Below are 72,089 nucleotides of genomic sequence, written 5' to 3'. Positions count from 1 at the left end.
TGAAATAAAACAGCTGACTTGTGAGTTTGTAGTCTTGTAATCATGTTTGAACCTCAGGGCTTTCATGTTGTAGCAACAGTATTGATCAGGGCTTAAAGTAGTTTATGTTGGTTTATATTGGTCAGATCCGACCCCATGGGTTCTCCAGGGTTAAATGTAAAACAAGTATAAGTATAATCACCTACAATTAACGTAAATAGTTGGGTAAATGTAAAACATCATAAACTGAAAATCCAACAATAAAGCTGTATTTCTTGATTTTTGTTTGTCGAAATGTAAATACTTTCTGGCAGGAGTCTTAGTGACTGACCGGGTCACTAACTTCTCCTTATTTCCCGCTTTTCAATTAGCTGGTCCACATGGTCTGAGGTCAAAACCTTTCCAAAAATGCCCTGTTACAAATCACCACAATCTGTGCTCTGTCTTACAGTCAGTATGTACTGGTAGTCTAGAAAAACAACATACCAGCAGCTAATTTGTTTCCCCGTGAAAAATGAATGGGGGTCTATTTATTGGGACGATACCCTTTCAAATGAATTTCTACTTAAACAGGAAAGGTCATGTTGCATCTTGGGCCTATGCTTGAATCAGCGCACTGTCCAGAGGACCTTGGCGAATAAGCAAACAAAGCGGAGTTTATCCTTCAGGGACATGAGGTTTGTGGACACATTCACATCGGTCTTCATCTGGAAAGAAGTCAAAAGTGAGGCATTACCAAGCGGGTCACAAGATTTCCGCTGTCACATACGGATACACTTGTTTCATCTCAGACTGGTCACCTGATTAGGTTTTAATGCTTTCCTGTTTTTGATTTTCTGTGATCGTTCAGTGAGTCGCTTTATTCATGTCACATTTGAAACCTTATGTATGTGTGTAAATGGATTTAAACCACATTTAAAAAAGAAAGTGGGGGAACGTTTCTTGAACAATGCATTTCAAAGGTACAGGTGCAAATAAAGGACAACGGGATGAAAACATCTGGAAAACTATTAGTCAATCAACAAACTAAAAGCAAACAAACAAACAAACTACTACATGTGATGCTGGCTTTCTCTGGTATCATCAGGTCTGCATTTCACACTAGCAACATGTTCTTCTCTGGGAACTGAAATGCACTCAGCTTTTCACAAAATTGCTCATTAACTGCATCAAATCCATAAGCACGGCTTCAAAACAAGAATTTGGCATCTTGAATGTGTCATGAGCCCAACAGAATGTGCTATTTTTATTTGTTTTAAATGTTTAAGATTCTAAAGTTGGTACATTTTCAACATTATCGCTTGAGTTTACTTGGAAATACTCTTTTAACTTGCACTTTAAAGCAGCCACAGTCATCAGCATATTAAGCTTATACTATACAAACAAATTTTGGGCCACTGTAACAAGGGCGGCTTTTTACGGCAGGATTTACAGTGAGGCATTTATTTGCCCATATAACTCTACAGCTATGACAATGACTCACACGTCAAGCCTTCTCACAGCACAAACAATCACTCCTTCTAATGACAATTGGCAGCCTTAAATACTCTCAGCTGTTAAGGACTAACCCATTATTTTACTGTCAGGTGAGTTCACCAAATTCTAACCTTCCACCAACATTCTACATCACACCATTTTATTAAATAAATATATACATGCACTTGACCATTTTCATATGATTAAATATTTTACATTTAAACTTACACCTTAACAATTATTTTAAAAACACCAACAACCCCATGCACAGAGATTCCCCCACACTCCCTTAACCCGTGGTTCTCCTGGAACCTTTAAATGGTGTCTGGATCCCTGGGGGGAAGCATTTGCCCAAACACCCTGGAGAGGGCACAGAAACAACAGGTGAGTAATCACATTTCAACGGCCACTTCTTTGCACCACCTTTACCTCTCGACTTTGCACACTTTCTCCCTAATGGTAAACCTTATTTGCTCCCAGTGTGGAGGTAAGCATCAACGACACAGCTCTCAGTTCTCACTCCTTCTTTATTTGTCTCCAACATCAACTGCGCATATCGCGCCACAAAACACAGGAACACACTTCCTCTACACTGGGTGTGAGTGGAGCCCTCTAGTGGTCCACCACACATGCCCCCCCCCGAACACCCAGCAGAACTAGTCCAGGACCCGGGGCTTAAGCAAACGGCCGGAGCAGCTGAACTGGGCGGGTGGGGAACTGACAGAGGGCAACCCAGCCCGGGAGCGAGGCTGGCACTGGCGGTCAGAAAAAGCTGAAGACGACTCGGACTCCGTTGATTTTGGGTCGCTCCTGGGGGAAAAAACAGAATCCATCAGCCCGGTGGCAGGTGGGCGGCCGCGGCGAGGGGCCTGGGCCGGGACCACCTGATCCTCTTGCATAACATGTGCAGGCTTAAGTCTGTCAACAGAGACAACTTCCTGCCGACCGCCAAAGTCCAAAACGAAATGTTTGTTGCCTGGTTTAAGAACCCTGTATGGCCCGTCATATGGTGGACGCAGCGGAGTCCTATGGGCATCGTGCCTGACGAAAACGAAACGAGCAGAGTCCAATGAACTCGGAACAAAGGTGTCAGGCAGGCAGTGGTGCACAGGACCAGGAACAGGAAATGAGTTTCTTGGGGGGCGAAAAGGCAACAAAGAGGTATCGAAACATGGGGGAGGGCTCTCAGGTAAGAATTCCCCGGGGACCCGGAGAGGCTGGCCGAGGACCAGTTCAGCCGGGGAAACCCCGAGGTCTTCTTTAACCGCGCTACGCAAACCCAGCAAAACCCACGGAAGACGGTCGACCCAGTCGCCACTTGTCAAGGAAGCACGGAGCGCGGCCTTAAGTGACCGGTGAAACCGTTCGCACATCCCATTAGCTTGCGGGTGGTATGCTGTGGTGCGGTGGACCTTGACTCCCAGGCCGTCAGCCATAGCAGACCAAAGCTCGGAAACAAACTGGGGGCCCCTGTCCGAGGTAATGTCAGCAGGGGGGCCGAAACGTGAAACCCACGTTGACAAAAATGCCCTGGCCACCGTCGCCGCTGTCGTGGACGCCAGGGGTACCGCCTCCGGCCACCTGGTTGTGCGGTCCACCACAGTCAAATGGTGCGTGAAACCCTGTGACTGCGGCAAGGGACCAACCAGGTCCACATGAACGTGATCGAAACGCCTACCCGGGACACGGAAAGGTTCGAGGGGTGCCTGTGTGTGCCGGTGGATTTTCGAGCGTTGGCATGGGATACAAACTGCCGCCCATTCTTTCACCGTCTTGCGAAGGCCCGGCCAAACAAACGTGGCGCTGACCAGCTTGACCGAGGCCCGGACGCCCGGGATGAGAGAGGGCATGCACCGAGTCAAAAACACGACGACGCCACGAAAGGGGAACCACCGGGCGGGGGCGGCCGGTGGAAACGTCGCAAAGAAGGTGCGGACCGCCGTCCCACACCGGGGTGTCCTCCAGCACGAGGCCCGTTTTTGTTGACTGAAGGGCAAGGACGTCCGGGTCAGCACGTTGCTCGGCGGCCATGGCAGCGTAGTCGATGCCGACATACACCGGAGAAACCAACACACGTGAGAGACAGTCAGCGACGTGATTGGACTTACCAGCCACATGCTGAATGTCTGTGGTAAACTCAGAAATGGCCGCCAACTGGCGCTGCTGGCGTGCGCTCCATGGGTCAGAGACCTTGGACATCGCAAACGTCAAAGGTTTGTGGTCAACATACGCAGCAAAGTTGCGACCCTCGAGGAAAAAACGAAAATGTCGTGTCGCGAGGTGCAGGGCCAGCAACTCCCTGTCAAAAACACTGTACTTGCGTTCAGCATCCCGGAGCGTACGACTGAAAAAGGCGAGCGGTTGCCAGAGACCTGAAACCCGCTGTTCCAACACTCCGCCCACTGCCACGTCCGAGGCGTCGGTGGTCAACGCGATCTCCGCCGACGGAAGCGGGTGGGCCAGCAGGGCGGCGTCAGCCAGCGCAGACTTGGCTGCGGAAAACGCACGGACGCGTTCAGGCAGCCAGTCAACCGGATCTTTGGCTGTTTTACCTTTTAAGGCAGCATAGAGTGGCTGTAGCAGGTGGGCAGCTCTGGGGAGAAAGCGGTTGTAAAAATTTATCATCCCCAAGAACTCCTGCAACGCTTTAACCGACGTGGGACGCGGGAAAGCCGAAACGGCCTGGACTCTGTCGGGCAAAGGAACCACACCTTCAGCGGAAATGCGGTGCCCGAGGAAATCCAGAACAGGCAACCCAAACTGGCACTTGGAAGGATTGATGATCAGGCCGTGCGCTTCCAAACGCTGGAAAACCTGGCGCAGATGGGACTCGTGCTGGCTCACTGAGCAGCTGGCCACCAATATATCGTCCAGATAAACAAAAACGAACGGCAGCCCACGCAAAATGGAGTCCATCAGCCGCTGAAAGGTCTGGGCGGCACCTTTCAGGCCAAACGGCATGCGCAAAAACTCGAACAAGCCGAAGGGGGTAATGACAGCGGTTTTAGGAACGTCTTCGGGGCGCACGGGAACCTGGTGATACCCCTGCACCAAGTCAATTTTAGAAAAAATCGACGTTCCGGCGAGATTGGCAGAAAAATCCTGAATGTGGGGGATGGGGTAACGGTCATTCTCCGTGGCATTATTTAAACGGCGGAAATCTCCGCATGGCCGCCACCGACCGTCCGATTTGGGCACCATGTGAAGCGGAGAGGCCCATGCACTGTTCGAACGCTGTACAATGCCAAGGCGCTCCATGGCTGCAAACTCTTCCCGAGCGACGGACAGTTTCGCGGGGTCGAGGCGGCGCGCGCGCGCGCGAACACCGGGGGCCCGACTGTGGGAATATAATGCTCAACCCCATGCTTCGTTACCGTGCTAGAGAAATTAGGGACAGACAGCGATGGAAACTCTAAAAGCAAACGCTGAAAAGCATCCCCGGAGGTCACTACATTAGCCCGAATCAGGGGCTCGGCGGCCCGAGTAAAACAGGGTAGCGAAGAAAACGAGAGAGCATCGATTAAACGTCTGTTAGCGACATCGACAAGTAGTCCATGAGCACACAGGAAATCAGCACCCAAAATAGGTACAGAGCTAGCAGCAACAACAAAGTTCCACTGGAAATCCTGGCCATGAAAACAAACAGTCACCAACCTTTCCCCAAACGTTTTGATGGGAGAGCCGTTAGCTGCAATGAGCTGCGGCCCACAGTTCGCTGCTAGTCCATCGGCAGCGGTAGGGGGAAGGAGGCTCTTCTGGGAGCCGGAGTCCACGAGAAAACGTCTCCCGGAGCGCGAGTCCTCTATGAAGAGCAGCCTTTCTGTATCGCCAGCGGTCGCGGCTGCTACGGTGCGCTGGCGGGTCCGTTTCCCTGGGCCGTGAAAGCGCAAGGCGGCAGGCAGCGACGCGCTCTGTCGCCAAAACGCTGATGGTAGAAACAGATGCTCTTTCCGCGGTGCCGGCGTGTAGCAATCCCTGCCGTCAGCAAGGGGGAGGCAGGTGGAGGCATGGAAGGTGCCGCCGGCGTGTCCGTAGCCAGGGCGTGAACGTCGAAAGTGCGGCTAGCCAGGAGAATACGATCCGCTTCTTCAGCCAGGGAGCGATAATCCTTCGCAGGCAGAAGCGGAGAGTTCGCGAGGACAGCTCTCACGGCGGCCGGTAGTTGGCGAAGGAAGAGGTGCACGAAGAGGAAACCACCGTCATCCGGCCCGAGCAACGATAGCATGTTCTCCATGAGCTCGAGCGCGGTACCGCCACCCAAGCCTGACAGGTTGAGGAGCTTTTCGGCTCGTTCGGCGTCGGAGAGGGCATAGCGCCGAAGAAGCAGCTCTTTGAGGGCGGCGTATTTCCCTTGGGTGGGTGGGTCCCGGAGGAGCGCCATCGCGCGACGGGTGGCCAGCGGGTCGAGCGAGGCCACCAAGCTGTTAAGGTTCAAAATATTGGGGATGGAGACAAGATAAAAAACCCCACAATAACAACACTGGTCCGGCCGGGTTGAGTCAAACGATGATTTTAATGAACACACGCGTGGGAGATGGACACTGATGCAGACAGCCTCAAAATCTCAAAATGGTGGAGCATTGCTCAAACTTTTATAGCCTCTGGTGCCTCCACCTTATCATACAAAGCCTAAACATTCACATGCTTTCTCTCACACAGCGCCTGAGCTACGACCTTGGCTCCCTGTTTATCTGCTCCTGCTGAAATGGGGCAGAAAACTCCAGCACACTCTGTTCTCTTCTACTCAGACAAATTAGATTTCTTATAACTCAGCAGTATAATGCATCATAAAACAATATCATTCATTCACAACAAGTCAGCAGTTTAATGTAATGCAAATCAGTTTAACTAATGTAATAGTTATCAGCTTCTTCTAATTCAGCCGAGATGCCGCGAAGGGCGAACTGAGCCTCCACGTGTACGAACCATGACGGGGGGTCATGGAGCCAAAAGTCCGGCAGTTTCAGCGCCACAGCGAACGTAGCTGCAACAGGAGGCGGAGGTCCGGCGGCCGCTGATGCATCCATAGCGGAGTGTGCGTTATCTACGGCCCGTTGCATGCTCGAGTCAGGGGTCACCAATGTGGAGGCTCAGTTCAGTTAACAATTCTTTCCTCCTCTCAGATGACCACCACATTTCTTGATGAGGAGCACCTGTGCAGGAACTGGAACTAAAGGCTACTTCCTAATTATTAAAATACTCAATAAATATGCAATAAACAATTAAACCTCTAGTGTGCAAATATTATTGATGTGCAAATCTATGCTTAAAGTGCAATGCTAAATAAGTGCTAGTTAAAGTGCTTTTAATAAAGTGCAAAGGTGCTCCTAAAGTGCTGTATAAGTTATAATACAAATAATAGTAGGTAAGGGAGTCCTCTTCCTTACATCACCTGCACATTACACCTGTGGGATCTGATTGGCCATGGAAACCCACACTATGAAGCTCCTGGTGCAGAGTTTTTGTGCTCTTCTGACACCATAGCTCCAAACTCGTCAGAGTTTGGAGCTATGGTGTCAGAAGAGCATTGGTGACTCTGCCCACTATGCGCCTCAGCACTCGGTGATCATGCTCTGTAACTTTACGTGGTCTGTCACTTTGTGGCTCAGTTGCTGTGGTTCCTAAACACTTTAACATTCAGTAACACTACTTCAGTAAAACGTCTTATAAACACTCATCATATGTCTTTTTTTTTTTTTTTTTTACAACTTAAGTATTTTTTTTTTGTAATATATAAAATACAGTATTTACATTATGTGATTGACCAGTAGCACCTAGACTGCTTATAGGTGTAAATGTGTCTCTCTACGTTTGAGTGACATCATGTCAGAATGCATCTCTTGTTAAAATGTAAGTTCCAGCTTTAACCACGACCTTCTAAAGGATAAGCAGGTGTTTATGTACGGATGACTACAAAATAAACCATCAAACTGCAGATTTATATTTCATTTTTGTCATTTGTGAACAAGGACTGGTAGTTTAGAGAAGTCCCAGTAAATGTAATTTGTTTTGCTTTTTTAAATGTATTTTTGCTGACCTACAGCTTCAGGCTGTTTACATAAAATCAATACTGAGTGTGAATGCTGAAGAGATTTCCAATAAAGTTGAATACTACAATCTGAGTGGTTCATCAGGTAGGGGTTCCTGCAGTTTGCCTGAACAGACAGTTAAACTGTACAGTGCGTAACAAATTTATTAGACTATAATCCAATAAAGCCACAGCTGCCCCAAATTAGCAGCACTGATAATTAGCAAAACCATGTTTATGCTTCTGTGATTATTAGTCCAGCAGTATGCATAAGGACTAAAATATATTCAGTGCTAAAGTATAACCATTGTTGTAATGCACTTATTTTAATAATAATAATAATGATAGTCATGACATTTACTTGCAGTCTTGAACAGGAAAAATAGTTTTAGTGGTCGGGCGTTATGGTTGATTAATTTATGACCAGTGTTGGTCAAGTTACTTGAAAAAAGTAATCAGTAACTAATTACTGATTACTTGAAAAAAGTAATCAGTAACTAATTACTGATTACTTCCCCCAAAAAGTAATCCCGTTACTTTACTGATTACTTATTTTCAAAAGTAATTAATTACTTAGTTACTTTTAAAAACACGATTTACAACCTGAGCAGGTGATAAAGCGATAGATCTTTCAGCCCAATTCTACTTTTTCTACATAATCCATCATACAAAATGTAATCAAATGGAAAAGTCTCTTTTTAAAACTTGTTTTATTAGTTTTAATCTTTTAACTTTATGCATCAAGCAAAAATTTAATTATATGCAACATTCTCTGAGTTGAATAAATTAGTTTAACATTTAAACCTATTTTCTGCACATTCCAGCACATAAAATAAAATATTTTTTGTCTTTACACTCACTCTTTCAAATAGATGCAAGTAAAACACAGCAGAAAATAAATAAAGTCAAAGACTCAGCGGTCCTGTTGCTCTATTTTCACCTGTAAAGCAGGAGCAGGGTAGGCGGAGGTTTACCCTGGTGCAGGTGTGCCGCGGTCAGTTGAAGAATCCACGAGTTTCTCTGTGAGTTTCCCATTACGTCCTTGCGCACTCGGTGCTTGTTTGGAAGTTTAGGGTTTTTTTCGCTGTAAAAAGAAGTTTTCTTCCCACACACGATGGACGCTAATGTTTTTGTCACTTTTTATGGAATCAAACTCAAAGTAAGGTCAGTACTTCCACGCTTTAAACGCTGCACGCTCATACTCTCTCCCACAATCGATATATGATCCATTGTTGATCTGCACACAGCTGTTGTCACTAACGTCGCACTCGCTTACGTCACTGTCGTGAGACATTCTCACAAAAAAATCACGGTTTTAGTAACGTGGTAACGCAGCGTTCCTACGGGAAAGTAACGGTAATCTAATTACCGTTTTTGCAATAGTAATCCCTTACTTTACTCGTTACTCGAAAAAAGTAATCAGATTACGCGTTACTGCCCATCTCTGTTGTTGACTAATTTATCGTTCTGTCTTTTGCTGCTAAAACCTGGCTGTCCTGTTGACCCCTGAAGATGTGCTGTGGTATCAACACCAAGATGCTAGCAACAGATCCTTTAAGTCCTGTAAGTTGTGAGATGAGCCTCCGTGGATCAGACTTGTTTGTCCAGCACGTCCCACAGATGCTTGCTTGGACTGAGATTTGGGGAATTCAGAGACCAAGTCAACACCGTGATTCATCAGACCAGACAATGGTCTGATCCCCTTATATTGGGAGTCAGCTGAAAAAAATGCAACACAAAAAATCAGCTGGACCAGGAATCAATGAGTCCCCTTGTACATTATAATGTTATGCTTAAAATAAGAATTGGGATGAATTGTAAAGGTGATTACCTGATGTGTTATGTAAAAAATGACATGGTCTGACTCTCATCTTTATGTCTCATGTAGCATACTTGAGATGTATACTAATACATATCTAGAAAATAGACAATAATCCTGAATGTGGGGGCTCATTTTCTTGGAAATGACAAAGAAGACTGCAGCTGTTTAGCTTGTGGTGAAGTTTTTTTTTCATCTTCTCTGCAACCAGAAATTGATTTAGGTTTGGAAATGTTTTTTTGAACCTGAGCCAAAGCTAAATGCTGTGTCATTTTGGCTGCTCATAGCCAAGAACACAGAAAAGAGATGCAGAAAGATTATTCCTCTGTCTGAACTTGCCCTGACTCGACTGTAGATTCAGATTTAAAGAATAAAAAAAAAGATAAAATGATGAAATAAAAAGAAACCTAAGCTACAATCAGGAAAGGGGAACTGTATCAGATACTTCCCTATTAAATTAGTTTTAGTGACCAGTGCTAAGTGGGATAAATTAATGGCAATTATTGTTGCTCAATCGATTCATTGCCATGTGAAGTAAATGCTTTCAAAGTGAGCAAAGATTAAGTCTGCACCTAAAAATATTTGTCCTGATACCTGATATCTTTGTTCCTTTGCTGGAGGAGACATGCCTATCCAGACCTGTAGACACTGGAAGCATGATCTGGAAAAATTACTGCAGTCTTCGTTTTCTACTTGTTTTTTCAAACTATTCCTTTTCAGCTATTTTGCACATAAGCTGAGTTCTTTGGCAATGCACATGAAAAATCACATATCTGACACAGGACCCGGACAACCTAAGAAACCTGATACCTGCACTGCCAGTCACACAATAGTGCTGCCTTGCATTTCTGTAATATTGATCTGACTGCTTGTTCCAACAAGGCTAATGCACCACTACCTTCACTCTCAGGTCCAAATGTCACTTAGTGTTGACGATCAAGCACAAAAGCACCCAAGCAAGGGGTAAACGCAGAAGTCCTTTGGTCATATTTGTATGATACTGGCCAGCAGGCAGGTGAAACGTCCAAAGAGTCCTCGTAAAAACCTGATGCTGACACAGGGGATGTGTGCAAATTGAGGGATGTCAACCTCTGACGCACTACCTGGGAAAATATATGACCACATTAGCAACAACCTCCTTCTCCTAAGGGTAAGGGTTTCTATACAGCAGCCATGTCTTAATTGCCTCGTTTTAAAAAGCTCTTAACCTGTGTCTTCTACTGATGTAATATCTCAATCTCAGTCACAAAAGGGACTCCTGTTTCAGTCTATATCAGGGTGCGACTTTGTGCTCTAATGGTTAACTGAACATCTGTCCTATGCTACAACCCCTCCCCAAAACAATGCAACACTAGCAAAAAACCAGGAAGTGTTTCTGCTATCTGATTTGTTCTATACAGTGGATAAGTGACATTAAATAACATCTTCATTAGTTATTAATCTGGTGATTGTTTTCCAAATTTAATGACATAAGATGGTATGAAAAAGTGATAATGCCAAACTTTCCTTCAGCCTAAGGTGATTTATTACAACCTGCTATGAGCCACCAATCCAACATTTTTCACCTCAAAAAATGAATTATACCAGCGATAAAAATGCCATGATAGCATAACATCACAAAGTTGTTTAATAGCAACTGTGGACAAAGTAAGCAACTTAAAATTCAAACTACAGTTAGTTTTGTAAGAGTGAGATGTTTTTATATTGTCATTGATGCTTAGAAACATATAATCATGAGGGTCCAGTATAAAACGCTGCAATTGAAAAAAGAGAAGGGAGGGAGAGCTTTGCCGTGCTTACAAGATTACTACTACGCCGCACAACTGAAGCCCCTGGTAAACTGGTGTTCCCCAAACTATGAAGCTAAATGGAAAAATATGGAAATTACACAATTAGACTTCCCATTACAGTCTCTTTTAGGAAATAAGAACCAAGCTGAAAAATTTTACAAAGATTTGAACCATTTGACCCGGTTCACCCTGAAACTATGGTTCAGGGTTGTGGGGAAACTACAAATAGAAAAGCAGGCTAAGACCTTGAATTGGATAGCTTATGACCCGGAGTTTGTACCTGCCAGGCTGGATGGGACCTTTAAACAGTGGACTCTGAGAGGAATTACCGTATTTCCCGGACTACAAAGCGCACCTGAATATTAGCCGCACAAGCTAAAATCAGGGGAAAATCCTGTTTTGTACATACATTAGCCGCACCTGACTAAAAGCCGCAGGTGTTTCAATGTTGACTTATCATATGTAAGAGAATATGCACAAAGGGAATTGTCAGGAAAGAGATGGCTGTTTGGAGACACACCCCTTTTATTAATATTTTGAAAAACAAGTTATGGGTACATATTTGCACATGTAGTACATAACAGTAACCTACAGCACACCAGAAAAATAGATTCAGACTACCTTTTAGGCTCAGGTGCAGTGACACGGCTTTAACAAGAAGAAAAGTCAGTCATTCACCACCATCTTTCTCTTCTTCCTGCGCACTGAAACCACCAAAGTCCTCTTCTCCAATGTCGGAAACGAACAGGCTCAGGATGGCTTCGTCATCCACTCTCCGCTTCTCTCCTTCGTTGTCACTTTCAAAACCAAAGAAATCCTCGTTGTCAGTGTCAGAGTCGAACACCCTCAGAAGGGCCGTGGCGGTGTCCTCCTCTCCATCATGCAGCAGTCCAGCCCTTCAAAATCCGTTGGTGATCGTGGATGTTTTCGCACTTTTCCATGCTGTCAGAATCCACCGGTGGAGTTGGGCATAACTTGCTTTTCGCAAGTTTATCGCCGCTCGTCATCCACGCCTCCCGCTGAATGCCTAGCGCTACTTTGAAGTTTGTTTTTCGCGCTACTTCGTACGGCACTACGTTGCCTGGCGGACGGACATGTGACTAACATACCACTCTTGAACCCCGATCCTTCCGCCAGGCAACGTAGTGCCGTACAACAGCGGAACAAACAAAACAAATCGTCTTACGATATCACAAAAATCATGGAAAATCCATAGAAAAGCCGCACCTGACTAAAAGCCGCAGGGTTCAAAGCTTGTGCAAAAAGTAGCGGCTTATAGCCCGACAATTACGGTACTTCTTTTTGTTCACTAGCAACAAATGGGGGATTCCAAAGCTATAAAACCATCTCAGATACATACGGATTGGCAAAGCACGACTTCTTTAGATACTTGCAGGTCAGAGACTATTACAACAAGACGTTGCTAATCAGAGATGAAAACGAATACAACCTAATTCATATCTTTCAAGAGGCATACAAGAGAAATGACTCTAAAAAGATGGTCTCGAAAATATATGGTAGTATACAAACCATTTTCATGTCTTCTGGGCCTGCCCAAGGATTCAGCCATATTGGGGGGAGGTGGCCCTTGAGATAAACAAAATAATTGGGATTAAAATAGACTATTCATTTGATACGTTGTATCTTGGCAAATTGCCTACGGCACTCCCACATAAAGATATTTATTTATTGAAAATACTTTTGGCTGGCTGCATGAAGGCCATAACCCGTAGGTGGCTAAAGGCAGACCCTCCAACTCAGGCCCAATGGCGTGGGATAGTGGAAGAAATTTTTGGAATGGAAAGGCTTACCTTTGTCCTTAGACTCGAGCTCGAGAAATTTAAGAAGCTCTGGGAAAAATGGGTTGTGTACTCCCCTTTGTACTGAATAAATGAATATTACCATGATGTAAGTAGATGCTATTACTGGAACTGTGAATGTCTCCCATGCTGACCTTAAGTTTTGTATTCCCATACTGTAAAATGATAAATAGAAAGTTATAAAAAAAAGAAAAAAGAAACATATAATCATTGATGCTTAGAAACATAGAATCATTGATGCTTAGAAATATATAATCATCTGTATGCTGATAAAAAATCATATCCTTATTAGGTCTGATAAGATTCTGTGTGCACTTGTGTACCATGAGGTGAGAGGAAGCAGCCTCGACGTTATAATTTCCATTATAGCTTTAGGAAATACACTGCTCTGTTCTAAAAGCGCAGTTTCACAACATTAAATGTTCGACTGAGACATGACCTATTGCAAGTTCCTGTTCTTATCATTTAGCGAGACGCTTACTTCTGGTTTTCTGCATACCTCATACACACAGTTTAAGTTCATTGAAAGGTTGTATGTCTATGTATGGTATAGCTGGAAATACACACACACACATGCACCTGCACACACACCCCCGCACACAGAATATAGACACTGATGTTGTTCAGATATGCCTGCTTAAGAATGTCACATGTATTTGTAATTGCATATTGATGAATGATTGCTTGCTGACAATAAAAAGGGCTGTAGCGTAGGAATCAGTCGAAGTTGGCTAAGTACAGGTGAAGGCCTGGGCTGACTTCCCTCACGAGCCACAAAGCTCTTTGTCTTTGTGGCTCGCGAGGGAAGTCAGCCCGTGCAGTTATTGAGTGTCTCGTGTTCCAGCGGGGTTTGTGCCTAGATAAACCCAACAAGTTTCCTTCCTAATTTATGTAATTCTCATGCTTTTGCACTGTCATCCTTATAATTAATAATAGAGATGGCACAATACCACTTTTTTATGTCCGATACCGATACCGATATCATAAATTTGGATATCTGCCGATACCGATATGAATCCGATATAATGTTTTTTAATCAACAAAACAGTTTTTTTTAAATATCTTGCTGCATTTTATATAAGTTCATACTCAAGTTTAAAACAACAACTACACTAAAGCTATTCTGTTATACCTATATGCAAAAAAAAAAATATTTCATAGTTCAGCAATACTGATCAATCTAATAAACTTAAACCTACACCATCCTCCCTATTCTGGTATTTTAAAGAGTACTTAGCGTAAATATTAAGCAACCTAACTAATAGGGTTCCAACTCCCAGCAACAACAAAAATAAATAAATAAAAAATAGGGAACCACCCCTCACGCTCCACCTCATGATGCTTAATCAACGTAATCAACCTTAATTTGATGCAGTGTGAAAAAAAAATGCACAGAAATCAATTATTTTTCAAGAAATATTAAATAGATTCAACATCTTTCTTCAACAAAATTGCAGACTGCACAGATGGTACCTTCCCAAAGGAAAAAGTACTATAGCTTACTAGGGTATATATATTAGACTTAATAGTCACTATATACAGTAATTGACTTCTATTCATTTTACATCAAATTAAAACTTTAGGTGTCAGATAATTATTTATTAAAAGCTAGACATTTTAAATGAGAATAAGAAAGAAAAGTATGTCTTTGTGCCCCCTTTTCCCTGTTAATGCCCTATCGGCCCCCCTGGCTAAACTTTGCTAGATCCGCCCCTGCACAGTTACCAGCGTCAGCTACGTAGAAAAAGATCCTCGAGTAGAAAGTAATATTAAATAAATTCTAACAACAGCTTATCAAGCTTAAACGTGCTGCTGTTGTTCAGCCGATGGTTTCCTCTTTCTGGTGCAAAGTGGGCCAAAAACAAACCAGAGAGACGGACTCGCGACAGAAAAGCCGATCAGCTGATCGTTAAGCAGTTTCATGATTGAAGTAGCAGCCAGAAGAAGCAGTCGCTCCATATATCGTTTGGTAAGCTTAACGCAGGAATGCTTTACAAACATTCAGAGATGGACTTACACACTTGCTTTACTTCTCTCGGGATAACTTTGTCGGAGATGAAATGCCGGGTTGCTAGCGAAGCTCCAAATGCTATCCAGACCACCGACAGGTCCCGCATGCCACAGCCGCTCTATCACGTGATGCATACTGCTCCGACGTGCTAACGTTCTGAGGTGAGTTACGGCGTGTTGCAAGTTTTGTGAGGTGCTTTCGTGATATTTAATGGATCGGATAAAATTTTTTATTTTTCTCCGATATCCGATCCAGTAATTTAGGTCAGTATCGGACCGATACCGATACGTAATATCGGATCGGTCCATCTCTAATTAATAACATGACAAATGATAAAGGGGGGCTTTATATTTCCAGAGTTCACATTTTTCAATCTTAAAACATTTTAGAAACATCAATCAGAGGATGCTCAAAGTCCTCCAAGAACAAGTTTTACATTGGTAGTTATTTTGAAGCATGAACCTCATTAGGTGCAATTCCAGTAGTCACCAGGACATAAGCGCTGCATGTATAGCATCACCAGTCTGATAAGAACTGGTTCAAAGGTTTGCCAGTTTGGCTCAAGATAAGGTTTTAAAAAGGATTTTCTCCTTTCACTCTGCTTTTGTTTCCATGCATTTCAATTCCAGATTCTTACAGCCACATCTCATTCCTATCATTTCTGGAATGTGTGCTTAGTTATTATTATAAGTTGACTAGGGACTCGATGTTGTACAAAAATAAAATACAGAAAAGGTCTTGAGCCAATCCTTATTTATTTTCTAGAAAAATGGGAAACAGATGCAGCAGTTTATTGAAACGTGAAAATATACATGCAAATACAGTATGAAAGGCAAAAACAGAGTTTGTGAAATTCTAACGATCATGAAAGTGAATATTAGGTATGAGCAGCTTTATTTTTAGGCAGCTTTCTTGTCATTTCTTCTCATTTTCTTTTCAGCATGATACTTTTTTGCATTCATGATTTCATAAATTTTGACAAGATCCCAAACACCAAAATTTCAAGTTTGGATTTATCACTCCATAAGACCCGTTGTCACTGGTTTTCAGTGATTTACAGTTCTTGTATAATTTTGCATACCTTAGCCTTTTCTCAGTGTTTCCCTTCCTTTAAGACTGGCCTCATTTGAAGCTACACTTCAACTGAGGCCATTTCTGATGAGGCTTTAGTAAACAGTGGCTCGATCAACTACAGGTCCTGTGTCAGTGCTTTCCTGGATTTCTTTCCTTATATTGTTTTTCTAGGTGTCCTCTGTTTTTCTAGATTCCTCAGGACACACTGCACATAATGCCAAGTTTCCAGCTAATAGCTTTTTGGGAAAACTGTGTTACCTTTGATATCCTTCACAGATTCTACTAAAGAAATGGGAACAAATTGTGTTTTTATGACAGGCTGCAAGTAACAAAGTGTTTAAAGATACAATTTAAAATTGTTTCTTTGCTAAGTTGTCTGGCTAAAGGAGTGAGCCGAACAACAAGGAGTGCCATTAGGTGCCAGTTTTTATGCTCGAATGACTCATGGGTCAGTGCTAAGTGGCTTAATAAAAAAAATCCCCAAAACATTAATCTGAAAATAGTCAGTTACAAAAACTGATGAGTGAAAAATGAGTGGAAAGTATTTATAAAACCTTGAAAAAGATCAGAGAACTATTACTCAAGACCAGTGGAAAATATAAGAAATAAATTTAGACGTTTTTTATAATCGCTTTGTTGTTTGAATCAATTAAAGTCACACTACACAAACCAAGCCTCCGTATTTATTTGTGTTTGGATGTTCTGAGCAGACAGCTGGGACTTCCACTCAGCCTGACCCCTAGTGGTTGAACGATTTCTCAAGACCACTTTTAAAAAATAAGAAATAAAGTCTGTCTCCTTATAAGCAAAATATAAAGAAATGAGGTTTGACTCAGTGCTTTTGCACAATATTATACTAAGAAATCACAAGAAAAAAATAGCAGCTGCACAGCTAGTGATTGAATTTGTCTCATAGTCAATTCTTAATTGAATTTATCACTTGAATAATCAGTCCTGTAAATGCCTCCTGTGATCTATTTACAGCTTGTTCCGACCTCTCATCCACAGTTTATCAGCCTGGCAGACCAACATGACAGACTTTGGCTACATGCTACTATGTTCTGCTTTAAACTCTACAGTTTCCTGTCCACAAAAAGGGGTTTTAATTCAGTTATGGCTCCCTGGCAACTGTATGACCCCCCCTGTTATTGCTGGAACCAGAAACTAACATCGTGATGGTCCTTGTCAGATTAGGCCAATCAATGACACACTGACCAGAGGACAGCGGAAAAAGAGAAAGAGGAAGAGGAGGAGTAGAAGGAGAAGGAGAACCGAGGGATGCGCGTGGATGTGTGTTTGTTGAGGGAGGGGGGCAGCTCCTCCCATAATTAAGTTAGTGTGCTGCGCTGGAGGTCCATGTTTACGGGGCAGACGAAGTAGTTTCCTTCACTCTGTGGAGACTGCAGGAGAAGCTCTCTCACTCTCTTCTGTCTCTGGTTATTTCTGCAACTCATCCCTCACTGCGCTGCGACTGGCTGACCTACACGAGGACAAGACGGGGGGTGAAGAAGCAGCAGCAACACCTGCCTAATCCTTCACTGCTGCCGCCATCCCTCCGTCCGTTCCCGCTTCCTGCCCAGTCTTGGACCTCGTCTCCGCCGATCTCTCCGCCACCCCCGCTGCCATCATGTGCGACTGTTTCCACCTGGCCTTTCCCAACTGGCACGCTGCCTCCTCTGGGACGAGTGGGTATCGTTATCTTTACGCTCTCTGCTCTCCTCCCCCCCTTGTTTTTTCTCCGTATGACTTAGCCCGTTCTCCCCAGAGCAATTCGCCGATTGAGCAGCAGGGTTCAGTAGTGCAGTGGGAGAGATTTTGTTTGCGTGCGTGCGTGTGATGGAGAGAGGCAGTGAGCGAGTGTAAGGCGGTTGGTGCTGATGCTGAGCTGTGTTGCTGGGTGTGTCTGCAGAGCGCAGGGGAGTGTTTGAAGATGTCATCATCGAGAGGATGTCAGGCAGCTCTGCGTTTCTCTCCTGCTCTGTTTGAAGCGCAGCCTGAAAGGCAAACAGACCTGATATTTTTACCGTGGCAGTTCAGCAAATCAGGGTTAAAAATAGAAACATGACAACTTAGACTGAAATAAAAAAACGAACAAACACTGAAATGTGTACAAAAAACATGCCCAAAATTCCCAGGAATATCTGTGATGAAAAATGAATCCAACAGCTCTGTATAATTTAATCTTGCATCCTTTTTCCTACTAACTTTGTTACCATTTGGAGTTTAAATGAACCAGATATAAATTTGTTTGGGTCAGGGTTAGTGGGCTTGGACCATATATAGTTTATGTGCACATGTGAAATATTTTTAAATTAACATTTTGTAGGAAATAACCCTGTTACACATTTGCAACATGTATGAGTCATTCTGTGTTTTGAGTTGAGTGGATGTTTTCTGGTGCACGGACTTTCTTCTTAAAATGTGCCTTACAAGCATAATTAGGGAAGGTGTTCTTACCAAGGCTGCAAAAAGTCAAACAGTGTAATGAGTTTCAGCAACATAAAAGGCTGATCAGATATTCAGGGTCAGGAGAAAACGATAAGCACGCTTATCTGAAGTTTCTATCGGCCTAATTATGAAAAATGTGTTTATAATAAACAGGAAATCTGTGTTTTTCATTAGTGGACATCCACGATTACACGGTGAAGACATTCCTTACTGTCTTGAAAAATGATGAGTTAAGGGCTCAGCTGATGCTTGCTGTAAAAAGGAGCATGAAACATCACATTACTGCTCCCCCTTTCTATTTCCCACAGTTCTCCTCATTTACTTCCATCTCTACTCTGAATTAAATCTCCCTCAAAATGATGCGAGGTTTGTTTTGCTTTGAGAAGCTTCAGGCAACGCTCAAGGTCAAAGAGAGAGAGAAATAAAAAAAGAGAGACAGGGAGGAAGTTATCCGGATAAGTGGCTGATCAACAAGACACTGGAAGCCAAAACGAACAATCCTGATCCATTATGGAGTATCACGCCTGAGTTGGACAAATTCATTTTTAATATGTGTGGACTGTTCCCATGTTTATTTTTGTTTAACAGCATGTCGTGGGAATACGGGCAGATTAGGATGCAAATTCCAGAGCTGTGACGAAACTCGCTGTAAGTTTGAAGCAGATTAATAGATTGAAAGCATGCGCTTTGGAGTCTCATGTTAATATAATCCATGCAGAAAATCTAATTCAGCTTTTTTTCCCTCCCTTGACTAAAATCCTATTATATTTTGGATCCCAGCAAACTGCTTCCAACTAAAAGGAGCTTGTGTCTGACTGTTGCACAGGAAAAAAACAAACAAAAACGGAGAGGAATCCAAATCCACGAGCACAAATAATGAGCTGTATTACTTTATATTAGTTTAGTGAAGACTTCAGGGAGCTTTTAAAACAGGAAACACAAAGTAGAGCAGAGGGTGGTTATGTAAGAGATGAGCTGAGGACAATACAACACGATACAGTTAGGATTTGCAATGCAATTCTACAGTTTAGATTTTTGTTTACGATCTTATTTGAATCTTTACCCACATAAACAAGAATATGTAGGTTTATATGCCATTGCATTGCATTATTTAGTTTAAGTGCTCACACATCAGTGTTGCTTGAAAGCAGACACGCCGGCCTGAGCCCGCCGAGATCAGCCACACCCAAATCCAGCACCAAATCATGCAGGTTCTGCACCACAAACGGCTTACTCATCTATGGAGGGTGCTTTGAATCTGAAAAATATAATAGAAAGTCAGATTGAAACATTAGGCTTTGCTTTCCTCTAACTTCTGATAAGTCAAACAAAAAATAAAAACTGTGCTCTCTGATTTTATTTTGACATGTTTAGTTGCAAATGTTCGGTGAATATGTGGGAAAGGAGTTTCTAAGAGTGCAGTGCCCGTAGCAGAGGCGGGAATAAAGAACATCCACCTTAAGTGGTGAATAACATAAGGAATGTATCAATCTGTCATTTCAGTCCCCCCGTAGTGTACAATGCACAAACACATCGCACACCATCCACAGTGAGTTACAGTTTTAACTGTGGATGAAAATCCAGATCAAATACTCCACAACACCATCACTGTGTTTCTGTATAATAACAGCACCAGGGTCTAGCCATGCTGGCACCTAAAGGCTGTATATTAAGGATGTAAGTTAAGGATGTGTATAAAGCTTACTTCTAGTGTAACACATGATGCTCACAAAGACAATTAGATGATGATGCTAAGCAAGCATCCTCTGTTTACCATCCCAGTTTTACATGTTTGTGTGCTATCATCTGTTGATTAGCACTACAATCAAACTGCAGTCAAGGTTAAAAGGCAGTCCTTCTATTAGCTGTTCAGAAAGTATCAGACCTAAACTGGTTGCCCGATGATGGATGGCACTAGATGGAAACTTCAGGTACTGCAAAACTTAAAATTAGCTGTGCCACAGCAATGGGAGCTCTTTTATGTCTTTACCCAAAAATCTGTTTACAGAGGCTTCAGTGATTAATGGATCTTTAATGTGTTTGTGCTTAGGTTTGTTTACAGAAAAGACTCAATAAGAACTTATCAAGAATCTACTTAGTAACTCTTTTAACTACTTTAACTAATTCTTCTGATTTGTCAGTTTTTTTTTAACCCACAGCTCTGACCAAACTGAACTTACACCTTGCAGTTTAATACTTATCACTGTTATTAATTTATTTACAATTTCTACCTGCGTAATGTGCTCTTACATATTTACAGAATTGTGATTTTTTTGTATACATCATGCAGTGTCAATAAACAAATCTTAATCTTCAGGATCTATTTCGTAGCTCTTCGATGATTAGCAATGAAACGTAAATTAAGTTTATTAAAGTACAAATGGTCTACATAGAGTTAGTGCATTACATATTCTCAAAATCTCCTTTTTTCTCTGAGTAACATGCAAAGAGTTAAATCTCTGAACCAAAGTTGTCTTGGGGGTTCTTGGAAAACAATATAGAGTGCAGTGGCGGCTGGCCCATAGGGGGCGCTCGGGCTCCGCCCCCCCAAATGTGGAGGAGTAAAAATATATATTTTTAAAAAATTCATCAATGATAGTTTTACTATGTGTGTGCCCATATACAGCCAGGCGTATTTTAACATTTTCACCAGCTGACTCATTAAAGTTCAACCAACAAACGGTGTTTTTCTTCTTCTGGGGCGCTCGTCAAAGCGCCCTTGATATGCAGCGAAATAGCCTATCATTAAATGGTTGCCAGGGGAAAATAATAAATATTTGACCTATCAGCGTCGCTGAATTAAATGGTTTGGGGGCGCTTAAAATTGCGCCCCTGCAGAAAACGCGCGAAGATTTGCTGTTCTAGAATTTTACCTCAGTCAGTAGCCTAAGTGAGCTATAAGGTCAGAGAGAGACGATGGCAGCGGTATTGTTAACGGTTGAGGCACAGCCTCCCCCAAATTCGGTTAGATCGCTTCTAACCTACCCTTTTGCCAGAAGGACAATGGCAGAAAAACTGCAAGTTAAAGAGTTGGGACCTGACAAGCCCGAAATTCAACTAACCCAGGCAACGAAGGAGAAGTCAAAAGCATACAACAGGACTTTTTGTCGGAGTTGGTTCCAGCGCAAGTCGTGGCTGACAGGCTGTGGAACAGCTAATGCACTTTTTTGTTTCCCGTGCATACTGTTCAAAAGTGACAAGTGTGATTTGACGTGGACACAATCTGGACAAACCGACTTAAAGCACCTCACCGAAACTGTAAGTCTTCTTAACATCCTCATCACCACACCAATGACAACATCAGAATCGGAGAGGTGTTTCTCTACTTTAAAGAGGATAAAAACTTTCCTGAGAAACAATATGGCTCAGGATCGGCTCAACGCTCTGGCTATGCTGTCCATAGAGAAAAAACTCACACAAGAACTTCCTGATTTCAACACCAGGGTCATCGAGAAATTTGCCACTCAGAAAGACAGACGAGCAAAGTTCTTGTACAAATAAGAACCCTTAACCATATTTACTCTCTTTCTCCATCCCTCTCTCTTTCTCTCTTTAGCCCACCCCCCCAATCAGTTTACAGTTGTTGTTTTCAATAGTTATTTTTCATTCATTCAAAAAAAAAAAAAAAAATCTGTTCATGTTCATTTTTACAAATCTATACAAATGGCCAGAATATGGTTGTTCATTTTAAATTTAAATTAAAATTGTGTTGTTTGATGTACTCATTAAATGGGTCATTTTAGTCGATATCATAAAAATTGCCCCCCCTGAGATTTTTTTCAGGAGCCGCCACTGATAGAGTGACACAACTTGAGGAAAGGTGTGACTGCGACCTTAAAGTGTCCCGCCTCCTTTGTCCGTCTTAGGCTGAAGAAATCATTTTATCCACTTCAGCAGCCACACTCACACCAGGAATGGTTAAGAGCAGTTTGGAGCTTTTCTTACTGACACAGTTTACGTTCAGGAGTTCAGCAAACAGCAGCTTAAGGTAGGTCAGCTGCTTGCTGTAACATCATGGGAAAATCTTTACTATTTTTGCCAGTCAGACCTGGTCTGAAAGAGAAGGATGTTGATGAGTGCATGAGAAGGATTCTTCTCTTTCACTCGCTATTTCAGGTAATGGTGTAGGCGGCTGTAAGGACTCTCACATTTTTATGTTTTTTAACATGTCTAGACTGTGTTGTGCTCACTCACTGAGTTCACAGAGAAAATCTTTTGAGATGAATAGATATATGTTGATAAATGTCCTCTTATGCTATTTCTAATCACATGAATCCACAATGACTTTATCAGACGTGAAAAAAAGCTGAGCTGGATTGTCTTTTCATTGCTCTTAAACTGTCTTGAAGGCTTAACCTTGAGGCAGCAACACATCCTGATGCAGTAAGAGGTTTTTAAACCATCACTCTCTTGCCCGAACTTTCTTCTAATGCACTTACACAGGCTGTGAGAGCTCTTCACATGACATACATTACTGTAATGCAGCGGGTGGGGTGTCAGTGTGATGGTGAGTTGAGAAACTATATGGATCTACCATATACACAGGCCAAATGTTGCACATATTTCTGTTATTTTAAGTCATTCTGTTTTTCATTGATGGCTTTAAAAGAAAACTTACTACAATAATTTGTTTTTGCTTCAAATAAGACTTTTGCTTGTAAATTACGATGCGGTGTTTGCACTAATGAAGTTGACACTTTCATTATGGTTTTTTGAGCTCCAAATTTAGCCACAGTTTAGTGTTTTTTGAGGTTTTGTCCTGCAACATATCAGCTATGCCCAAATAAAACACCTAAAGCACCTAGACCAGCGTTATTCCTGCAATGAAAATGATTTGTTTGTCCATGTAGCATTAATTTATTCAACTTTAAGTTCTACTGACAGTACTTTTTTTTTTATCAGTACTTATATTTTTTAGTCAACAATACTATAAAACTACAGAAATCATACTGTATGCCTGTGTAATTCTCCACTCGACAAGCCTTGTTTTAAATGTACAACATCCCTGAAACAAAGGAACTCTCAAAATAACGTTAACGAATGGTTTATTTAAAAAGGAATTAACTTGAATAGAGCAGGTAATAATTATAATCTGGTAACTTGATTAATTTGGAGTCAGACTTTCCCTTTTTGGCAGCCTTGATGGGCTAAGCTGAGAGGTTGCAAAGTCCAATCTGTGGGTCAATACAGTGGATCACTTAACAGAGGCAGCAGCTCCCTGGAGGGAATTATTGCCAGGAAGAACTCTAAATAGTCTAATCATCGGCTCCAGAGTCTCCGAGCCTCAAAACAACTGCCAGGGGTCAGACTGGGTGGAAGTCTTATGCTTTGTCTTTGTGCAAATCATTTCTGTGTTTTTTTTTATTCATACAACAAAAGGATTATAAAACACAAGTGTGAGCTACTTTTACATGGTGTCGTTTTCATACGAATAGAGGACAGAGGACAAAGGACAGTGATCCCTCTTGAATCATCCCTATTTTTTTATATTTTTCATTTTTATGTTTTTATATCTGAACATTTTCAGGGGCGTGTCTTTTAATTGTCTTTTAACATGTCTTTTAAAGCCACTTAACACTGACCTATGACTTATTCAATTATGAAAAGGGACCCAACTCAAGAGATGAACCAGTGTTTTGATACTTAGCAAAGAATCAGTTCTTTAGGCACTTTGTTACAAAAACACATCATGTTTTTCTGACACCTGTCAGAGGATATTTCAAGCTATGTTTAAGAGTAAAGGTGGTCATCCCAAATATTGAGGTTCATATGCATTAGGATTGTACACACATCTGTTTTTTCCTTTTATACTGTATTTCCAATATATGTTTATACAAGTTTCAATGGATCTCTGCAGCTATTTCACATGTTCCTATCAAAATGTAAAGAAATGAAAGGTGGCTCAAGACTTTTGCACATTACTGTATAATCTGCTACAATTAAATAAATTTCAATATTATGAATCGTGTTCAGTGCATTTTATTTGCTGTTTTTGTAAACGGAGGAGTGTGATTTTTTTGCCAGGTGCCTTTTTGCATGACATATTTGAGGTTTTGTAGTAACAGGACAGACTTTGTTTAGCTGCTGTGTGACCGGACTAAAATCACTTAATGCGATTTTCTATTTATTTAGGGGTTAATATGCAAAATATTTACGCAATAAACTTGTGCATGCAGAAAATGAAGCATTAGAGGTCAACAGTTTACGTTTAAAGTATTGCAATACACAGATGTCATATCAGATACTATGTTGTTGTGGTTTTTTTTTTTTCTGAACAGGACCTGGGCGACGGTTGCAAGGCCCAGAGCCTGCCACAGAGGACTCAGTAAGTGAATTTACTGTGACACAAAGTGACATGCTTGTTTTTTCTTCATTTCATTTCTTTGTTAGTTACTGTAAGTTTTGTGCTGTGACTTCATTTCATTCATTATTAATTTGAGCCATCTGCAGCTGGTGATATTGTCCACTTTAGTGCAGCTTTATATAATGATGTTGATTTTTTCAACATGAATACCGACATCTTTCCATGTGTCAGTATTCCTTCAAATTTTTGAAACCGGAGGGAAAAACTGTCACAACATAACATAACATAACATAACATAACATGAGGGCATTATATTGTGTAAGTAAATGTGTCACTGTGAATGAGTGACAAGGGAGTAGGTGGTCCTACTGGGTCATCAACACTGTGGAATAATAACATTAAAGCTGTTAAATCAATAGTTCATATACTTCAGACTATAAAATTTTACATTTACAGATGTGTGTATTATGTCCTTACTGTTTTTGTCCTGTTTTTATATTTTTCTTTTCATTTTAATCCCCCTTTTCCATATTTAGCACATTTTCACCAACAAACAGCTGAAATGTTTCATTCCATAGAAGGAAATCTACTGTACGTTCTCAACGTTGTCATATGTTTTTAGGATTTTGTATTATACAGTGACAACAGACTGTATGAAGTAACGCGTCTAGATCACCAAAGTGATCAACAGTTCAGTTTCTGTTTGAAGGCGGTCACATATTCCTGTGCCTTAAAACTGGATCCACCATGTTTGATTGATAGATTATGATGTTGATGTTGGAGTCTGAGCTAATAAATACTGAACAACAGTTATTTTAACTTTACAGCAAAGCAAATAGAGACAAGACTTAGTGCTAATGGAGACTTTGCACAGATAGGCAAATAACAACAACCCATTACAACTTACACTTTTTATCAGAGAAGAAATTTGTACAAATCAGTGTATAGTATTTATACAGATTGGCTGACTAATATTTGTGCTGCACTGAAAAGTGATCACATCAGTCTAATATAAACAAGGCTGTCACCGATCATGGGCTAGCAGCTGAAAAACAACAACTTTTGGTTAATTCTGGTTTGGATGATGGATGATGAAAATGAGAATCTACACTTCATTCTCACACACACACACACACACACACACACACACACACACACACACACACACACACACACACACACAAAGTACACATGCACACAGTATTTTGCTCAAAGTGTTGGCCTGACAGACTAGCCAACGCTGCCATCTCAGGAAACACACCAATAATGTGACAGTTTTTAAATGCCAAATAGCTAAACACCCAGTCAGTGATGCTTTTGGCTAAACAAGGTGCTATCGCACTATCTGGGATCCAATTTTCCTCCATATCTTTTTTTTTTGTTGTTTATGCTGCAGGTGCAGCTGCATGAGTTTTAATAAGAAAACATTTTATATGCAGCTCAAGAAAATAGATGCTTTCTAGGCTTGATAATATCCAAATGAAATGATATGAAATTTCTTAGGGGTGATGATGAAAACAGGTTTGTTTTCATGTTTACTGACCTTATGTCCATGCAGATGTGTGATGAGCCATCTCAGTTCGCAGAGAGTGAGAGACCACGCCCACAAGGGTCATCTCCAGTTGAGGAGTATCCTGAGACTGAAAAATACAGTGACAGTGATAAAGAGGTACAGAGAAACACCACACATATTTTAAGTTACGTGTGCGCTTCATGTTTTAAGGTCCTACAACATCACTCGATCCCATATGAGTAAGCACTTGGCATGAACCAAGCTCAGCCCCCCCCCCCCCCAAAACTTTTAGCTTGTTTAGTCTTGAAAATCCAGTTAAGACAATAGAACAGAACATTGTTTACAATACAACCATGTCCAAAAAAATCAGGCTTCTCTGGCAGAAATAACTGGCTTTCTTTTAATTCTTCACCTCAGCTGGGAAATTATAACGCTGCTACTTCACTGCATGTAAACTCACAGTTATTGAATAGTCTGCGTGTAAGTCAACGGTCTATTTTTCAGGCCAAAAAATAAATGAAGTTAGAAAAACAAACTTGTGACTGAAAGAAAGAAGTTTGTGTATTCGACTCAGTTATACTCACACGGCTGCATGTCCTGAAATGACAAAAAAAAAAGGTGAAACTGAAGAAGACTGTTTCTGGACAGCATCCACATGAAAATGTAGAAACTGTGAAAGATAACATTGTGTTTTTATTAGTTGTTCTATTACTTACTTTCTATTACTTATTTCTCTTTACAGATTTGTGTGCTAATGTGTGGTCCAAGATGAGCTCTGCATTGTATAATATTGCAATAACTTGGCTACTCCCCTGTATAAATGAATGTACCCTCCTGATCTGAGTATTATAAGATTACTTTTTAAACCCCTTTGCTCCTCTTAAACTCCTTTTAGTGTGAAGCAGAGCATGACCCACGCCACAAAGGTGGGACTGGAAAGAAAACTAAAAAGTCTGGGCTTGGGTCCATGTTTGAAAAGCGCTCTACTCCAAAGATGAGTAAACTCAAGGTGAGACATTTCTAGCTTTTCCTCTGTGTACTGCATTTGTAAATCCTTTCAAGCTATGCAACTGCAGAAAAAAAAAATCAGTGCTAAAGGTAAAATGACTGTCCTTTTTTTGCACTGGCAGGAAGCTGAGAGCCCTGAATCTGAGGTGATAGTGAAAACGGCCAAAGATGGATGTGCAGAGGGTCTCATTTATGGTGGAGGGGGAAAAGAAGGGATTTTCATTAAGGAAGTAGTGCCAGAGTCACCAGCCTCCAAAAATCTAAAACTGAAAGAAGGTAAACCTGCGGCTAAAAATTTGTCTCATTAAAATTATTATAGGTTTAAAGTCTCTATATTATTACATTACATTACTATGTATTATTACATTCTGTATTCTACTTGATTTTATGTTATGCTATTGTAGAATTTTTAATTTGCAATATTCAATTGACAATTACACTGCTCAAAAAATTAAAGGAACACTTTTAATAAGAGTAAAACATCAAGTCAGTCAAACTGCTGGGATACTGACGTGGTCAGATATGTAGCAGAGGGGCTTGCTAATCAGTTTCAGCTGCTTTGGTGCTAATGAAATCAACAACAGGTACACTAGAAGGGCAATGGTGCGACAAAACAGGAATGTTTTACAGGTTGAGGCAACCGAGATCCTGGGTTCCTCCTTGTAGGCAATGGTACCTGGAGGATGAATGAATTGATACCATTGACTGGTTCCTACACTCATCTGACCTAAATTCAACAGAACACCTCTGGGATGTTATGTTTCGGTCCATACAATGCTACCCCGTTGTAGGAACCTGGTAATGCCTTGGTCCAGATTTGGAAGGAGATCCCCCAGGACACCATCTGTTGTCTCACTGGAAGCATTGCCTGAATTTGTCATGCATGAATTCAAGCACAAAATGACACCCAACTACAACTGGCTGTCATTTTGAGCTGCTGCAATGAAATTTTGGCAAAATGGACTAGTCTGCTTTTTGAATTCAGCCCCCTGTAAGTTGATAATTTTTATTTCAATCAAATGATGAGGCCATTCATTCCTAACACATTACCCAGTTCTTATCAGCGTCGATATCCAGCATGATTTTTTTCCTCCCATTGAGATCTTATGTGTTTTCAAAGTGTTACTATAATTTTTTTAGCACTGTACGTTGAACACAAGCAAATGTTAATGTTATTCTTTATTTGATTTTTTTATTGAACACTTCAATTTTTATCAACTAAAAATGGGACTTAAAAGTCTGCTCATCAAAGTCCTTTTGAAATATTTTGTCTTGTCTACACAGGTGATCAGATTTTGAGTGCCACTGTGTATTTTGACAACATGTCATATGAGGATGCCATTCAGATTCTGGAGCATGCTCAGGCATATAAACTGAAGCTTTGCTTGAAGCGCAAGCCAGAGATCACAGAGACCGAACCAGCCATCGAATCTGACGTTATACCTGTAACTATTCTCAAAGTTGTCTGCTCAAACTCTTTGTTAGTTATTTTTATTTGTTAGTAACGACTTACCTTTAATTTTTATGCTTCTTAACAGGAAGAAGACCTCCACACTCCACAGATGAGAGAACAAGGAAAAACTAAAAGACGCGGAGAAGCTCGCATTTCGTGGCCCAAGTTTTCATCCTTTGGAAAAGGGCGAAAATCACGTTTTACAAGGTCTCACAGTTCCTCAGAGGCTGAGGAACAAAGAAAGCTTGAACTCAGCCCAACAACAAGCGACACAGAGTCACCAATAAAAACTCAGGATGCTCTCAAATACAAGAAAAAGCATAAAATAAAACTACCTGGTCTGACAAAGAGAGGCCGGATAAGTTCATCTGAGGAGCAGGACACAGATGTGCAAACTGGACAGATCAGTGGTGACACTCACCACACACAAGAATCTGATATGCTTTCACCTGAGTGCCTTGAAAGCCCCTCAGGAGAAATGCCTGAAGCCTATGTGAAAAAAGATCTGAAAGTAATGAAAGATGTGCAACTTGAAGAAACCAATCTAACGGTCCGTGAAGCTCAACCTATTCAACATAAGGTGGAACTTATCAGTATAGATAGCACTTTGAAAACAGCAGATTTAACTGTGGCTCTAGCAGATCAAGAAAGCCGCTCTCTTATCAAGTCCCCTGAGGGGAAAAAAAAGAAGAAAGAAAGGTCTGAATTAAAAATGAAAATTCTGGGGAAGGATAAATCACACAAGAAAGAAGCAAAAGCAAAATCGTCACCAAAAAGGCTAAAAACACTAGGGGCAAGTTTTGACTTAGCTGATCATCCTGAAAATGAAAAATCTGACTTAATCCCAAACTTTGAGTCACACACAGAAGATCCTGCTCTTTATGCTAAGGTGGAACATGATTTATCTGATGTTGCAGTTTCACAAAAAAATCCACAGAAAAGTGAAGCAAAAAGGCAGAAAGGCAAAGAAATCCAAGAAAAACACGAAGACAGAAGAACAGGGGAAACTGTCAAACTGACGAAACTCAGTTTGGGTGACGTTGGTGCTGAGGAAATCACAGATGATCCTTATAAGAGACTGGCAAAAAGCAGTGATTTCAGAACCCAACTTCCCAAACGGGAAGAGATTGAGATACCAGGTATGGAGGATAAGTCTGTGAAGACGAGAGCAAAAAGAATTAAAGAACCTAAGGTAAATTATACAGGACAGAATGGAGAATTTCAAGCGGAAACTGTGCAACTGTCAATTGATGTTGACAGTGTGAAAGAGGCAGTTTCTAAATTGCCTGGATATAAGCTGCCTAAAGTTGATACATCTGGCATGCCTATTCCAGAAGAAATTACTGTGATAGATGCAAATGCTCAAAGAATATCAGTGAAAACGCCTACAAAAGTGGTAGACACCAAAACAAAGCATGGAGCAAGTCTTACAAAGTTTGACACAACTTCTTCTCTAGAAATTTCCAAGACTACAGTTAAGCTGTCACAGATCACAACCGGGCAATTAACCTCAGAGGATCTTTTAACTGAAACAACAGTAAAAACTTATAAGGAACATGAAACTAAGAAAAAACAAAGCAGCAAAGAGATTAAAACTGGGACCTATAAAAGAGAAGATATTATAATACCAGGAAAGGAAAGTTTAGAGAAAGTATCTAGTCTTCAGGCACATGTGGCTGATGAAACACGAGGAACAGAGGGTATCAACTCTGAATATGAATCAGATAAGAAATCAAAGAAGGCAAAGATGACAGTGCCTAGCTTTGGGATAGCAAAGCCAGACATAAGAATCCCTAATATTGGAATTGTCTTGCCAAAACAAAATATCTTTCAGCAAAAAGGGGACACAACAAAAGGAGAAAAAGCTGAATTCCTCCGAGAAGTAACGACATCAAAAGATGAAATTAAAAAAGAAAAGGGGCAGAGTGAAGGAGTTGTATGTGAGGTTGTGATTCCTGAACTCGATAGCATTGAATACATTGACTCAGTAGATGGTTCACCAGCCAAAAAGGACAATGGCATTAGGCTTACAGGTTTTGATGTAAATCTTGAGTCAAAAACAAACGTGGATATTTCCCTGGCAAAAAGTGCAGAAACTGAAGAGCATGCAGTTAAATTGCCTCAATTTGGAGCTATTACTACATACATCAGTGTAAATGTGCCCGATGGAGATAAGCCTATAAACACTGATGAAGCTGAGACAAAAACTCTTGAAAGAGAGGGAAAGGGTAGCAAGTTTAAAGTGCCAAATGTTGGTATCTCCATGCCAAGGGCGAAAGGAATAAAAACGGATTCAAGTCTATCAAAGAAAGGTGTAGCTGTGACACCACCGCCTGAGACCGACGTTACACTTGGAAGTGTAGATGTTTGTATTGCAGAACGAATAATGGAGGCAGACAAATATGACCAGGAAATAAAACATCCTCGGGCAGAAGGTGATTTTGATAGGCAAGGAGGCAAGTTCAAGATGCCAAAGTTAGGAATTGCAATGCCGAAAATAAAAGGGTCTGAATTTGACTTCAGTGCATCAGAGAAAAATGAAGATATGAAACTGTCAGAAACAAAACGGAAGGTGAAACCCTCTGATGCCGAAATTAGAGCTCCTGAAATGAAAGTTGTAGAAAAGTATGTAGACGAATCACCATCAAAATTTAAGATGCCAACGTTCAAGCTACCTAAATTTGGATCTCCTGTGGCCAACACCAGTCATGAAGTACATGATAAATTAAAAGACATTGAAATTTGTGAAACACAGCTGAAATCAACTGAAGGTGTCAATGTTAACATTCCAACACCAAATACTGATATTGTGGGATCATCTATTGATGTGAAAACAGTTGATGTCAAACCACAGACTGGAATTAAAACTAAAATCGATGTAAGTCTTGGGAGTGCAGAAGCTTTCTTTCCCCAGGAAAAGACTGGAGATGAAACCGAAGTACATGAAAGCAAGTTCAAATTGCCAAAATTTGGAATAACAATGCCAAAAGTAAAAGGACCAGAAGTTGATTTTAACTTATTGAAGAGAGATGTAGATGAAACACTTGAAGAAGCCAAAACTGATGCTGAACGTAAAAAACCCTCTGCTCAAATGGAAACCGAAGATCCTGATATTGAAGATCTGACAAAGGACAATGAGAACTCACTTTCAAAATTTAAGATGCCCACATTCAAACTACCAAAATTTGGAGTTGGTATCCCAAGTGCCACAACAGAAATACCTGATTTGGACACAGGTATCAAAATAGAAGGTGCTGATATTAGTATCCCTGAACAGGTTCTTGAAGTGAACATAGCAGCACCCAGCATTGAATTAAAAGAACATGAAGGCAAAGGAAGTAAGTTCAAATTGCCAAGTCTTGGATTTTCTGTCCCTCAAACAAAAGGACCGGACTTTGATTTAAATTCTTCAAAGAAAAGCATAGCTATTACTCTTCCAGAAGCTGAAGTCAAACTCCCTGATGTTGAAGTTGAAAAAAATTCTGCTGAGGTTGAAATGAAAATTGAGACTAAGGAAAAAAAAGAATCACTATCAAAGGTTAAGATGCCAACATTCCACTTACCAAAACTTGGCATTGGTATCACAAGTGCAACAGCAAAAGTACCGGATATGGAGAAAGGTATCAAAATAGAAGGTGCTGATATTGAGATTCCTGAAGAGGTTCTTGAAGTTAACATTGCAGCACCCAGCACTGAATTGAAAGAACTTCCAATCTCCTTGGAAACCAGTGAATCTGAATATGATGGAAAAGGAAGTAAGTTCAAGCTGCCAAGTCTTGGATTGTCTGTCCCAAAAAGAAAAGGGCCTGACACTGATTTAAGCTTATCAAAGAAAGATGTAGATGTTACACTTCCAGAAGCTAAAGCTAAAGTCACACTCCCTGATATGGAAGTGGAAACTGAAGCTCCTGAGTTCAAAGTTGAGACAAAAGACAAAAAAGGATCACCATCAAAGTTTAAGATGCCAACATTCAAATTACCCAAATTTGGTGCCCGTGACACAAGTGCAACAGCAGAGGTACCGGATATGGACAAAGGCATAAAAATAGATGGTGGTGATATTAGTATCCCTGAAGAGGTTCTTGAAGTTAACATAGCAGCACCCAGCACTGAATTCAAAGAACCTTCACTCACCCTGAAAACTACAGGAGCTGAACGTGAAGGCAAAGGAAGTAAGTTCAAACTGCCAAGTCTTGGATTGTCTGTCCCTGAAACCAAAGTACCTGACATTGATTTAAGCTTATCGAAGAAAGACGTAGATGTTACATTTCCAGAAGCCAAAGCTGAAGCCAAACTCCCTGATTTTGAAGTAGAGAAACCTTCTGTTGAAGTGGAAACTGAAGCTCCTGAGTTCAAAGTTGAGACAAAAGATAAAAAAGGATCACCATCAAAATTTAAGATGCCTACATTCAAATTACCCAAATTTGGCATTGGTATCCCAAGTGCCACAGCAAAAGTACCTGATTTGGACACAGATGTTAAAGTAGATGGTGGTGATATTAGTATCCCTGAGGAGGTTCTTGAAGTCAACATTGCAGCACCCAGCACTGAATTCAAAGAACCTTCACTCACCCTGAAAACTGCAGGAGCTGAACATGAAGGCAAAGGAAGTAAGTTCAAACTGCCAAGTCTTGGATTGTCTGTCCCTCAAGCCAAGGGACCTGACATTGATTTAAGTTTATCAGAGAAAGACGTAGAAGTTACACTTCCAGAAGCCAACGCTGAAGTCAAACTCCGTGATGTTGAAATTGAAAAATCTTCTGTTGAAGTGGAAATTGAAGCTCCTGAGATAAAGATTGAAACAAAGGGAAAGAAAGGATCACCATCAAAGTTTAAGATGCCAACATTCCAACTGCCAAAATTTGGAGTGGGTATCACAAGTACAATAGCAGAGGTACCGGATATGGAGAAAGGCATAAAAATAGATGGTGCTGATATTGAGATTCCTGAAGAGGTTCTTGAAGTTAACATAGCAGCACCCAGCACTGAATTCAAAGAACCTTCACTCACCCTGAAAACTGCAGGAGCTGAACATGAAGGAAAAGGAAGTAAGTTCAAACTGCCAAGTCTTGGATTGTCTGTCCCAAAAACAAAAGGGTCTGACATTGATTTAAGCTTATCGAAGAAAGACGTAAAAGTTACACTTCAAGAAGATAAAGCTGAAGTCAAACTCCCTGATGTTGAAGTAGAGAAACCTTCTGTTGAAGTGGAAATTGAAGCTCCTGAGATAAAGATTGAAACAAAGGGAAAGAAAGGATCACCATCAAAGTTTAAGATGCCAACATTCCAAATTCCAAAATTTGGAGTGGGTGTCACAAGTGCAACAGCAGAGGTACCGGATATGGACAAAGGCATAAAAATAGATGGTGCTGATATTAAGATTCCTGAAGAGGTTCTTGAAGTTGGCGTTGCAGCACCCAGCACTGAATTAAAAGAACCTTCAATCTCCTTGAAAACCAGTGGATATGAACATGAAGTAAAAGGAAGTAAGTTCACACTGCCAAGTCTTGGATTGTCTGTCCCAAAAACCAAAGGGCCTGACATTGATTTAAGCTTATCGAAGAAAGACGTGCATGTTACACTTCCAGAAGCCAAAGCTGAAGTCAAACTCCCTGATGTTGAAGTAGAGAAACCTTCTGTTGAAGTGGAAATTGAAGCTCCTGAGTTCAAAGTTGAGACAAAAGATAAAAAAGGATCACCATCAAAATTTAAGATGCCTACATTCAAATTACCCAGATTTGGCATTGGTATCCCAAGTGGTACAGCAAAAGTACCTGATTTGGACACAGATGTTAAAGTAGAAGGAGCTGATATTAGTATACCTAAAGAGGTTCTTGAAGTTAACATAGCAGCACCCAGCACTGAATTCAAAGAACCTTCACTCACCCTGAAAAATACAGGAGCTGAACATGAAGGAAAAGGAAGTAAGTTCAAACTGCCAAGTCTTGGATTGTCTGTCCCTCAAGCCAAAGGACCAGATATCAATTTAAGTTTATCAAAGAAAGATGTTGATGTTACACTTCCAGAAGCCAAAGCTGAAGTCAAACTCCGTGATGTTGAAATTGAAAAACCTTCTGTTGAAGTGGAAATTGAAGCTCCTGAGATAAAGATTGAAACAAAGGGAAAGAAAGGATCACCATCAAAGTTTAAGATGCCAACATTCCAAATTCCAAAATTTGGAGTGGGTGTCACAAGTGCAACAGCAGAGGTACCGGATATGGACAAAGGCATAAAAATAGATGGTGCTGATATTGAGATTCCTGAAGAGGTTCTTGAAGTTGGCGTTGCAGCACCCAGCACTGAATTAAAAGAACCTTCAATCTCCTTGAAAACCAGTGGATCTGAACATGAAGGAAAAGGAAGTAAGTTCAAACTGCCAAGTCTTGGATTGTCTGTCGCAAAAACCAAAGGGCCTGACATTGATTTAAGCTTAACGAAGAAAGATGTAGATGCTGCACTTCCAGAAGCTAAAGCTGAAGTCAAACTCCCTGATGTTGAAGTAGAGAAACCTTCTGTTGAAATTGAAGCTCCTGAGTTCAAAGTTGAGACAAAAGATAAAAAAGGATCACCATCAAAATTTAAGATGCCTACATTCAAATTACCCAAATTTGGCATTGGTATCCCAAGTGCCACAGCAAAAGTACCTGATTTGGACACAGATGTTAAAGTAGATGGTGGTGATATTAGTATCCCTGAGGAGGTTCTTGAAGTCAACATTGCAGCACCCAGCACTGAATTCAAAGAACCTTCACTCACCCTGAAAACTGCAGGAGCTGAACATGAAGGCAAAGGAAGTAAGTTCAAACTGCCAAGTCTTGGATTGTCTGTCCCTCAAGCCAAGGGACCTGACATTGATTTAAGTTTATCAGAGAAAGACGTAGAAGTTACACTTCCAGAAGCCAACGCTGAAGTCAAACTCCGTGATGTTGAAATTGAAAAATCTTCTGTTGAAGTGGAAATTGAAGCTCCTGAGATAAAGATTGAAACAAAGGGAAAGAAAGGATCACCATCAAAGTTTAAGATGCCAACATTCCAACTGCCAAAATTTGGAGTGGGTATCACAAGTACAATAGCAGAGGTACCGGATATGGAGAAAGGCATAAAAATAGATGGTGCTGATATTGAGATTCCTGAAGAGGTTCTTGAAGTTAACATAGCAGCACCCAGCACTGAATTCAAAGAACCTTCACTCACCCTGAAAACTGCAGGAGCTGAACATGAAGGAAAAGGAAGTAAGTTCAAACTGCCAAGTCTTGGATTGTCTGTCCCAAAAACAAAAGGGTCTGACATTGATTTAAGCTTATCGAAGAAAGACGTAAAAGTTACACTTCAAGAAGATAAAGCTGAAGTCAAACTCCCTGATGTTGAAGTAGAGAAACCTTCTGTTGAAGTGGAAATTGAAGCTCCTGAGATAAAGATTGAAACAAAGGGAAAGAAAGGATCACCATCAAAGTTTAAGATGCCAACATTCCAAATTCCAAAATTTGGAGTGGGTGTCACAAGTGCAACAGCAGAGGTACCGGATATGGACAAAGGCATAAAAATAGATGGTGCTGATATTAAGATTCCTGAAGAGGTTCTTGAAGTTGGCGTTGCAGCACCCAGCACTGAATTAAAAGAACCTTCAATCTCCTTGAAAACCAGTGGATATGAACATGAAGTAAAAGGAAGTAAGTTCACACTGCCAAGTCTTGGATTGTCTGTCCCAAAAACCAAAGGGCCTGACATTGATTTAAGCTTATCGAAGAAAGACGTGCATGTTACACTTCCAGAAGCCAAAGCTGAAGTCAAACTCCCTGATGTTGAAGTAGAGAAACCTTCTGTTGAAGTGGAAATTGAAGCTCCTGAGTTCAAAGTTGAGACAAAAGATAAAAAAGGATCACCATCAAAATTTAAGATGCCTACATTCAAATTACCCAGATTTGGCATTGGTATCCCAAGTGGTACAGCAAAAGTACCTGATTTGGACACAGATGTTAAAGTAGAAGGAGCTGATATTAGTATACCTAAAGAGGTTCTTGAAGTTAACATAGCAGCACCCAGCACTGAATTCAAAGAACCTTCACTCACCCTGAAAACTACAGGAGCTGAACATGAAGGAAAAGGAAGTAAGTTCAAACTGCCAAGTCTTGGATTGTCTGTCCCTCAAGCCAAAGGACCAGATATCGATTTAAGTTTATCAAAGAAAGATGTAGATATTACACTTCCAGAAGCCAAAGCTGAAGTCAAGCTCCCTGATGTTGAAGTTGAAAAACCTTCTGTTGAAGTGGAAATTGAAGCTCCTGAGATAAAGATTGAAACAAAGGGAAAGAAAGGATCACCATCAAAGTTTAAGATGCCAACATTCCAATTGCCAAAATTTGGAGTGGGTGTCACAAGTGCAACAGCAGAGGTACCGGATATGGAGAAAGGCATAAAAATAGATGGTGCTGATATTGAGATTCCTGAAGAGGTTCTTGAAGTTAACATTGCAGCACCCAGCACTGAATTCAAAGAACCTTCAATCTCCTTGAAAACCAGTGGATCTGAACATGAAGGAAAAGGAAGTAAGTTCAAACTGCCAAGTCTTGGATTGTCTGTCCCTCAAACCAAAGGGCCTGACATTGATTTAAGCTTATCAAAGAAAGATGTAGATGCTGCACTTCCAGAAGCTAAAGCTGAAATCAAACTCCCTGATGTTGAAGTAGAGAAACCTTCTGTTGAAGTGGAAATTGAAGCTCCTGAGTTCAAAGTTGAGACAAAAGATAAAAAAGGATCACCATCAAAGTTTAAGATGCCTACATTCAAATTACCCAGATTTGGCATTGGTATCCCAAGTGTCACAGCAAAAGTACCTGATTTGGACACGGATGTTAAAGTAGATGGTGGTGATATGAGTATCCCTGAAGAGGTTCTTAAAGTTAACATAGCAGCACCCAGCACTGAATTCAAAGAACCTTCACTCACCCTGAAAACTACAGGAGCTGAACATGAAGGAAAAGGAAGTAAGTTCAAACTGCCAAGTCTTGGATTGTCTGTCCCTCAAGCCAAAGGACCAGATATCAATTTAAGTTTATCAAAGAAAGATGTTGATGTTACACTTCCAGAAGCCAAAGCTGAAGTCAAACTCCGTGATGTTGAAATTGAAAAACCTTCTGTTGAAGTGGAAATTGAAGCTCCTGAGATAAAGATTGAAACAAAGGGAAAGAAAGGATCACCATCAAAGTTTAAGATGCCAACATTCCAAATTCCAAAATTTGGAGTGGGTGTCACAAGTGCAACAGCAGAGGTACCGGATATGGACAAAGGCATAAAAATAGATGGTGCTGATATTGAGATTCCTGAAGAGGTTCTTGAAGTTGGCGTTGCAGCACCCAGCACTGAATTAAAAGAACCTTCAATCTCCTTGAAAACCAGTGGATCTGAACATGAAGGAAAAGGAAGTAAGTTCAAACTGCCAAGTCTTGGATTGTCTGTCGCAAAAACCAAAGGGCCTGACATTGATTTAAGCTTAACGAAGAAAGATGTAGATGCTGCACTTCCAGAAGCTAAAGCTGAAGTCAAACTCCCTGATGTTGAAGTAGAGAAACCTTCTGTTGAAATTGAAGCTCCTGAGTTCAAAGTTGAGACAAAAGATAAAAAAGGATCACCATCAAAATTTAAGATGCCTACATTCAAATTACCCAGATTTGGCATTGGTATCCCAAGTGGTACAGCAAAAGTACCTGATTTGGACACAGATGTTAAAGTAGAAGGAGCTGATATTAGTATACCTGAAGAGGTTCTTGAAGTCAACATAGCAGCACCCAGCACTGAATTCAAAGAACCTTCACTCACCCTGAAAACTGCAGGAGCTGAACATGAAGGAAAAGGAAGTAAGTTCAAACTGCCAAGTCTTGGATTGTCTGTCCCTCAAGCCAAAGGACCAGATATCGATTTAAGTTTATCGAAGAAAGATGTTGATGTTACACTTCCAGAAGCCAAAGCTGAAGTCAAACTCCGTGATGTTGAAATTGAAAAACCTTGTGTTGAAGTGGAAATTGAAGCTCCTGAGATAAAGACAGAAACAAAGGGAAAGAAAGGATCACCATCAAAGTTTAAGATGCCAACATTCCAAATTCCAAAATTTGGAGTGGGTGTCACAAATGCAACAGCAGAGGTACCGGATATGGACAAAGGCATAAAAATAGATGGTGCTGATATTAAGATTCCTGAAGAGGTTCTTGAAGTTGGCGTTGCAGCACCCAGCACTGAATTAAAAGAACCTTCAATCTCCTTGAAAACCAGTGGATCTGAACATGAAGTAAAAGGAAGTAAGTTCAAACTGCCAAGTCTTGGATTGTCTGTCCCTCAAACCAAAGGGCCTGACATTGATTTAAGCTTATCGAAGACAGACGTAGATGTTACACTTCCAGAAGCTAAAGCTGAAATCAAACTCCCTGATGTTGAAGTAGAGAAACCTTCTGTTGAAGTGGAAATTGAAGCTCCTGAGTTCAAAGTTGAGACAAAAGATAAAAAAGGATCACCATCAAAATTTAAGATGCCTACATTCAAATTACCCAAATTTGGCATTGGTATCCCAAGTGCCACAGCAAAAGTACCTGATTTGGACACAGATGTTAAAGTAGATGGTGGTGATATTAGTATCCCTGAGGAGGTTCTTGAAGTCAACATTGCAGCACCCAGCACTGAATTCAAAGAACCTTCACTCACCCTGAAAACTGCAGGAGCTGAACATGAAGGAAAAGGAAGTAAGTTCAAACTGCCAAGTCTTGGATTGTCTGTCCCTCAAACAAAAGGGCCTGACATTGATTTAAGTTTATCAAAGAAAGATGTAGATGTTACACTTCCAGAAGCCAAAGCTGAAGTCAAACTCCGTGATGTTGAAATTGAAAAACCTTCTGTTGAAGTTGGAATTGAACCTCCTGAGATAAAGATTGAAACAAAGGGAAAGAAAGGATCACCATCAAAGTTTAAGATGCCAACATTCCAAATTCCAAAATTTGGAGTTGGTGTCACAAGTTCAACAGCAGAGGCACCGGATATGGACAAAGGTATGAAAATAGATGGTGCTGATATTGAGATTCCTGAAGAGGTTCTTGAAGTTGGCGTTGCAGTACCCAGCACTGAATTAAAAGAACCTTCAATCTCCTTGAAAACCAGTGGATATGAACATGAAGTAAAAGGAAGTAAGTTCAAACTGCCAAGTCTTGGATTGTCTTTCCCTCAAACAAAAGGGCCTGACATTGATTTAAGCTTATCGAAGAAAGATGTAGATGTTACAGTTCCAAAAGCCAAAGCTGACAAAGCTGGTAAGGCCCCTGAGGAAGACATCAGCATTGATGTTCCCGGAGTTGATGTCATACTACCAGAAGTCAAAACAGATGTACATCTTCCAGATACCGACCTTAAAGAATCCTCACATATTATCATAGAGGGGGGAACCGATACAAACCTTGAGGCTAAATTGAAAAAGCCAAGATTTTCATTGCCAAAATTTTCATTTTCCAAGCAAAGTGTAAAAGACCCTGAAGTCGATATCAGTCTCCCAAAAACTGATGTTATTTTTCTGCAAGGTGATATAGTCAAACAACCTGACAATGAGTTCAGTATGGAAGTAAGTGATGTGAATAAAGGAATTAAAATTGATGCAGCACCCGGCATTGACTCTGAAGGTTTAGCTGTAGATGTGAAAGCTAAAGGAGGTGAGATATCTGGAAGCAAGTTTAAAATGCCAAATCTGGCCATCTCAATGACCAAAGTTAAAAGTCCTGAAACAGATTTAAGTTTATCAAAGAAAGATGTTGATATTTCCTTACCAGAGGTAACAGCTGACATCAAACTACTCCATATTGAAGGCAAAGAAACTGAGGGTTCTACTTCATTACCGGAAACACCTACAATTGAGGCCGAAGTCAAGTCAAAACGACCAAGTTGGACATTTCCAAAATTTTCCTTTTCAAGGACAGCCGATAAGGCCCCAGCTATTGATGTCAAAATTGAAACACCCAAAGCTGAGATTATATCAAGCAAAACAGAAGTCTGTCTAGCAGAAGCTGAAATCAAAGGACCTTCAATGGAAGAACCACCTGCTGAAGAAACTGAAACAAACTTGAAAAAACCTAAATTTTCACTTCCGAGATTTTCTTTTTCAAAGTCAAGTATTAAAGAATCGGAGTTAAGTGATGAGCTTCCACAAGCTGATGTTTCTGTTTCAGAGGGAGAAATAAAAGTTAAACAACCTGAAATGGAAATTAAAGCTCCTGAGAAAGAAGCTGGGCAAGGAAGCCCATTTAAGTTCCCAAATTTAGGCATTGTACAAACAAAACCAAAAGGACCTGAAGTGGATTTAAAATCATCAATAAACAATGTTGACAGCAAACGGCCAGAAATAAAAGCAGAGGTCAAAATCTCAGAAGAAGTCAAACAATCGTCATCTAGTTTGGGAATCAAGTCTTCTGAGACAAAAGCAAAATCAAAAGATGCTGAAGGATCCCCTTTAAAAGAAAAAATTTCACCACTGAAAATGCCAAAATTTAGCAGTGCTTCCTTTGACGTTACCATGGAAGCACCCAAAACAGGAAAAGTAATTGACATTCATGGATCTAAACCTAAGGAGGATATTTCTGTCACCGACAAAGATTCGATTGTTAATATTAAAATGGATTATTCCAAAGGTATAATATCAGAATCCGAAACACCCAAGACTGAGACTGATGTTGTGGGTCTTCCATCACCAAGTAAATTCAAACTACCATCTTTTAAAATGCCCAGGCTTAGCTTCTCAAAGTCTAAACCTGAAGAGGAACAGCTTCCTGCTGAAATAGAAGATAAAGAAGCTCAACTGGAAATGGAAGTTGAAACAAAAGGAGAAAGTAAATCACCAAAAATGATTCTGACATCATTTGGTGAGATCCTAAAGACTATTGATGTTGAATTTGATGTTCCAAAAGCAGACCAAGTTGAAGAAAATCTTGTAGTCTCAAAAGAAGTTCAAGAAATAGGCGAACATGCTGGAAAGCAATTAGAAGCAAAGGAAAAAGGAGCAAGTACCATACAAGATATTTCCAAGAGTCCCGAGAGGACAGGTTGGTTTAAATTTCCTAAGTTTGGCCTGTCTTCCCCTTCAGAAGCCCCCAGTGCTCCTGAGAAATGTGAACAAAAGGATGAAAAGAGTCCAGTAGGGGGAATGGGGGACGAGGAAATTAGCCCCACCTTTTCTGTCCAATCATCGGATGCCTTCGCTGATATAAGTTCTGCAGTCACAAGTGAGCACGTTGGCCCATCCATATCTTCCCCAACAAAGGTAACTGTCAAATATTCTGATCCAAATGTTGCTACTGAGCTTGAAGAGACACACAGTAACATCTTTACTTCGGCCACGAGGACTGAACTGATCTCAGTTCAGCCTAACTTACCGGAGAAAATCACTATTCTGTCCTCTGGAATATCATCGTCATCAGAAGACACGTGCAGATTGGAATCGGGAAAACTACACGTCATTACAACAAATATACAAGCAACCCCAGAAGCACAGCATGCCCAGTTACTAACTGATATTGAAGCTGAATTAGCTGAAGGCCTTCCCTTAAAATCAGAAGCTAATGAAACTACATCATGGACTGTGGAAGGCTCAGACAGTGGCAACAGAGCGGTGTTTGAGAGGCACTTAGTGACGAAAACCTCAACTGAAAGAAGTGAAAGCAGAGAGACAATTGTTATAACCAAACAAATTACTCATGTATTTGACTCTTCTGAGCCCATCTCTGGTGAGACAGCGTCATCTATACAGCGACTGAGAGACTCTGTGCACTCTGAGAAAATGAGGTTCTTTGACGATGCTGAGAAGTGAGGCAACTGGAAATAATTCATGTGTAAAGATACTATTTCTCTTTGCCTAGACCTGAATGTCAGAGGAGACAAGTGAATGAAAACATGCTGGAAACTGGGAAAGGAAGTTAGCATGTTTAATTTACCGATCACAGAGAACAATCTGTCAGTGTTCAGGCATTACAACATGATGGTGATGTGCTGTGCTATGATGCTGACCTACAAAAAAAATATGCATTCCTGTAATTCACGCTGACAGTCTGTTGAAGATACTAACAATGTGTATAACTGTGTCCTTACTTCAAATTGTAGCAAGGCCTTAGCAAATATCCTTGCTCAAGATGCAGAATGTTTGACTTTTGCTTACCAAAATCTCTAAAACTCATTTTGCAGTTTTTCACTATTGACTAATTTACTTGTGTGTGTACTTTACAAAATGATAATCACCAGTGCCGTCAACTAAAATTTCTGACTGTTTGAGACTGATGCAAAAATCAATTTATTTTACTGACATTCCAAATTGTGTTTACAGTAATTTCACTATAACGCTTACAGTATATACAAACTACAATAGCATAATGCAGTTAAGATAGAACAAAGAATATGTACGTACTGCACCAAGATACTGTTGTCGCTGTAGCTAAAATGTAAAGAGACAATAGCAATGCAAAGCTGAAATGAAAAGCGTATGATCAAACAGAGCAAATGTACTGCTAAAACTATATTTTTTATTAATACTTTGCTACTTTGAACCTAATTTGCCACACTAGAAATCTGTCTGGACTCTGTTTTCTTTCCATATCTCTGTACAAAGTGGGGCTATTGAACCGGCTATATAAATAGCTTTTAATGACCTTTGAAATTTTATTGGATAACTGCTCGTGTTTGTATTCTGATAGGCTTTAACTTAACTTGTTTGCAAAGTTATAGACAATAAATGCTATTATATCCAAAACTATGTTCGTGTGTGTGTTTGTGTGTCTATAGTGAAATTAATAAAAAGCACAGTTTTCAATCTGTAGTCAATATGTTTGCACACTAGATGGAGACAAAGTTCATAACTATGGTAACATATCATCACGAATATGCTTCATGTTATATACAGATAATTCACAGTTTACTGTGTGAATAAGTCCCTGTGCACAGTGTGAAACTTCTGTGTTAGCTTAACTACAGATTTCCTTGTTATGGCCTTTTTTACAGCAATTGAAATTCCTTCACAAACCTCATTTAAATATCATGAATATACAGAACAAGAAAAAAAAGCTTCTTCCACTCCAACTTTGAAAATGTAAAACGTATCAGTATACCTTACAATTACACCATAGCGTGCCAACTATCAAGCACTCACTCGTTGTCTACGCTCACCGAATTGTTATGTGCTGCCTTCAAGAGCGTCCCGTCACTTCCTTCTTTCTTCCGGAAACGATGTTAAAATTATTGCTGGTGCAGGTTTCTCGCGTCCTGTGTTTCACAGAGAAACTGCATGTGTATAAAATTAGACCCTAATCACACATTGGCCATAAATGTGTCTCACAGCATCAAAATATTCATCAACTCTAATTAAAACATAGTTTGTCAAATGGAAATATCCAACAGACTCTTGTAGGAAATTTGAAACGAATGTGTCTTGCAAGTCGTTTTTCTTTGTCATCTAAGAAACATCAACTACACGTATGTGGACATGTGTATCAATAATATGTACATCATAAAGTTGTTTCCAAATTTATTTTAAAACCATGTTCTTTTAAAAGAACTTACTGGTGTCTATCTTTCATCTAGACACTGAACCTATTTGCAGTGACTATTTAAGTCTCAGAAACATTAAACCATCTACATCAGGAATGCCAAACTTATTTTATATCCTGGGTGTCTCAAACATAATAAATATAGCAGAGAGTAAAAAAGGGTAAAAACCCTTTCTGCTATTTTATCTAATATTTAACTACTACGGCAATGCATGGCGATGGGGGACATCTGCATCAATAGGAAAAGCTGTTAAACTATAATACAGTTAAGTTCAATCTCTTTGACATTTTCCAAAAGCTTTCCAGTTGCTTGGATTGGAGTCTTTCCCTGGCTGATTCTGGCCCGTGGGCCTTATGTTTGGCATCCCTAATTTTGATTACCCCCCCCCCCCCACCCCATCCCCACCCAAAAACAAAACAAAAACAAAAAGCTACACATTCTGTGGAATAATACTAATTTTGGGTATTTTAAAAGTTATTATTATCATTATTATTATTATTATTACTTAGATACAGTAGTTATTTATTGCTATTCAGTTATTTTCAGGAATGTAATAACCAAAAAATAGAAACATAAAATGTAAAGCAGAGGTGCCCACGTACTTTTTGACATACAGTCTTGAACGAGATTCTCTCGATAGCCCGCCTTTTCCCGACAGGCTTTGAAGGCAGCACTAGCTCCGCTTCAATGCGCAGGCTCTGAACACTTGACTGCGAGTGGTAACTTTACCACAGAGCCTTGCGTGCCCCTCCGCCTGTCGCCCACAACAGTCAGCATCATCATCGTCATCATCATCATCACCATCATCATCATCAGCAGCAGCATCAGGAGCAATATCAGTGTGATGAGGCAGCTGAGGACGGAGAGCCTCCTGCTCTGAGACACTGGATCAGCCTGCAGACAGGTACGAAGCTTTCATCCGCATTTTAGCCAACTTGGACGCGTTAAGCCCCATTCATTCTTTATTTCCTTACTAGAAGTAGCTTAATTCACTTTTCCTAAAAGTAACTAAATTACTGTTTATGTAACTAATCTAAAGTGCACCTCGGAGGTTTAGGAAAATCACAAAACCTGTTTTGCAGAGACTTTCTGAACTGGAGTTTGGGGTTGCGGGCAGAAAAGCGCAAATCAGCCCGTTTCCGTGTAGGACGAGCTGTTTTAATCGTGTAAATCTACTACCTACCTGTTGTATATCATGCAGATGAACCTCTGCTCCAATACAGCACAATGTGTATATTTTAAATACCAGTTTTATTTAAATAATAATAATAATAATAATAATATTAATAACAATAATTATCTAGGCGCACTCAGCCTTAAAAATCTAGTTTTTAAGGCTGAGTGCGCCTTAAAAACTAGAACAGGAAATGTGAATTAGGGCAGCAAACACTGGAGAAATCACATTGATTTCCAACTGAAACTGAGCAGTGGAGTGTTTTTAGTAAGCTGTATGAGAGAGAGAGAGAGAGAGAGAGAGAGAGAGAGAGAGAGAGAGAGCATCACTATTTTTGACCGCGGGTTGGATTTTTCCTCTTTCCTTGGGTTGTGAAAACTTGCTGGATTTCTGCAGCAAACCTGCATTTGAGGAGGTGCTGCTGCTTCTGGCTCTGATTTAATAGCAGAAATGGAAAAGGTGTTTGAAGTGAAGCTGGCGTGATGAGAGAGGAGAGCGCGGAGAAGCCATTCCACCTTAATACACCTTTATATCTGCAAAAATGAAATTGTGGAGTTCAAGTGACTGCTGCTGAACAGCCTCTGGGAAAAGACAGTTTGGACAGTCTTCACCACGATGAATCTACTGATGGACATGAGCGAGAGGAATTTTTATCCCTGACATCAGACGTATCCGTTTCACCCAAAACGTAAATGGAAATGATAAAACAGGAGACAGTGGCTCTTGTCTTTCTTAAGATGTTGGGTCTAGTCCACATTGAAATCAGGCATTTAAAATATACTAGGAGGTGGGAACATCAGGCTCCAAACCTTATTCTGTTATTTTAACGCTAATGAAGAGGATTTCTTTCTGGAGTAGAGGCTCACTGAGCCTTCCAAGTGACGAAATCTACATAACTGCTACATGAAATGCAGCATCCTACCCAATGTGGTGACGGTGAGGTAGAGCCAGCCGGTAGGAGATTGAGCCATTATTAGTAGAGAATAGTAAAAAATCCTGAAACTGAGAACAAACGCGAGACTTGGGGAAAATTACAAAATTATCCTTTTTTTAATGCAGTCTGTTGCTTTACATTTCTTTTACGGTTGTATTCATGTGCACTGGTAACAATTGTGGCAATAGTCATTATGTAATGGGGTTGTCATCCATCCATACCTGTATCCATCCATCTTTTCCCATTTTTTGTCTTGAAAGCCATAAAGGAATCTTTATTTGCGACCACCCCTATGTGCACTTACCTGATGAAAATTTGGTGGTCAGAGGTTTTTTTTAACCTTACAAAATATATTTTTCATATAAGTAACAGCAACGAAATTTCACACTGACTGACTGAGAGTGTAAAACAAAGTGACATTTTACATCCAAAAGGTCAAAGGTCAATTCTGAACAGAGACAGATGAAAACTGCATCTTGACTTTTTGGTGGAAGTACACAACCATCATGTAGTAATGATACTGTTGATGCCGCCTGCAGAATGGTGCCATTTTTACTTGACAGAATTGCAATAGCTGGTAGTGACTTTGCAAATCCAGATTTTTCTAAATCCATCCATTCATCTATTTTCTGCTGCTCATCTGAGTCTGGGATGAGGGGGCAGGAGTCTAAGGAGAGAAACCCTGACCTCCCTCTCACCAGTCACCTCCTCCAGCTCATGCAGAGGAAGTCACTGAGATGTTCCCAAGCCAACCAAGGGGTATAAAATCTTCAGTGTGTCCCTAGGTCTGCCCTGGAGCCTCTTCCTGGAGAGGTCATGCTGGAACACCTTGTGTAGGAGGCATCCAAGAGGCATCCTAGTCAGATGTGCTAACCCACCTCAACTGGCTCCTTTTGATGTGGAACAGTAGCATCTCTACTCTTGAGTCCCTTCAGAATGAACTCCTCACCCTATCGCTAAAGGATAGCCTAGCCAGCTTTCGGAGGAAACTGTTCCACTTGTATGCACTTGTATCTACAGTTTCATTCTTTGAGTCACGACCCAGAGCTCTTGACCGTAGTTGAGAGTAGGAACGTAGATCGACTGGTAAATCGAACTTTCTTTTCACGCTAAGCTCTCACTTCACCACAACGAAGCGGTCCATCGCCTACATTGATTGAGACATGGCACAATGACACTCATGAACAAGACCCACCTGGGGTAGCAACTTATTCTTGACCCAGAGTGGATGGTCCACCCTTTTCCTACTAAAATTCATGGCTTCAGACTCTGAAGTGCTAATTCTTATTCCTGTTGCAGCAAACTACACCAGTGTGAGGTGGAAGTTGCCAACTGATAAAGGCAACAGAGTCACATCATCTGCAAAAAGTAGAAAAGAGATCCTGCAACCACCAAAGGGGAGACCCTCTCTTACATGGCCTAGAAACTTTGTCTATAAACATTATGAACAGAATCAGTGACAAAGGGCAGCCCTGGAGGAGTCCAACACAAACAAGAATGATCCTGAACTGTTGTTGCCAATATGGACCAAACTCTCACTGTGGTTGTACAGCAACCTAATGGGCTGTAACAATGGGTCAGATACCCCATCCTTCCAAAGTAGCCCCACAGGATCCCCAGGAGAATTCGCTCTCCAAGTCCACAATGTGCATGTAGACTGGTTAGGCAAATTCCCATCAACCTTTAATATCCTACAGAAGATAAAGAGCTGGTAAAAGATTTTTCTACACCTAGGAAATTCTGGACTAATTCCTTTAAGTAAATGATCTGGATAAATCTTAGACCTTTATGATTTTTGTGGCAAGAATTAAACTTGCACCCCACTCAAGACAATTATTATTTCCAGTAATGACGTAATAGTAAAAAAAAACCTTAATTCTTTCATTTAAACAGTCTAACCAGCTATCCAGAAACATTTAGATTTACTGTCATCTATGATGAGGAAATGCACTAAATAGATTTTTTGCTTGACTCGTGATAATAGTGACTTTTTTGCATAATCAAAAGTTTTTCTTATATTTCTGTTTATTAGTAAGGCAACATATCACTGCAGCTCCATCTCCAACAGAGGCAGTAAAATCAGAACATATTAATACTGCTTAATTTTATAGATTAAAACTTTCTTGTATTTAAATAATGTAAATCACATCAAATATTTAGAAATAAACTTTAATTTTAGCCCTAATTGTTTCTTAATACTTGTTTTTTTCTTTTGTTGCATAAATTGAAAAGCATCTTAACAGTTCATGTCTCTGCTGAGGCAGAAGTGAGGTAGCTTCCTGTGAACAAAGACATTAACACATGGATAATCCTGTTCAGACCTAATGACTCAAATAAGAAATAATTATTCCGCTACCAAAAAAAAGGCATGACTGAAGCGTCACGCCTGGCAGCAACATTTAAATTCTTGTGTCTGTTACGCTTCACATCCCTGCAGAGTGAGTGCACTTCTCGAAACAAGATCAGACTGAAATCATGCGCAGAGCTCCACAGGCCTCTCCAGTTGATACCTAGAGAGCAACACAGCTTTTTTTTTTTGGTTTTTTAACATAAGACTGACTGGAGTGACCGCACAGATTCCCTCCAGAGGAACAATAGGAGCCTCAGAGGAGGAATAAAGGCTGCATTGTCTCTTCACGGAAACGATGATGAAGGGCAGCAGCAATTCCAGGTTTAACAGAGAAGTCTCACAAACTGCACAACCCCGTCCTGATGGTGGTAATTGCTGCATAACGGCACACATGAATACCCCCAAATCAGCCCTCAGCCTTGTGTGCAAAGTGCACTACTCAGACAATCAGAGGAATAAAATCTCAATCGCTCGTCCCCATGGCAACAGGAACTGCCGGTCTGATTGTATGGAAAGTGGTGTTTCTGATAACTTATCACACGTAAAGTCTGCCCTTCACCACCAACCAGAACGCTGTACTTGGATGTTATTAAATGGATAAGGAGTGATGTCTTAATATCTCCATAAAAACAGAATCAGGCTTGCATTATAGTCTGTAATCAGGTGTTTCAACTTAACAAAATCATAGATGCGGCAGAGGTGAAGGGTGGTATAATTTTGCATTGTGGTCTGCTGCTCATAACAGCGGTTAAACCAGATATAACATATGTATAAGTATCAAATTCCAGCTTTCGGAGCTTGATTGTAAGTTTTAGCTCATTGCTCGTCTGGCTACAGCTTTTCTGGTTTGGTTCATGCTCACTGCACTCAAAGCACCAATTTTGCTGTGGCCTTTGCCATCCTGGTGTTTTGAAACTAGAAGTATTGAGCGAGGGGTGGATCTGACTCAGTAACCAGGTGACACTGCGCACTCTTATGTTATTGACTTTTCAAGGTAGCCTAACCTGCTTTGCCATCTGTTCTGTTCTAAATGGGGCCATTAAAACAAAGAGAGCATCATATTCTGGTAAGAAAGAACTGAACACATGAAAACATGTTGGTAGCTGGTTGATGCAGTTATAAGTAGTAGTGTTGAAGCGGTGTGTGGTGAATACTAAACATCAGTCTTCATTTCTCCTGTTTTTGGACCATACCTCCAAAAGGTTCTGCTGAAGCCGTCGTTAATCTCCTAACATCCTAACGTTTTATTGAGAAGACGACGAGATGGGAAGTCATTTTTTTGTTGAACCCTTGCAGGGGAAGAAAATACTTCTTTTACACCCCTCTTACAAAATAAGGAACTAACTGTGCTATCTTGAAATAGTTTACACCGCTGAATCATAAGGCTTACATTCAAACTATGCCACTGTAGCAGAACTTTCACTCGTAGTGTTTTTGGCCCAACAGTTGTGAAGTATTGGTAGGCCAAAATATTTATAATGGAATATATTGGGTAGTTTCTTGCAGTAGAGTTACTAATACTTGCAATATTGCAAGTATAAAAACAGGTATACTCTAAACAAACCTGGCTTATCAGAGTTATTACTCCTTGACTCCATGACAGTGAAGAAAAAGAAACTCACCTCAGGGTTAGGGGAGAGAGCTAGTTTAATGAACTGGTAAAGTACACTGGATAAATATTAAACACCTGCTTTTCAGAGCTACCTTTTCCTTCACTTAAACACATTATTTATTGTTTTTAAATAATAGATGTTTATCTTGTGTTCTATTAATTGAAGCAGAATAGCTGTACCATGTTATTATGGGGAGCATATTACAATTTTATCATCATACTTATATTACAAGTTACTCCTACACCTGGTGTCCTAGTGTTAATCAAATTTAATTAGACACACTATATAGATAAAAGTACTTGGCCACCTACATATTAAACTTACAAGAGCTGCACAGTGATGGAAACCCATGTCATGAAGCTCCCAGCACACAGTTTTTGTGCTGATGTTAATGTCAGAGGAGGTTTGGAATACTCTGAAGTGCTGTCAGCCTTCGAGTGTTGAGATGACAGAGTGTTGGCAACTGTTACATATTAAGCACCTCTGTGACTTTACATGGTCTGACATGAGTCGCTGAGGTTCCTAAACACCTGCACTTTGCAATAATACCACTAAGAGCTGATTGTAGAATATCTGGGAGGGGAAACAATTATTAACTGACCCAGAAATGTAACTTTGTTCATCTAGTCGAGAAACATTTCCTCACTCATCCAAGTGACTTCTTCATACTTAGCTGACTGCACCTTTACCCACCTTATCAGCAGTAAATTTGCATAATGACCAAAACTAGCATGATGGGCTGTGACGTCAGTGACTTGATCAGTTATATAAAAATTGTCATGACTATAGATTAATGGCCATTAGTGCCATTCAAAGAGAGTCAGGGAATGGCTGCAGTCACAGCACTGTAAGACGGTAAAAGATGTATCCTTAGGTTCCCGGCTCTGTTCAGAGACGATCTTTCCCTTTTCACATGAATGGATCCCTTGACCTCCTGCTCGAACTGGGAACTGGTCTTTAGGTATAAATAGAGTCGTTGCCTGACAAGGTATCTCTTCTGTGTTGTGCCATCTGCTTAGCCAGAGTTTGTTTAATCCTCCAATCCCCCTAGCACTTGACAGCATACATTATATTACTGTTTGTACCCCGGGAACCCAATCCTTGGGGTGCACATATTTTTGGTGTTTCTGTTTTAGGGTTAGAAAGCCACAGAGATGCGTTGTATTGAAAAAAGTGCATCTCAGCTTTTCTAATATGCCTGACTCATAAGTGGTCACTAAAGGCTTTTGTTTAGGTGGCAACAGTTGTCCTTGTTCTCTTCTGGCTTGCCTGGAACATTCTTTAGGTGCCTTGCCAGCTTTGACGACTACCCAGCTGGGATACCCACATTTACAAAGGGCCTTTTTGATATGATGCTCTTTCGCTTCCTTGGCTTCCGTTTGTGTGGCGATGGTGTTTGCTCTGTTTTGTTGTGTCCTGATGAAACCCAGTTTGCTCTTCGGTGGATTACGAGAGTCAAACCCTAACTCCTAATACAGTTACATTCGTTCACGGCACACATCAACTTTCAAATATCCTGCAATAGTGATGGGAACTTCACAGTCTAAGAAAGCTAACCTTTTATTTTCTTATCCTCCTTCATATATACTAAGTCAAGTTCCTGGTGAACTTGAAGTGTTAATCAGTGAATTGTGGTTAGGGAATGATGCTAGTTTTGGTCATTATTCAAATGTACTGTTTATAAAGCTGGAGAAAGCTGCAGTCAGTTGAAACTGAGGAAGTCATTTGCATGCGTGACGAAATGCCACTGAAAACGCTACATGAAACCTCCATAGCCGTTGTTTTAGAAATAAAACATGTTGGTCCTAGTTTACCAGAAGTACGGAAAGTACATCAGACTGTATTGGATAGTGTTATACATGTTACACATCGAGTTGCTAGTCAGCCGTTGCTGTGAGCCTTCATTGTTGAGCATTTGTTAATCACCACTGCCTGACTTTTTTTTAGTGTTTGTGACCATTAACACTAATTGCCCATTACTGTTAGCCAGTTAGTGCCAGAAATAGGGGCGAATCAACCTAGAACAAACTTCTGTATTACCAGAAACACTGTTAGTCCTATTAGTCCTATAAATAATCTCCTAAGCTAAAATTCGACATAAGTAACTATCGTGAAAAATGCCGTTTTAACGCAGAGGGTGCAAGTAAAATCAGAGAACCTTGAACAGACAGTGTGTCACATAACCCAGCTTAAGACAAAAAAAGGAAGGAAAGAGCAGAGAAACAAAGTGAAGACAGTTTATTGACTTGTGATTTTCTCCAGGATGACTGAGGTGATGAACTCTCTGGAGCCGGGGACAGAGGACTTCAGCGGGGGAGGAGCAGGAGGAGATCAGGCCACAGTATCCTTTGCTTTGTGTGTGCGAATATGTGCAATTAGACAATTTCAAACCAGTCTCGTTTCATTTGAGCAGAAAGCAGAAAGCAGAAAGCATACAGCGGTGAGTCACAGAAGTGATGAGCAACCATAAAATGCTGGTTGATATGACAAAGGTCATTAGCTGGACTCAGTGCTGCTTTGAACAAATGGTAAATGGCGTATCCAACAAATGGACAGCTAAATTATTGACTGTATAATATCAACAGTTTAAATAACATATTTTGTCATAATGTGTTTCATTAACTATTACTTGTGGTTAGATTTATGGCTGAGTCAGTGAATACATGTTATTAGCTCCTCCCTGTGTTATTTAAATTACTAGCCATATTAGCAGCATAGCTAATAACAATGTTTGTTTGATCCACATTGAAATATCTGAAAAGTAATACATGAAGTCCCACGAAGAAGTTACACACTAAATATGAACATTACACCCTTTCAAATACCTAGAGAATGGCTAATTTATTCCACTGGAAATAAAATTAAAAAAAAAAGAGGCGCCACCTTTTATGTTTCAAGTTCAGACGCTGTCATAAAGACGTCACCTTTTGGTTTGTTGACCATTTTGGAACCACGTTGTTTTTGTATGTAGATGTTTTTCTTTTTGATCTTTTTATTTTTAAGTTAAGTCATAGGAGAGGTTAGACCTGAGAAGTTGTCATTTAAGGCCAGCACTAGCTAACTAGCTGTGTTAGCTAGCTAGAGCAATATTAAACGGCATGCTGACAATGGATAAATAAAGCATGTTTAAAATTATCAACTCTTTAGACTGTCTTTTAGCAAAACTCAACTGAACAAGAAAAAACAACATCCATACCCCTAATTATTCATCACTTTAGGCCTTAATATCATTTAAATGCATTTAGTTGTCAGAAAGGGGGGAGATTAGCTGTAAACCCGTTTCAGACATCTCCGTTAATCTGATGATGAATGTGTCGAGTTCACGTGTGGATGAGCACCCTGGTCAGCTTTCCATTCTGGACCTGCAAACATTAATCCTTCACTTTCCGCACAACACAAGCCTGAATGAACGCTGTTAAGTTTGAGGTTAGGTGGTTAGGTGCAAACAGGATTGCAACTGCACATGTTGCATTCTTTCTGAATTTCTATAAATTGCCCAGATCGCTAGAAGACTGACTGTCTTTGAAGCCTTTTGAAATAAAAAAAGAAACAACAATTTTTTTGGCAGAAGATATCTGCTGTGCTAGTTGTGGTTAAAAATAAACTAAACAGTTTATAAGTTATAGCTTAATAATTTTGTCTGATGCATTTCCTAAGAACTCTCTAAGTATAGGATTAAAGTATCAAGAGTAGATCAAGTAAAATACAGCCATGACACATTTATGTAAAAAATAGCCTGTATCTGAATGACTGAAGGCCAACACTTGAATAGACTAACAGCTGTTCAGTGGCATTTGAGAAACTGCAGTTTTGGCAGTTTTGCATTGCAAGTGGAAGAAAACCTCAAAGACCTGCTGGCTCTTTAGAAGAACCAGTGTTACAATGTTACAGGGTTGCTTTTCTATTCGTGCATTGGCGTTACCAGGTAACCAATTCCTTGTTTTCTCTAAGCCAGACGACCAGTCAGAGCAGACTGACCTTCATCTACCATTTACCATTCATCATGTTTTTTATGTTAAATCCAAGCATGTACCTATGAAACTTCAACTGAGTGTCATGCAAAGACTTTACACGAAGTCTGTCTCAAATCTTCCATCTGATGCAGACAGTTTCTGTTTTTTTAATCCAATTTTTACCGCATTATTGTTCTTTCACATGTGGTACCCACAGTGACCTTTTCATCCCCACAAATATGAAGCCCTCGTTTTAACCTTACATAAACTTTAAACAGATCTTCCCAGATACCCATGAAAGGTATCCAAAGTTGTCCAAGAGGCTTCCCTCTATAGTCGTGGAGCCAACAGACGGAAGTGAGGTGGAGAGTGGAGAACTCCGCTGGCCCCCGGATGATCCGAGCTCTGCAGACGCCCAGACTGAGAGAAAGCGTACGGATGAGCAAACTGAAGGTGAAAAGGAAAGAGAAACTAACATTGCCTTGGCTTTTTGGCACAGTTAGATTCGAAGTGGTCTGATAAGAAGTTGTGTAAATAAAAGTCACATGCACGTAATTAGAAGACCAGAAGGTATTTGGCTGTTGGCAAAAGTGTACATATACTGAAACTTCACTTAAAGAAAAGTACCACTACAACAAATTGAAATGACTCCAAGTCAAAATGAAAGTTGTCATTTAATATCCTACTCAGGTCAATCATAGTGTGACAGCAGTATTTTTACACCTTACTGAGGTGCCAAAAGTACAAATACACCAAATATATATAAGTTAAAGATTCTTCAACTTATATATAGCACTGAAGGGCATATAGCCCTACAAGCAGCTGAGACATGTGAGTTATTTGCATAGTTTCCCCTGACTTGCCTTAAGAAATGAACATCAGTTGCTTATAGCATCACTATAAAAGGTTACTTCCTGTAATGGCTTCCTGTCATTGGTTCTTTATGCTAAGTGTACACTTTGCAGTCATTCCTACTTCATGAGCAGAACAAAAATGAGGAAACACTCAAGAGCAGACATGCAGTGATATGCGCCACCATAATATCGTGATTATATGCATCAGTGAGGTGAAAAACGAATGCCGTTATCGACTCTGTCTTATCAAGTCATACAATTCAGGATAACAGCACATTTTTTCCACTTACAGCGAGTCATTTGAAGGGATAGTTTTTTACCTCAGTTTATGCTACTGAGTATGGACCTACCTCTGGTTGGTTACCTCTTGTCAGTAGCACTTGATGTTGTAAAATGAAAGCAGAAGAGCAGCATTAAACCTCATGGCGATGACAAGACTACATGTGTTCCAGGCTGCTGGCGAGCGCACCATAGCGATAGTAATCCTCTCATCTAATTCTATCTTAAACCTTTAGCTTCAAATGCACAGAAACACAGAAATGAAAGTAGCCTGTTAGAAAAACTGATGAAAAATCCTCTATGTGTTTTTTTTTCCAGATGAGGAGCAGTCCAGTGAAGGTGGAGCTGAAGAAGCTTCAGGAGTGGAAATGCAGGACTCCAACTGAACAAACTCGCTTCCTGTGATATAAACTGTTACTATGAGTGTATCCAGACTTGGAATGAATGAAAACGAGTCAGATAGAGGAGTGCAATGTGCGGATAGAAAGATCAGAGAGACAGAGTAGGAAGGGTAGAAAACAGATTCCCAAACCCCAGCTCACGGGCTTGGAGCCAGTTACTTCAGCACCTTAAGAATAAAGACGCCGAAGGCGCTTTTTTGTTTTTTTGTTTTTCCCCAAATCTGTATCTTTCCATTACATCTGTAATGATGGAGCTTGTTTTGACATGTGTAAACTAAGATTTATGGGGACAAAGATGGCATGTTGAAGCATTTTTCAAGAAAAAAAAGTTTTGGCAATAGGTTTTAATTTGAGAATTCCCAGGTCTAAAATGACTGTTTTGACATTTCCAGCTTTGTAAATATAGATTTTGAATTAAGTTAACAAATTTCCTCTCTCTGGCTCCAAACCCTCACCATCCAGATGCCCACGGAATCATCTGCACATGTGATCTGGACAGATGTTTCTAAATGCTGTATTAAGTATTTAGCTCATGTGTGCCATACTACTACTAATAAAAGTAGCTACTGTATTTACATTTAGGTGCAGATTACATCACTGTTTGTTCGGTGCCGACTGCTGTAGTTTGGGTGATCTTGGTCTCACTATTAACTTTGTAATATTAGCTTTGAGTATTTGAGAATTTCACAACAGATCCATTGCTTTATTAGATGTTACAATATTCATTAAAATATTAAAGTATGTAATCACTGTCTTCTTAGTTTTAAAGGGAATGTAACTGTTGTTTTATTTAAGATATTGGAGCAATATGGTCCCAAGAAATCAAAGGCAGTCCATTTTGTTACAGACTACAGAAGTAAAAAGAACCAGTGTATTTTAGATGTGTGTTGCTTGTCACAGGCATATTTTTTAAAAATACTGGAAGCCTAAATTATTGCACAAGTAATAAACCTTTTGAAATGTTCTTTAATTTGTGGTCCCAGTGGTTTTACTGCTTATGGGGAAAGTGAAGTTTACGTTACTTTCTCAAAAATATTTATGCATTTTTGAAATGTAAGATGTTTTTGATAGATCTAGATGACCTTTTGCATCCCTGCACAAAGTCTCTCAGCTCAAAGTTAAATTGATGGAAAGAGGAAAGTAGAAGGAGGAAAAAGCACAAAAGGTTTCAACAGATATAATTGGTTGTCAGATTCAACTCTCCATCTCTCTGTGTGGATATGATGCAGGTCTCCCAAAACGAGCGAATTGCTGCTCCTTGGACTCTTGCTGTCTGGATTTTCCCCACTACATTAGTGGAGACTGCAAGCTGGCAGATGCTCTTGTAACATGGTTTACAGTCAAAAACACCTGTGAGTCTGGGCCCAACTCCCTATCAGATGACTGTATACCCATTACCTCTTCCTATTTCCACTTTATGCTCGCTGTTTTTTATTTAGAACTGGCAATACTTAAAGTTCAACTAAATCCCACTTAAGGGGATACAGTTGTTTTATAGAATTGAAGTTTTTTGTTGGTTGAGCAGCCCTAGGAAGTACACTATTAATAGTGCAGACTTACACTGGATACATTGTTACAAGAATACATTTTTGGTCATACTCATAAAAAACGGAACAACCAGCAAACAAGAGCAGTCCCAAGACTGTGTGTCTTGAGCAAGGCTAAAAATTCTCTCTGGATCATGCAGGAACTGACACACTGGATCAAGAAGGATAACCGGATTCTGCATAGTTTGTGATACTTTTGTGGGATACAGTGTCTCTCTTTTTTATTGTCAGTTTGAGATGTATTTCTGAAAGAAATGACCATGACCATAAATCAAAGTAAAATATGAGCATACTAGCTAGTCATTCTATCCAAAACGGTACTAGGCATGCAACAACATCAAAGCAACAAGGTGTGCAGTTCCCTGGGGACTTCCTCAGTCAATACTTACCCGGAGGTAGTCTCCAGAAATGTTCTTTTGTGTTCTACATTACTGCTGAAAAAGTCTCTAGTGCCTCAAGACAATTTAGGATCCAAAAGTGCTACCTGCAGCACAACAAAAACCATTTAAATGGTAGGTAGAAGACATGAAAAATCCCCTCTAAAGCTAGGTTTAAGTTTATGTAAACCCTGATTTAATGCCTTCGTCATGACACATACCGTGGAGAGGGAAAACTGTGGTAAATCCAGTTGCCCTCTTGCTTGATGTTGCACACATTTCTCTCTTGTGTATTTCTTTGTGGGCCTCTGCTTCCCTTTTGCAAGACGTGGCAAAACCCAAAGCAAGATCAAAAAGACCTTTGCAGTGTTGGATTTACAAAGGCTTCCTTTGACTGTGCTTTTTTGACACAGAGCGTTCGATGCCTGTCAGCAATTTCAGTGTTGTTCAAAACTGTGAAGCAATAAACTGGTAGGTGAAAGCCTCACATTTCTGTTTCTCAAGAAACCAGAGTGTCAAACTCTGCGAAGAACAACACCATCAAGGCTTTGCAGGTACATTGTACTTATGCCCCAGTTCATCTGAACACAATAATAAAGGAGGCAAAACTAAGATAAACAAGAAGGAGAGGTGCCAAACCACAATGTGACTAAAAATGATTAAATTAAAACAGGAAATCAACAGAAACCCAACATCATGACGATATTTCACTAAGGTGCAAAAGTACGTGAATGTCAAGGATTAGCAGTAAATATGAACGTGTTAAATTCAGATGAAGGTTTAGGTCGTATATAAAAAATTCACAAGAAGGAAGAATATTTTTTTGGCACCTGTATGTGCAGATGGGTATGGTGATTGGGATTCGGTCAGTCAGAATTTATCCAGCTCCTTATTTTCCAAAGAAATAGAAAGCAGAGGTGAATAGCGCAAATTTAGTAAGAACAGCTGCATTAGTAGCCAGAATGCCACTTTGAGACACCACTGTGGGCTCTGCTGTGGACATTTTGTTGCTTTTTGCTGATTAAGAAAATGCATTATTCCAAATATTAAATGAATTTTATTGCAGCTCTAAAAATCTCAATCTTGAGAGTGACTTGGAAAAAACAGTAGCTATAAAACTGCACATTGACTTTATTAAGTCATAGAAAGTTTTTGTGTAGCTCTGCAGTGTTTATTCTCTTTTTTACAGTGAAAGAAGCTCAGGTGTGTTTATTCTTCCTTGGAGCTGGAGGCTGTTCCATGAATACCCCGTTCTCATTTTAGGATCTGATTTATGTTTCTTGCCTCATAGTTATTCAAAGAATGTAGACTCAACAACTACCTTACCCGCTGCTGCATTTCACATCCAGAACAGGATGCTGTTTTCATGTATTACTTATGGGACTACATCCAGTCCAAAAAATTCTGATAAAAGTCAACAGCTAACAAATAGCACGGCTCACCTTTAGACATTAAACTTTTTCAGTGCATCTCACAGGATTGTAAAGAAAGGTTGTTTATACGTTTTAATGATAGGGAAGTTTGTTTTACTGCTTACACCTTTACAGCAATGTGACCCAACAGCAGTCAGCACCTTGCTCTGACTGTGTGACAGAACACAAAAACTATTATCTTATGCCATCATAAAGGGCATAAAATATGTAATTAGAAATGTGTTAGATACATGTGTAGTTTTTTGCGTGTGAGCCATTGAGGATTAGACAAGGACATAAATGATAGCTCTGTCCCTTTTAAATTTTTTGAAACAAATTCCCGCAGTGAAACCTTTTCGCTGTCAGTTTCACAGAGTAAACAGATGAGACGTGTTAAATGAACCCCTGTGTGCTGTTTCTCATGTTTATCAAAAGTAAAAAGATGCGATTTATCATCGTTTTAACCACAGACTCCTCAGCTTTCACCGATTTTGTGTGAAGGACGTATAAAATAACACATTTTCAGTGGCTTCACACTATAACCCACTCCCACACTTTCATTTCACACATGTGGTGTTCGTGTCCCCTGGACCCACAGGTCATAAAAGTGTGGAGGTGCCGTGTCCCCACTCTGTCCTCCTCTTACATGGCCTGCTGTTAGTGTGTGTGTATGTATTGTCTTTTTGCCCCTTGTTTTCCTGCAGAAGGTTCCAGCACTGTTACATTTAAAGCACCTACGCCTGCCTGCTTCCACATTACTGCACATTTGACCCACATTTGTCTTTTAGTAACTGTTCTATATTATCTGCAAACCAGCGGTAGAACAAACATCAATAGCCTATCCAGTGCGGCTGCTTATACAATACAATACAACTTTATTTATATAGCACATTTAAAACCGAAGGTACACCAGAGTGCCGACATAAGATATAAGACAAAAGGCTATAACAGATTATAGATCTAGATGGCGAAAAGATTCTTTGCTCAGTGATTTTAAAAGAGGTAGATGACAAGATCTCAGAACATGAGTCCTTATTGGATGGAGGAGGGTGGAGGGATAGTTAGGGAGAAGGCCACACAGGAAATGGTCCGGTTCAAGCTATTGTCATCTATGCATCTGATGTGAATTCTGTTCTCTAGGACCTGTAAAAATAAAAAGAAGAGCTGCAGTTTGTGTGGAGGCTAGAAAGATGTGATAGATGTGTTTCAAGTGCAAGTAATACATATGCAACATACACAGGAAAACACATGGTATATGCTGACAACAGCCTCAACAGGGCTCTTTTGCACATTTGCAATAGCAATGTTATTTTTGTGTGTGTGATGGAGACATTATCAACACTTTTTGGTTAATTTAAGAATCAAAGAAAATAATCAGAGGAAAAGTTAATAACCCGATAATTTATTTAAATATAGTAAATGCACTGGTTCTTATATAGTGCTTTTCTACTCAAGCACTCAAAGCACTTTATACAACATGCTCATTCACCCATTCACACAAGCACTTTTTTCCACGCTGAAATGCTTTCTGCCTGCTCAGCATCCTGAGTTACGGCCATCACAATCTTAGTCTGTCCAGATTCTCAGTTTGTGAGGATTTACTGGTTTTATATGAGTGCTGACTGGAGATTTTGGGCTCGTGATCAGACTCATAAAGCAATTTGAAGATGTCACCTGTGGCTCCTAAAAGCTGTGATTGCCATTTATTGTACAGTAACTTAAAGGTGTTTTCAGCCGCTCCCTTTTTTCTCAAGGGGTTGCCATAGTAGATGGATCCACACATTTCACAGATGCTGATAGGTTTGTAGCATAAACCTATTCGCTGGAACGTTAAGACAATATAATTACACTGCAAGCAAGACGCAAGTAGGCAAACTTCTTCATGGTACTCGTGCACGGGAGAGAACCAGACAAACGCCGTTCCTTCGCTTGACCCCAGTAGCTCTCGTCCGTTCTCCCGTATCACTGTCCTTTTATTGAGGTTACATGAATATGCATAAGTTCATTAACATATGACGTCTACATACACAAAGAGTACCTTGCCTGTGTGTGTGTGTGTGTGTGTGTGTGTGTGTGTGTGGACTGCTGATCAAAGGGTCAAACATCCTTGGTCAGGAAGAGGGTAGCCTCCCCCTCACCCTAGATGGTTCATCCTAGATAACACGGTGAGGAAGTCCTGCAGTTCATCTAAACAAAGAGCACTTAGACTAGAACAGACGCAACTACGTTAATCCTACCATAAAACAATAAGACACGGTATGACCTCTCATGCTCCCAAAGTGCTGTCTAATACACACAAAGTTTGCAGACTATCAAGGATCAAAACCTCTACCAATCTACAACTAATTACAAAACTCTAAGCATATATAAGTAAATATTTCTAAGCATAAATGACAATCAACAATACAACTCTATCAGATGCCTTTCCTGAAACAACCCTCATGTTTATCCATTTATTAGCTTTGTTGTGAACTCTAATAATTTCATGCTGTTGTCCAACAACTCGATTCAGCCGGAGGATAAGATTTGCATATATTTACTTTTATGAAAATTCACATGACAGCCAAGTTCTAATCACGCGTTGTTGAAGATCAGAAGCGCTGTCATTAAAAAGCTTTCTGAGTATCTGTTTCTCTTTCTTTTTGTCTTGTATACACACTCAGGTGAACAGGCAACACGAGCAGCACTCCCACATGCACTTTGACAGCTTGTTGAAGCTGATATAATGTTAAAGGTCAGGCTGGTGTCTTGATCCAGACAGCGAGATGGATGACGGGATCTCCATCTTATTTCTTCTACGGCCCCTTCTCTCTCCAGACCTGACCTTTTGGATGACAACCTCGTGAAGAGCACTTCACGGGAGCGCGCCGGGTCACTCCTGGGAAAATGAAGGGCTACAGGGAAAGAGGCTGTGAGGGCTGGAAAAAAAATGCAGCGTCAATTATCTCTCAAATGTCACAAGCTGCTTTTCAGAGGAGGGAAAACTTGCACTTTCGTCTGCTCTTAAGGATGGCTTGCACTCACAGATTGTGCCATATTTTACATATAATTCACACAAAGGTGGAAGCTTTTAACACTCGCTTTCTTTTTTATTACAAATCGGCACAAACAAGATTTGCTGATGCAACATTTACATGCCACTTGATACAAATGTGTCTGCCTTTGTGATGAATTTCAAATACACTGTGCTACAGTTTGGGACATTTTAAAACAGACTCAAGGTCCTTTTAGCCCTCTAATCCCAAGTGTATCATATCTGACTTTTTGCGACGTCTAAACCTTCAGTGTGATAAACAGCACAATAATGTTTTATGAACAAATGAAAACTCATATTTGCAAAAATTTGTTAGAACAATAAATTTAAAAAGTGGATTTTCTGGCATTTGTTTCATGGTTGAGGCTTTACAGGGTTAAAACAGCACATGTACTCAGTACACCTGCAGTACAGTACACCTTTCCTTCTGTGGATGTAGTCTCGGTGTCATCGTGTCTCTTCAGACTGGCTCTGTGGCCCCAGCATTTCTTGCCAGACTGATTCCTATTCTTATGGTTGAACATAACTCTTTTTTAACAGAACAAGAGATTTTTAACAAAGGACTAGTTTTCTTCAGAAAGCCTAAATTATTTCTATTTGCACACAATAACAGAATTATTTCAGAAAAAACTAAAATGACTAGGCTCAGTAGTATTGGCCCCATGAAAAATATAACACAAACCATTGCTTTCCAATGATGCACTTTAAATGGACTGGTTCTTATGGTGAATGAACTGGTTCTTATACAGCGCTTTTCTACTCTGAGTACTCAAAGCGCTTTATACAACTTGTTCATTCGCCCAATCACACAAGCACTTTTCTAGACTTTCAGTGCTTCCTAACTAACATGGATGCATCGGAGAGCAACCTGGGGTTAGTATCTTGCCCAAGGATAATTGCAGACTGGAGCAGACTGGGATCAAACCAAGAACTTTCCAGTTAGTAGGTGACCCGCTCTACTACCTGAGCTACAGCCACCTACTTTAACCATGTAATGGTCAAATCTTGTAAAGTCAAGGTAAAGCTATACACTCTGTAGATAACAAGCTTCAGGCTGTTAGCCAGCAAAAGGACACATAATCGATAGGGGTGCAACGATATTCGTATCGATATTGAACCGTTCGATACAGTGCTTTCGGTTCGGTACGCATATGTATCGAACAATACAACATTTGTAATTTATTTTATCAACTTTCCTTCTGACGATGCTGTCTGTGTTGAGCGCTCAGTGAATCTGCGTTCGACTACTCCGCCTAGGCTGCACTGTCGAGCGCAGATCCACTGAGCGCTCAACACAGACAGCATAGTCAGAAGGAAGAGCGCAGGGCAAGCTAGCGAGACAGAAGTTAAGCTCTCCTTGCAAGATGGACCTCCCCCACCCTCATTCAGATCTGGCGTTTGGAATTATTTTGGTTTTCATGTGACGTATGACCCTGAAGGTAAGCGAGTCATGGACTAAAGTAAAACAGTATGTTGGATGTGCCATGCAATGCTTAATTACATTGGTGTGAACTAGTGTGTTAGCGCAGTTAGCTCGTTAACGTGTTGGCCGTCTAGCCCCATGCACGGGGCGATCGGCGGTAGCTCGTTAACGGAGATTTGCCGTGTTGTGGCGTTAAGGTCATTTCAACGAGATTAACCTGAAAGCACTAGTGGGAACACAACGAATATGACTGCACATTTACGCCGACATCATCCTAGTGCAAAGACAAAAACAACAAGCATGCTACTAACTTTAGCCGAGTCATTTAGACAGCTGTTAGCACGTGATTCTCCTTATGCTGCTGAGAATATAGCCCAGAAGAAGCGGATAGTATAGCTTTTATTTTGGAAAGAGACATTTCTCTGTAATAAACTCTCTTTTCCAAAGATGAGTGATTCCTCAATCAGATACAGGGCTTGCAAAATCGCTAGCCCGACGTCCCGGAGCTAGCGATCTTTCCAGTCGGGCTACAAAAATCTCTCTGCCCTGCCCGTCGGGCTATTGTAGGAAAAATATATGTCAATGCTTTTGCATTCTTTCAGAAATGTAGCTGGGTAATTATGTCATTGGCATCGGTGAGCCACTGTCAATATGTGACATATTGAAATCGCGTTTGAATTTGCGCTTGTTTTTTTGCTTTCACTTTGCAATGACAGCACTGATCTGTGAGTGATGATAATTTGTGCACCAATTCCTCTGACATCGTCTTATTAATCGTTAGCTTACTATGCAAACATGACAAGTGAAATCTCCCGCAGCAAGCTTAAACATGTGAGAGGTTGATCGCGCAGAGAATCGCTGAGCTTATGTGAGTCCGTGTGTAAAAGTAGCAGGATATATATATTTTAGTTCTGCTGAGCCAAATAAGACAGGTCGGGGTGAAGAAGTGACAGCCAAAGAAAAGCTTACCACAAAACGGAGAAGTTATGACAAATGAGACTATAAGGCAAAAAGAAAGTGCAGCTTTATGGTTTCATGGACAAAATAATTTCTGTGGCTGCAATATGATGAGCTAAATAACCAGGGCTGCACATAAGTGGTCCGCAGGTGCGCATTCGCTGTAAAAATAAAAAACGCGCACAAGGGTTAGGGTTAAATTTAAAAACTGTACTTTTGAGTTAAAATATATATTTATAATTTTAATAAATGACAAATTAAAAAGGCATGAACATTTTTTTGTATCGAAAAAATATCGAACCGTGACACCAAAGTATCGAACCGAACCGAACCGTGAATTTTGTGTATCGTTGCACCCCTAATAATCGACTAGTACTGGAGAGGCTCATAGTTTTGACCCTGGTAGTTTTTGGCTTCTCTGAATAAATTCTGTGTGCAAAGTAATATATATATATATATATATATAAAAAATAAAGCTAGGATGTTTGGAAAAGCTGTGTTAAAAAGTCTTTATTCTATTTAACAGCACTCTGTAATTACTTAAAAAATTCTTTTCATTCACTCAAAAAACAAAAAAACTGCCCCAAATATTGACTTTACCTAATTTTATTTTGTTACATAAATACAATCTAAAATGTTACATTTGATGGAATCTGGTCAAATGAAATTTGACCAGATTGTTATATAAGCGTTGTACTTGAACAAAAAACCCCTTTGATTTTATATATTTAAGTTGCATTTCCCTCAGAATTATTCCTAATGTTTTTTGAGGGTGATGAATCATGTGGGCTAAAAATACCGTCCTCATCTGTAAGTCAGTATAGATGTTTGAGCGCATTGTCATGCTGCGGCGTGCATCTCATGCCTCATGAATCACATGATAGATGGGAACAAAATGTCTGCAGCGCCTTAAACCTTCACAGCGATCAACCGCTGACAGGTGAGGAGACAGAGCTATTGTGTTTTGTTGGAAATCTTCACAGGATTTAGGAATAAACGTAATGATGGATGTTTATGTAAACGCTAGGGTCCACAGTTTTGTTGATTTTGTTAATATACATCGACCTCTCTGGCAGTTTGATGTTCATTTTCTCTGATCTGTTGCCTGTTCTTCTGTAATTTGATCCTTTCTGACTTCCTTCCACATTTTCTCCCAACTTTTGCTTTTATTTCCTTCCCTCCTCATTTCTACTTCTTGTTATATTTCCCCACTTCTGTTATTCCCTTATCCTGTCCACCCCACTTACCATTTGCTCGCTTTCCCTTTTGGCTTCCTTCTCCTATATTTTGCCACATTTCACATATTTCAATTTTACTTCAGATAAAAAACATTTATAAATAATTAAATACATAAAATATTTATCTTTTTGCCCAGATGCTAACTTTCACTCAACATAAATAAGGGTTACTTTGCTGTACGTCCTCTGGCTGTGCTCCTCTTTTATTATGTTGCATTCATTCATGTTCATTTTGTAACAAAGAGTGCATAAATCATGCCAGCAGCCACTTGTAAATCTGTGTATTTAAAAGTACCTTTTAACACAGCCATTAGAGCAGCTGAGTGTTGTGAGGGAGTTGTGTTTTGATGATGTCAAAGTGTGCTGTGCCAGGACTTTCATCTCCCACTCCTGCTGGCTTCAAACGGATCTTTTAAATGTTTCCGTGATAGGCCGAGGTAACGCACACCCGCCCTCTTGCTTCAGCCCAGCGCTGTCCTCTCACAGCTCAATACGATGAGATAACAAAGTCTTTATTTATGGCTGCCAAGCCAGAAGTATCACAGACAAAAAGCTGAACTTTAATCTGGTCAATTCCATTTATCAAACACATTTTAAAAACAGCAAACGTTACTAAATGGCCATACGTTAGGTTCCTTAGTTTGACTGTTAGAGTCAAATAAAAGAGTCAGATAAAAACCCAGCACACATCCAAATAGATGATGAGAGAACCAGGTGACATGATAAGATAAAGTGTTTTTGACAACACAATACCAAAAAATACAGGAGGGAAAGGATCTGTTAAAGATGAGACATTTTCCTCCGAGCAAAAGTGAGAAACTAACTAATTACAGACTACTGTGATAGAAAGCTATAATAGGTTCCCAAAAAGAACCACATGACTCCCCACAGCCCTCAGAGCAGGATATTAGTCACTGTAAAGGTAATTAAATGAAAACTGTATTTTATAATTCAATTTTTACATTTAATTTAATTTATTTATCTTTTTTTTATGAGAGTCTGCTGAGCCAGAATAGTTTTGATTAACCTAACTAGCTAATCTAGCACGGTGGAGGAAACCATAGCTCCCAGACAAAATCCAGTCAAGCACAGGGATAACATAAAGACTCCGAGGAGAAGGATCCTGGCTTTGAGGTGTTCATGAATGAGGAAAAAAAAGAGGAACAAGAGAGTTCATGTTTTTGTGTTTTAGCAAAAAGTCAGTCACCTACCATCACCCCTAATGCTGATGGATTATCACATGTAGTCTGTTTAATCGAGCCAAAAGCAAATGCATTAAAAAAATCAAACGGTGGTCGGATTATCTGCTAGGTTATCTAAAACAAAACAATATTAACTTTTGTTCGGGTCTTTAAAAGTAGATTCATATAAAAAAACCAGCTGGCACAAAAGAAGAAGGGTATACTGTGAAGGAAGTTTAACACATGCAGGCTTTCTTTGCATTAGCTTGCTTGACCTGATGGCGATCAAACAATAGATATAAAAATCTGTAAAGAACATAAAAAAGGCAACAGTAAATGCTGCACTGTTGCAAATAAGAAAAGAGATTAATGCTGCAGAACATGATTAGTCTTGGGATTTAGTTCACAGAGCGGTGAAGTAAACATTTTAATTTGAGTTAATTAGTTTAACACTGAGGGCACTCTGCTGTTTATCCAACATGACAGATGCACATTAGAGCTCTGAAAATTCAAATTGGATGCATTTAAACATTAAATGCTACTATCCCATCGACTAAAAGAGGAGACAAGAAAATTGTTTTAGTTTGTCAGCAGATGAAAGTGAAATTCATTTTATTGATTGATAGACATTCTGTGTGCTAATAGCTGCAATTCTAACAGTGTTGAAGTGACGTAGCAGCAGATTAGGGTTAGTACAAAAACATCTGTAGATTTTCTGCATCACCAACCAATTACATGTAGATACAGTAATAATGCTTTACAACTGGGCTTCCAATGTGATATTACTAAGGTATAGCTTTCTATATTGTATTTAAAACATGCTGTAAATAAAAGAATGAATGAAAACATGGCCTTTCCAAAGCATTAAAAAGGATCCTTAACAAAGGATATAACTGGTAAATAGTAAAATTCAACACATTACGTTAAAACGTAAAGATAAATGTCTGTAAAAAATAATGTAGAAAATTCCTTCATGCTAAAATCATATGTTTTTCTGTATTTTTACTTTATTATTAACTTAACTCTCAACCGGGTTACGCAATCAGCACAAGTTACAGTGATTTATCCAGGTAATTCAGAGCCATTGTCATGACTATATCTAATTGCAGCCTCAGTACAGCTTATTAGGCCATTAATCTCGCTTTGCAGTACATCCATCAGAAAGATACACTGCTGTTAGTGGATAAGAAGTATACTATAAAAAAACTATAATGAAACTCAAACAACATAAAAACTGAACACAGACAGCTTCTTGCTACTAAACTTTATTTTTTGTGTGTATTAGACAGGTATAGTTTAAATATACCTTAAACTATTATCCTAAAACACTTTGCAAACGCCAGCCTGTCAGCAGTGTGTCTATTAAGAATTCTGCCTATACGTAGTTCAGCTTCCCAAGCATCATTTTCTTTCTGAGGAGCTTTGCTTTTGTAATTTTAGCATCATTGGTGATTGTCTTTTAAGAAAAACAAACAAACATTTTATTATTATTTTGTTGTGTTTATACTAATATTAATATTTGATTTAGCAAATCATTTTTTTCTTATAAAAATTCATGTAAAAATAATGAAAATAAATGAAAATAATGAGGAAATATTCTAGATTTCCTCTGCAAACAGGTGAATTTTCTGTGAATAATTTGAAGTTGTGTTCCACAGAAAAATCAGTGAATATGTTAATCCATGAATGCTGAACTGCAAATAGGCGGGGGTCGACTGTACTTTGTTACTTCACCTAGCTATATAAAAATCTAATGTGCCTTTAAAAAAAAATAAATTCCTGAGCACTTTACTTTTAAACGGCCAACTTAAGTTTGTGCACAGAAAGGATGAAAAATGGCAGCGCGATCTACAGCCAATGAGGAGTGGAGATAGACATGGTTCTTTTTCTTATTCCACAAAAGTGCTATAACCTGATGATAAGGGGCAGTCTGCACCCAGAGTGATTATTCACTGCTGGAAACACCACAGAGTCTTTGCAATAACAGCATGGCCAGAATGATGTTCACGGTAAGTGTATGACAACTCAAACCAGAAGCAGGGAACAAAAGCAGTGATGGTTTCTAACCTCCATCTGTAGCTTCACGTGTTTCTACAGTAGAATCAGTGTGGCAATCACTGTGAAGTGCTGAAACGCCGGTTTAGAGCTTTGCATTAATACTTAAACACTAAGTAGTAGCAACCCAAGTAGTGTAACAAATGACACTCTCCAGAGATTAATTAAGAAATGCAATGCAGTCCTTGTAAAACAACAATGTGGTGTTTAATACATCACTTTTCTAAAGTAACATCTTCCAAAAGTAGTTATCTGCCCAACTTTGTTAACTGTAAGCCAATGAAAGCACCTGTTTTATAAACACTGCTGCCTTTACTGCAAGAGTTTATGTGCTGCTTTGAATGAAGCGAACCTTTTCAAAACAAAGGTTTGGTCTCATTATTTAGAACTGAATTTGATAATGTGCCAAAAAATCATTAAGAGACAAGAGCTGTCTTTAAAAGCTGATCTGATGAAAAGCGGCCTGAATTTGATGTAACACTTGGATGTGCACTGACTAAATTAAAGAGCAGCGAGATGCAGCGTGTTTGATTGTATGAAGAGCTCTTACTGTATGGACGACAGCCAGCGAGGAGCTTCGTCTCCTGTGAGGCCTCTCATCCTTCTAGTTGGACGCCCACACAGTACAAAAACACCTCCGTACTAAACTCATCGTGGCTGCCCAGCACGGCAGTGCGACTGGAAATGTTTAGCAGAAAATTGATGTAAACACTTAATTGTTAAACTTGCAATAAAAAAACATATTTATAGGTGACTTAAAGTGGAAGATGTACGTATAGTACAATTATTTGTTCACATCTCATTTTTTATTTTGTTATTATGATTGTTATTGGATATTTGTAACAGTGGTGAACCTTCCCAGGAATGGTTGGCCTTACAAAAAATTACTCCAAGTGCATCACTACTCATTCAGGAGGTCACAAAAGATGCCAGAACAACATCCAAATAATTTCAGGCCTCACTTGACTCAGTTAAAGTCAGAGTTCATGATTAACAATAAGAAAGAGAATGATGGCAAAAATGGTGTCGATGGGAAAATTCCCAAGGCAAAAACCACTGCCGACAAAATAGATATTAATAAATATCTTGATAAACCCCAAGACCTTTGAGAAATGTTATGAGACAAAATTTCCACTTTTTAAAAGTTCTGGCTTAAAAAAAACAAAACAGACTTACTGCCAATTATTACAAAGACTTGATTCCAGTTATTAGGTTTAAGCCAGTTATGTTTTTCACATACACTTGTAAAGAATATAATATAATGACTCTACCGAGTGTCCCGTTATTTCTAAAACTCTGATTTTCCTCTGATAGAGTGATTGGAACAGATACTTCTTTGTCACAAAAAACATTCATGAAGTTTGGTTCTTTTATGACTTTATTATGGGTTAACAGAAAAAAGTGATCACATCACTTTATTATTATATTCTTCTTTATTATATTCTTTACAAGTGTATGTAAACTTTTGACCACGACTGTAGGGCCAGGTATGGATAACCCATTTTCCATAATAAATGAAATCATTTAAAATCTGCATTTTATAATTACTTGGATTATCTTTGTCTAATATTAACAATCAGTTTGACAATCTGTGTGGCAAATTTGCAAAAAAAAAAGAATAAAGAATAAAGAAAGAAAGTCCAATCAACTCCTTAATAATCACCTCCAGAATCTAAGCGAGTCAGTAACATATGAATGTCATTTCTATCATACAAAGTTAACAACAACAGATGAAACAGGCAGATAATAAGTGCTGAGAGGAGAGCGTTTAATAAAAAGGCGTTGGTTTAATGAATGTTAAGTGTTTCAGTCATTATGTCAAAAGAATGAATTAAAGAAGACGACCTCAGTGTTCCTGCCAGCTCTGCTGTCAGTCAAAATCATGCACCTGCTCATCCATTTAGAGGTTCAAAGACGAAAGACCATTTGAATCAATGTCCAGCTACCTTTTAGTACTTTTCCACCCTTAAAAGATTTATAAATAATCTCAGTGGGAACAGGTAGGGACTTTTAAGGTGAACAAAACACTGTGGCGCTTGATTAGAATTGCCAGCAGAATCCATTGAATGTAATACTGGGGCACATCAGACAGCATTATTATGCTGGCAACATTTCCCAGAGTTTTACAGTTTTAATGAATGCCCACCAGCTAATCGCTGCCGTTTACCATTTCCTGCTTTTTGATCAATAACAAAACTGGTCTCAGAAAAAAAAATATCTGAAAACCAGGTCAGGAAGGGTTTAAAAGTTTACCTCAGTTTAAATACTGGATGTTTTATGTAAAAAGAGCTTAGTCAAAATACCAGATCATGGATCTAACTGTAATTATTTAAGCACTGTGTGGCGCTTTTTTTCTCCATCTCGATCCTTTTCGAAATATAATCAGAGTAGAGTAAAAAATCATGAACCCAGCCAAACACATGTTGCAGATATTCATATTATTCATAATTACACAACCAGTTTGCCATTCAGCCCTGGTACACAGTTGTTCAGTGAAGAGCGCTTCTTCATTTGTTTGGGAATAATGTTCCACTCAAACATGCAGCACAGCACAGGGTTACTCTAGTAACCTTTTCTATGAATAGTAAATGTCACCGTAATCAATTTTAGATGGGGCGGCTCTGCAGGTGGAGCTTGAAGGGGGCAGGGACGGGGAGAGGAGGCTGATGCGAGCCGCTGGAGGAGCAAATGTGCCTCCGCCTACTGTATGCCAGATGGTTTTATAAAGGCTTCATGAGGTAAACATCCCTGTGCTGTTGAGACATTAGAAGCTCAAAAATCTGATGTGCAGAGCTGGGAGAAGGAAGGGATCCACTTTGCATCTATCAGACACATGAATGCAACATGTCTGTGGTAACATTTAATATTTTACATGGTATTAAGCCTCAAATGGGATTTGTTTTTATATTAACACTGGATAAAGCTCAAAATTAAAGTTTTACTGGTTGTGAAACCGACATCAAAGTTAAAAAGACTGACTTGACTTGAATGAGTTAAACTAATACTAAATGCATCCATATTAACGA

General features: G+C 40.0%; 2 protein-coding genes across 3 annotated transcripts; both read left to right on the top strand.

The window, feature by feature from the left end:
• Positions 1-17,624: 17,624 nt before the first annotated feature.
• Positions 17,625-42,554, top strand: LOC146611638 (uncharacterized). 2 transcript variants are annotated; one of them, XM_085343117.1, is made up of 8 exons: positions 17,625-17,682; positions 24,724-24,770; positions 26,308-26,418; positions 27,158-27,271; positions 27,393-27,546; positions 28,555-28,715; positions 28,809-40,014; positions 40,534-42,554. In XM_085343117.1, exons 1-8 carry the CDS (start codon positions 17,625-17,627, stop codon positions 42,552-42,554), a joined length of 13,872 nt encoding a protein of 4,623 aa, XP_085199243.1. The 2 variants fall into 2 exon arrangements, with proteins under 2 accessions (XP_085199243.1, XP_085199242.1); XM_085343116.1 differs by having other exon boundaries at positions 28,809-42,554.
• A 2,567-nt stretch (positions 42,555-45,121) lies between these two features.
• Positions 45,122-55,824, top strand: LOC146611637 (protein LBH-like). The gene is made up of 4 exons (XM_085343454.1): positions 45,122-45,185; positions 52,615-52,693; positions 54,584-54,758; positions 55,757-55,824. Exons 2-4 carry the CDS (start codon positions 52,616-52,618, stop codon positions 55,822-55,824), a joined length of 321 nt encoding a protein of 106 aa, XP_085199580.1. The 5' UTR covers positions 45,122-45,185; position 52,615.
• The last annotated feature ends 16,265 nt before the right edge of the window (positions 55,825-72,089 follow it).

The sequence above is a fragment of the Diplotaxodon limnothrissa genome, linkage group LG19 (assembly GCF_057381915.1).
Source record: "Diplotaxodon limnothrissa isolate DT_005_m linkage group LG19, D_limnothrissa_male_GT1.1, whole genome shotgun sequence".
Classification (NCBI taxonomy): domain Eukaryota; kingdom Metazoa; phylum Chordata; class Actinopteri; order Cichliformes; family Cichlidae; genus Diplotaxodon; species Diplotaxodon limnothrissa.
The sequence above is the reverse complement of the archived record's forward strand: the minus strand, read 5'-3'. Positions and strand labels throughout refer to the sequence as shown.

Coding starts and splice junctions, on each gene's coding strand:
- LOC146611638 (XM_085343116.1), top strand. CDS start 17,625: ATGTGCGACTGTTTCCACCTGGCCTTTCCCAACTGGCACGCTGCCTCC. Junction 24,771..26,307: donor AGCCTGCCACAGAGGACTCA/GTAAGTGAATTT, acceptor ATGTCCATGCAG/ATGTGTGATGAGCCATCTCA. Junction 27,547..28,554: donor AAATCTAAAACTGAAAGAAG/GTAAACCTGCGG, acceptor TTGTCTACACAG/GTGATCAGATTTTGAGTGCC.
- LOC146611637 (XM_085343454.1), top strand. CDS start 52,616: ATGACTGAGGTGATGAACTCTCTGGAGCCGGGGACAGAGGACTTCAGC. Junction 52,694..54,583: donor CAGGAGGAGATCAGGCCACA/GTATCCTTTGCT, acceptor AACTTTAAACAG/ATCTTCCCAGATACCCATGA. Junction 54,759..55,756: donor TACGGATGAGCAAACTGAAG/GTGAAAAGGAAA, acceptor TTTTTTTTCCAG/ATGAGGAGCAGTCCAGTGAA.